At 37.2% G+C, this 72,089-nt stretch overlaps 1 protein-coding gene across 8 annotated transcripts; it reads left to right on the forward strand.

The window, feature by feature from the left end:
- Positions 1-8,700: 8,700 nt before the first annotated feature.
- LOC128869873 (neurofibromin) lies at positions 8,701-56,536 on the forward strand. 8 transcript variants are annotated; one of them, XM_054112509.1, is made up of 28 exons: positions 8,701-8,784; positions 12,625-12,768; positions 12,825-13,209; positions 13,273-13,432; positions 13,500-13,605; positions 13,666-14,168; positions 14,234-14,555; positions 14,630-15,182; positions 15,238-15,288; positions 15,358-15,451; positions 15,528-16,037; positions 16,111-16,659; positions 16,857-16,991; positions 17,051-17,719; positions 17,791-18,017; positions 18,085-18,499; positions 18,565-18,756; positions 19,398-19,659; positions 19,718-20,944; positions 21,008-21,604; positions 21,687-21,953; positions 22,012-22,266; positions 22,337-22,435; positions 26,713-26,802; positions 33,282-33,484; positions 33,560-33,746; positions 33,829-33,994; positions 38,400-39,269. In XM_054112509.1, the coding sequence occupies exons 2-28, from the start codon at positions 12,745-12,747 to the stop codon at positions 38,516-38,518; spliced, it is 8,367 nt and encodes a 2,788-aa protein (XP_053968484.1). In that variant the 5' UTR covers positions 8,701-8,784; positions 12,625-12,744; the 3' UTR covers positions 38,519-39,269. The 8 variants fall into 8 exon arrangements, with proteins under 8 accessions (XP_053968484.1, XP_053968480.1, XP_053968451.1 ...); XM_054112505.1 differs by lacking the exons at positions 8,701-8,784; positions 38,400-39,269 and adding exons at positions 9,692-9,842; positions 55,704-56,536; XM_054112476.1 differs by lacking the exon at positions 8,701-8,784 and adding an exon at positions 9,692-9,842.
- The last annotated feature ends 15,553 nt before the right edge of the window (positions 56,537-72,089 follow it).

Consider the following 72,089-nt stretch of genomic DNA (forward strand, 5'->3'; position numbering starts at 1 on the left):
TATATGTAGCTGAAAATCCAGTTTCAGAATGCAAACGCTGGTGTCGTAAGCAAAAAAAGTACATAAATATAGCTAGACCTGCTATTGTTGGCTGTTATAACAAGCATATGGGAGGCGTAGACCTAGCTGATATGTTGCTAGAGTTGTATAAAATCAACCACCGTTGAAAGAAGTGGTATATGCGTATAGTGTACTGGTGTCTTAGCACAGCAGTAGTCAATAGCTGGTTGATGTATAGAAGGGACCTAAAAAATCAAGCTGGGAAAACGAAACATATGTCATTGTTAAATTTTCAACTGATGATATCAAACGAGCTTTTACACGCGTCTGATATGGAGCCAGTAAACCAACGCAAAAGAGGTCGCCCATTGGCAGATCTTTCAAGCATAGTCTCAGATTCATCATTACCGTTGTCTCCAGCACCATCAAATATTTCAAACGTTTCATCACAAGGTTCATCGCAATCTACAAAACGATCATATATATCTAAACCTCCAAAATCCATGCGCCTCGATCAAGTCGGTCATTGGGTTGAATGGGGAGCAAAGGGAAGGTGTAGGTTATGCCATAACGGGATTCCAAAATCCAAATGCTCAAAATGTAAGGTACATTTATGTTGTAACCCCCAAAAAAAACTGTTTTGTTTCATACCATACATAAAAAGTTAATAAAAGTAATAAAAAAATAAATAAATATCAATATTCCTTTGTGTTTTGAAATATACCAGTATGGCTAAATGTTGCTTATAGGCAACTTCTCATAACTGTAAAACCAGAAGTCCTAGAGCCTTGAAATTGATATCAGTTCATATTTAGGACTCTAACATCAACCTAACGTAGTAAAAATATTTTTAACCGCGCCCACTTTAATTCTGACATTAAAGGGTTAAATTAACTATTCCTTCTCCTTGTCTTTTATTCACATCGTTAATAATAAAATAAACCAAAAACTCCAAAATATTCCACCGAAGCCATTTGTATGAAGAAAACCCTTTCAAAACAGTATTGACAACTGATTGTCAATTTTGCAGTTAATCTGACGTGAATGGGTAGATTAATTTCGTGGATTCATCGCTAATTACTGCATATGTGAACGTACTTTTAGTAACTGTTAATTGTTGCAAACTTAAGTTGTAATCCTTTTGCTTTCAACAAACATTTGTTTTGTTAGTGTAAATTATACTCGAGACTTCTGATCGAGATTCAATTAAAGCGGCGTTAAAGTGCATCAATTCATAAATTTTTTATTTTAATAGGACTATGAATAAGTTCGTTACGGTTTTACAACAGATGGCGTAACTTGATTATTATTCCATCGATCCACATTTCCAAACATTCATTGGAGAGCTACTGTCGTAAGGCACAAACGTCAGTATAAGTTTTTTATTTGAAGCGTAAACAACAATATTTTTACCACACTTGAAAATGTCGAATTTCGTGCCAAATAATGTGTTTTTGCGGGGAATTCTTCTTCATTATTTTAATATGAAGAAAAAAGCAGCCGAAAGTCATCGTATCTTGGTGGAAGTTTATGGTGAGCATGCTCTATCTGAGCGAACGTGCCAGAAGTGGTTTGCACGCTTTAAAAGTGGTGATTTTGGCTTGGAAGACGAAGAACGCGAGGGTGCGCCGCCAAAGTTCATGGATACCGAATTGGAGGAATTGCTCGATCAAGATCCGGCTCAAACGCAAGAAGAGGTTGCAAAAACTTTGGGAGTTGATCAATCAACCATTTCCAAACGTTTAAAAGCCATGGGAATGATCCGAAAGGTAGGCCATTGGGTGCCGTATGAATTGAAGCCAAGAGACGTTGAACGCCGTTTTATGGCATGCGAACAACTGCTTCAACGGCACAAAAGAAAGGGTTTTTTGCATCGAATTGTGACTGGCGATGAAAAGTGGGTCCATTACGACAATCCAAAACGTCGGGCAACGTATGGATACCCTGGCCATGCTTCAACATCGACGTCGGCGCAGAATATTTATGGCCTGAAGGTTATGCTGTGTATCTGGTGGGACCAGCTGGGTGTTGTGTATTATGAGCTACTGAAACCGAATGAAACGATTACGGGGGATGTCTACCGACGACAATTGATGCGTTTGAGCCGAGCACTGCGAGAAAAACGGCCGCAATACGCCGATAGACACGACAAAGTTATTTTGCAACATGACAATGCTCGGCCACATGTTGCACAAGTGGTCAAAACATACTTAGAAACGCTCAAATGGGATGTCCTACCCCACCCGCCGTATAGTCCAGACCTTGCGCCATCCGATTACTATCTCTTCCGATCGATGCAACATGGCCTGGCTGACCAGCACTTCCGTAATTACGATGAAGTCAAAAAATGGATCGATTCGTGGATTGCGGCAAAACCGACCGAATTTTTCACAAAGGGAATCCGTGAAATGCCAGAAAGATGGGAAAAAGTAGTAGTAAGCGATGGACAATATTTTGAATATTAAATTTGTAACCATTTTACGCCAATAAAGTTTCAAATTTCGAAAAAAAACCGCATGAACTTATTCATAGTCCTATTATAATATACTAGCATCACCCAGTGGGCTTCGCACCACCATACATAAAATGTTTTTTTTATACCGCAAGAAATTTTTCATATTAAGTTTTCTTTATAGAACTCGTAAAATGTTTAAACAGTTGAATTAGTTGATTTTTTTCATTCAACATACTTTCTAAAGATGTCACAATAGCCTTTTCTGTACTTTTTTAAAATTTGATTGTGGTGGTCACCTATATGCAGGTAAGGTGAAAGAGCCGATAAAAACTTGTAATTAAACTTTGATTCTTTAATTTCCATTTCAATTTTTTACGCTAAATAAATTATGCTAAAATAAATAAAGTTAAAAATGTTTTTCCAGTTCCTTGAATGCTCCAGTTTTTATTATATTTTCGCCCAAAATTAATATTAACATAATACACTTACAACCACAACAGCACAACAGAAACGCTCATAAGCGGCTGTGTATTTGTTATTGTTTTCCCCATACAGGCATTTCGTATGAGAGGAAACCATTACTCACATAAAATATCATAACTCAGGAACGGCTGCACCGATTTCAATCAAACTTCACACAAACCTCCTCCTTAAAGATAGAAAAGAACTCTAAAATTTTACCAAGGAAATGTAATATATAACGACAACTTGAAATAACCCAGGATCAGCAGTGTGGTTAGGAATTTAAGCTGATATAAGGCTACCGATTTGATCCGGAGTTATTTTATGTACCAGCCAAATTAGTATATGTGCGTGCGGCAATCCCCTTTTCTGCCATTCGATGGAGGACATATGGCAACGCACCTCCCCAAATACATATAATTTCATAATTAAATCCATAATTCCTTTACATTTTTGCCGAAATGGATACTCATGTGGTTCAAACACATCCTAGGGTTATCCAGGTCCACGTTTTGGTCTATATTTCGAGACCCTAGTTACGGAGGGGCATTAAAAATACTCTACACTATAGAATCATCAGCAGCTTCCATTTGCTACCCATATTGTACAAACACATCCTAGGGTTACCCGGGTCCACGTTTTGGATTATATCTCGAGACCCTAGTCACGGAACGGTATGAAAAATACTCTATACTATAGAAATCATCAACAGCTTCCAATTGCTACCCATATTGTACGAACACATCCTTAAGTTATCGGGGTCCACATTTTGGGCGATATTTCGAGACCCTAGTTACGGAGGGACATTAAAAATACTCTATACTATAGAATCATCAGCAGCTTCCATTTGCTACCCATATTGTACAAACACATCCTAGGGTTACCCGGGTCCACGTTTTGGATTATATCTCGAGACCCTAGTCACGGAACGGTATGAAAAATACTCTATACTATAGAAATCATCAACAGCTCCCATTTGCTACCCATATTGTACGAACACATCCTTAAGTTATCGGGGTCCACATTTTGGGCGATATCTCGAGACCCTAGTCACGGAGCGGCATCAAAAATACTCTATACTATAGAATCATCAGCAGCTTCCATTTGCTACCCATATTGCACAAACACATCCTAGGGTTACCCGGGTCCACGTTTTGGATTATATCTCGAGACCCTAGTCACGGAACGGTATGAAAAATACTCTATACTGTAGAAATCATCAACAGCTCCCATTTGCTACCCATATTGTACAAACACATCCTAGGGTTACCCGGGCTCACGTTTTGGCCTATTTCTCGAGACCCTGGTATCCGATTCTTAAAATTTTAAAACACAAACCATCTACTGAATAGTCCAAACAAAGCCTAAAAATTTGGTTTGGATAGGTGAGCCCGTTCTTGAGTTATAAGATTACCAAGGAAATGTAACTTCTTTTTATATATATAGATTATTCTACATGTTACCCTTTCTTCGACTAAGGAGGTTTTGAAAAATTTACTGGACCGTCATTTCGGAAATGCAAGGCAACTTTTTACTTATTTACTAAAATCTGCTACGAATCTGAATCCGAATTCTTCGCACATAATAATTGTACATTTAATTATTTTATTTAATAATTAAGAATTATTTAGTATACAGAAATAATAGGCAAGTAATTTAATAAATTTCCTCAGCCAGATTTTAATATTTTAGTTCGGTTTAGTTTAGTTTTGGATATAAAAAAACATTACTTACTCCCTTTAAGCTCTTTTTGGATATAAAGAAAATTACTTCCTTCTTTTTCGTTTCTGATTTCAAAAGAAGCTCAAAAGAATACTCGCGCTAGGAGCTCAATAGGAGTGCTCGCCAATGATAAAAAGAAGTATAAAATGCATGAGATCAGAGATTTATGCGGTAAACCATGTGTGAAAGTGATATCCAAGCGAGTTAGATTGCAGCTTTATTTATAATAGCTGGAGTTTAAAACTACCGTTCGTAAGAACGGGAGCAATGCACCCCTGCCTTACTACTGTGGTGGATGTAGTGATCGAACTGACACAGCTGCGCACTGATATTTGTTCCTACAATAAAACTATCACCGTCAATGGAGAGTTTTCTTATTATGTTCCAAGTGGAAATAAAGGGTTCTCCAATAAGAGGTGTTATTTTGAGATTCAAAGAAAAATGCTATTTTTAATATAATATATGTAAATGATCGGATGTATATTTCATTATAAGGAGGAAGGTATGCCATTAATAGTGGAAAATAACATTAGACAAATGACCACCACGATCACGCTTACAGGACAATGTCCTTTTCATGAAATTTTCCATAACCTAATTGCAAAGTGGCTGCGCGATGTCCTCGATAGCCTCACGAATTCCATCTTTGAGGTCTTGAATCAACTCTGGGCTGTTGGTGTAGACCTTCTCTTTCACGAGGCTCTAAAGAAAAAAGTCGCAAGGTGTTAAATCACAAGATCTCGGTGGCCAATTGTGATCACCTCTTCGAGAGATAACACGGTCCGGAAACTTTCCTCGCAAAAGATCAATGGTTTCGTTGCTTGGGTGGCACGAAGCGCCGTCTTGTTGAAAATAAACGTTGTCCAGATAAATACCATCCAATTCCGGCCATAAAAAATCGTTAATCATCTCTCCTGTTATCATCATAACACCTGTTATTGGAAACCCCTTATATGCCATTTGTTTATGTGCAGATATAAACCTGAATAGAATTTTCTGCAATAAGCGGATATACATTTTAAATTGCTTTCAAAGCCGTATCATCCTTTGATGTTAAATCCTAACTAGTATTGGAGTGTGTTAACTATTAGCCGCGTGTGATTGCATTAAACATATGCATATGGGACGCGGAGCTCAAGGGAATACCCGCAAACGTGCTAGCTGATGCATTGGCTGGAGTGTTTGCTACTTCAAAACCAATAGCCATCAAGAAGCTCAGAGGTGAAAAGCTAAGGTTAGCATCAAACTCAAGATGGCACCAAACTGTGTGCTACGCCAAGGAAAGACCTTACTGAGAGGGTATAATCAGAAGATATTTAAATATCTCATAAACCTCCTCAAGAACAAATTAGGAATACTCACATGTTGTCGACTCTGCAATCTGGCCTTAGAATCACACAAATTACACTTGCGTCCCAAATGCGATGCTATGAAAAGAAGTAACAATCGGTAATATGTCGAAGTACTATAAGTAAGGAGAAGAGGCGCATGCACTAGGGCTGGGTGAGATATTGTGAAAAGTAGGGAGTGGGAAAGTATGATATCTATCTAACGAATTAAGAATGCCATTTAATGCAATATAAAAACGCGAGAGGGCTGACTTGGACAAAGAATCAAAACTTGTCCATTGTGAAATCAATAAGAAAAAGAACCAAACAGGTAGAAAAAGAAAAATGGGGCATTCGATTAGACGATGACGACAAACAGTGGCTAATTACGTTTGTATTAACCACTTCAAGCTGCTGACGAAACTCATCAGGTGTGTGATATTTAAGCTCGCAATATCCGCAGGAGTAGCAAAAAAGTGAGATTCCAGATGTCAAAATCTTTGCCCGACGGAAGCAGGGCATTAGATAAGAAGGTGCTGACATGATTATACCTCATTCTCTTGACAGCTTCTGCAGAAATTACTTGAACCAGTCCCAAATCTCACCTAGGAGGTGATAGACAATTTCTAGTTCTTCAACGTGAAAACTGCATAACTTGCTGGGGATCAAATGCGGCCGAGTTCTGAGGTATGTCTGCTTATCTTGGGTAGAGATTGGCAACAAACCATTACACGTTCATTTGACCTGAGCAAACCCAAAGCAGGCCAGCATTTCTATACCAGTTTCCGTTTAAAAAATTCTTCAATTTCAAGCCACATTGAACAGGTAATAGCAGTAAACTGGGCAATTTAGTTTGCTTTCTAAATAGAAAAAATCGAATCAGTTGCTCTTCTAAAACTACCTAACCAATATGCTTCGTTCGATTTGTAATATTTATGATTGCATTCGAAAAAGCAGTATAATTTTAGTGGTCAGATTAGGTGACGAAAAGGGGATTTACAATAGAGTATAGTCTGATTGGTATGTGCTTAGGTGTAAGGTGAATGGTTCACCAAATTCTTTCCAGTACTTCGTGAGACACGAAATCGTTTATGTGAATAATTAAAAACGTTTGTGAAGAACCTTTGAAGATGCCAGATAGTTAATTTCCAATATTGCTATTTTTAACTTTATTTAATTTTCTTCAGAATTCAGCGACCTTATGTTTCTTCTAAGTTGGATTAGAGTTATTTACATTGTAATTTTTATGTTGCATTTTTGTTTGTGGTTTTCCTTTAATTCAATACAGTGGCTCAATAAAGAACTTGGACATACTTGGCATGCAGCTTCAAATTCAAAATTTTTGTAATAAATGCAAATTAAATATTTTTACCCACGCCCCCGACAAAGCTAAATTAAAGCCACAAATTTAATTATTAGTCATCAAGAAAACGGTAAAACCGTTCGGGAAATCGCATAAATAGTGGATAGACCCCGAATGACTGTATACTACATGTTAAGATGTTTCAAAGAAACAAAATTCGTGGAAAATAAGAAGAAATCGGGACGACCAAAACTGTTTTCGGACGAAGAAGAACGAGGATAGTGCAAAAAATTAAGAATAATCCAAATATGAGCGCTCCTAAGCTCGCAACAGAAGTCGCCCAACACCTTAATATTACGTGAACCCCCGAAAGTATAGGTATAGTTTGCGAAAGAATAATTATATTACCAGAACCTCCGTTGCTAATAACTTTGTTCAGAAATATTGAGAATGTCAGTCGGAAGAGCCGTGCGAAATACTATATTATATAAAAAAACATTTCTGTAATCAGTTATTGTACATATGTATTTTCAATTCATACTTATTAATTAAACAATACATAACTGCATAACATAATATTAGTTTGGGGAATAAGAAATCCATTATTTTCTCGGTAGATGGGTGTAGTGATCGATATCTCGTAAAGTTTCCATCAAAAAATTTAAAGTTCCTGCTTCTTGTCAAGGTGAAAATTCACACTAAACAAATTCTTTTGCTGTTTTTGGTTTGATCCATTCAGCTGTGAGTTACAGGGTGTTAACAATGGAAGTCAACAAAGAGAAAATTAGGTACATTTTACCGTTTTTCTTTGATAAAGGCGAAAATGCAAGCCAGGCCGCTGAAATTGTGAATGGTATTTATAGTGCCGATACTGTAAGAGCTAATTGCGTGCAATTTTGGTTTCATCGATTCCGTTCCGGCATATTTGATGTTTAAAAAAATGTCGATAATGTCGAAATTTACTGCTATGCTAGTAGCCGCAGCATCGCCCCGGAGCTAAAAATTGACTATAAACAATTTTAAACCATTTGCGGAACATTTTTACGCAAAAATAATGGATTTAATTTTCCCCCAACCTAATAATTTCTAATCCGCAGTGAGCCATAGGAAAGCAGTAACCCCCTCTGACTTGAACAAATAGCCAAAAAGTAGAATACAACACTCTTTGCTAGCTTTTGATATAAAATATGTATTCACAAATGTAACAAACGAAAGGTGTGCCGTCATCCCACATCTCCACCTCCTATAGATTATGTTAAAATACCCCTGTTAAATCAGAAATATCAGGTGTAGACAGCGAATTTCACTGTTAGAACATATCTGTCTTACCGAATTTCTTGCCATCACTGCCTCAGCATCAGCTGTCATTTGGTTTGGCATTTCAATTTTCATTTTGCCGCGCCATTTGCATGCGCAAATACAGCGAAATGATTTGCTTCAAGCAATTTTAAAAATGGAATGTTAAGACAGCGAGTAAAATTAATGAATCGTTATATTTCTTTTGTTTTTTCGTGGTAAGTTTGATAGCCCTGACAATTCAGATATAAATTTTGTGTGGAATATAGTTTTTTACAGAATATTTTAATGCTACGCTATTAGACATTATTTATTACGGCAATTTGTTAACATTTGAACTGAATGCCATTGGAAAAACTACAATATGCCGATTTTCAATTGCTATATCATTCTCATGAAAATGTGCATTATTTACAGTTGCATCATCTTTTATTATTCAGTGTGTTCCTTCGATTTTCCGGTCACTTCGATCATTTCCTACTGGAACAATCCGCATGTGTGTTGTCAGCTCTAGAATACAACTTCTGGTTTAGTAGCACGCGGAAGAAAAAATATAAACTATTTGTTATATTCTTCCATGAGAATTATTGTCGGAAATGCATCAGTTTTAATAATCAAATCGCGAAGCAACGGTCGAGTAAGGCGTACACCCCGATACGCTGTTTTTAATATACATGAGTAGAAGAAGCTGGGGAATACGTTGGAATTTTGTGGGTTTTTATCCCGCCATTTAAATAATGGTGCAAAAAATACTTTATTTCAAGAAAATACAGACTTGGTCATAATCGGTAACAATTATATGTGGATTCATACTTTTAATGGCGAGCTGATTGGTTGGTCTCCGTATAAAAACAGTATATACAAGATGTGACTCAGTAAATTATGTAAAGAGATGTTTGAAGGTGTACAGATCAGAGAATTTAGAGGTATTAGGCGTTACAAAACCTAAAAATTATTGAAAGCTCTCATAAGTATTTTCCATTGGTTTGGAACTATAGCAGCCCTCATTTAAATAATTTAAGTCACGTTGCCCTGTTAAATCCTCATTTGACAATTGTTCACTGGTTGCCAAAGTGAATTTTCCTCCTCTAAGCGCAGCCAACTTCACAAAGTAAAAATCTGTGTAGTATAAAGTTGTGTGAAAATTATAAAGCTCTCTGAATTGGATTAAAAAATGCAGTAAAAAGTTGAAATTAATAGTGGAAATTATATACAAATGGCGATCCAAAAGCCCGGCGAGTGGGCGAACTCGCTTTTGGCCCGTTTTGAAGACCAGGTGAGCGGAAAACATGAATTTTCATTTGGTTTCGCCCAAGGGTTGTTGCAGCGCAACGCAAAAATGCTGTCAGAAAATTTCCCTATCGATTAAAAAATGTCCCATTGTGCGAACGCGATGACAATAGTGTGCAAGTGTGATGGCTGATGTTTGTTATTGTTTTGGGAAATTCATTTGTTTACGTTTTGCTTACACCGGGTGGCGCAATGGCTCCGTGTGATTATGAATGAAATTGGATCATACGAATGAATTTATGAATGGATCGCGACTGCGGTTGCGGCTGCGAATGAAAAGCGAAAGTAGGGAAATTTTATTGTAAAACCACAAGTTCTAGGGCGTATGAATAATGAAGAGTATTGGTTCTGCTATTGTCGTATTGCAGAATGCCTATGTATTTTGGGAATTTTTTCAAGTGCATTCAAATAATTATTTTTTTGTTTTGTTTCTGAGCTTTGTTTTGTTTCGTTTTTAATAAATTTTGCTTGCAGAGAAAGATATGAAGTCGGAAAAGTTTGTTGGTTATGAGTGAAATCAACTCGGCGGGTGCGAAGCAGATAATAATTAAAAGTTATTTCCATTTTATATATGTTTTATAATTTTTATATACATTTTAAAATAGTATTTGAGTAGTAAATTTTTTTATTTAATTTTTTTTAAATATGAATACACTTCTGGAAATCTAGAAACAAATGCATACCTTAAATTGAGGTGAAAAAATATAATGTACCTACACACATACATATGTAGATATATATAAACGTACGTTGAAACATAAGTTTTTAAATTATTATATTATATTATATATATTATATTTTATGTGCTGGTGAAAAATGGCCGACACCACCGAGTTCATAAGGAAAATGCAAGTTTCTTAAATAATAACGGAAATAGATTCTGTTAAAAAATATCGGGAGTTGTTCATTTAAAAAACGCGGGTTACACATCCAACATTTTTTTTATTCCATAGACTAATATAACAAAAATAAATAATAACTCAAGGATATTTTAAAACGCATATTATTGGCAATTGAAACTAAAAGAAAATATTCATGTCGTCATTAAAACAGGTATGAAATAGAATTATTATTAATTCGATAAAGTAATAACTTAAGGATTTTATTAAAAATGCTGTTTGAATTATCGAAGTTTAATCAATAACGATTGTGTCCACCGTTTATAATCGTACAACTAATTTCTGTGAAAGTGGAATACCATAGTTCTTTGATTTTTAAATCCATATTTTGGAATATATCCTTCCCGATTCGCTTCTTTAAATCTGCCCAAAGTTTTTCATTGGGGTTAAGGTTGGGAGACTGGCTTGAAAATCCATAACTTGGACATTATTTCGTAAAAACCATACATGTACTAACATTGAAAAGTGTTCTGGGTCATTGTTTTGCTTAAAAAGCCAGCGAAGTGGCATATTCTCCTCAGCAAATGGTAGCATAACTTCTTGAAGTGAGCCTTTGTAAATAAATATGTCCATTTTATAGGTTATGAGGTCCATACCAAGAGAAGCATCCCCAAATCATTATGTTGCCGCCACCGTGCCTCACTGTTGTTTTCTTTTTTTGTGACCCGCGGTGAGAATTCTTGTCCTTTAGAGGGCCTAACATTTCGCCCAGTATCATTTCCCAATAAATTTATTTTTGTTTCATAGTTGCAAAGTATGTAGGTTACGCCATTTTTTCATACCATCTGTTTCAAACCATGACTTGTGTTCTGGAGCAAAACTTTTTCAATTCCTTAAATTCGCTTGTTTCAACAGAGGAACTTTGCGAGCTATTCTGCTTGGTTGGTTAATGTTGTGCAATCGACACCACAGTTCTCGCTGATACTACGTTGTTGATGTACGCTGCCATGGTCTTTGAAGACTTAAAAGCAGGCCTCTTGTCAAGAGTCACAATTAAATTATCAGTAGTGCAAGTCGTTTTCTTTTTGGCACCACGTCGTTGTGTGGATTTTTTGTGCTTAAGAACATTTACAACAAATTTTTTGGACCATTCAAGTGGCAGAGATAAATTTGTACGATTGTTTTTTGCCTTCGAAGATTGAAAACGGACCTCTGCTCCTCAGCTGTGTAATGCTGCGCATGACCCACATTTGAAAGAAAGAAAGAAAAATCACCGAATCTGTGCAACTAATAACGAAACTTACAATAATATAACGGTTATTTTAATCTGACAAAGAAGCAGCGATGCAGCGAAATTTCAATAAAAGCTATACATTTTTCCGAGCGGCACAAAGAAATCGATAAATAAAGACAGCGTACCTATTTTAATGACCGTATGTGTATACTCGTGCAAGGACTGTCGCATCGGCAGCATTTCCCAAAATTGTATGGGAAATATTTTATGCATCAACAGCATTGTTTTACACAGTATTCAAATGGTTGGTGTTGTTGTTGTTATATCAGCATAAACATTCTCCATACATATATGTATAGGGAATGCTGGTGAAGTGACAGTCCTTGGCCGGATATAAATCCGGGTCGTCCGGTAACGTAGAACCGACTGTCTTGGGAACGTCAACCATTTTTCAAATGATTCATGTTTTGTATTGCCTTATGCTCTTACAACGTTTTTTTTTAACTTGAGATACATGAGTCAGAGATATGAAGAATTGATAACAATAACTTGAAAGAAAGTCGACTCATATTTCATATTTCTTGTTATTATTTTTACTTTAAATATTTTGATTATTTAAGTAATCACTCTTTCCCACCTCTTTATACATAATAATAAAATGAACTTAAACATATTATCCTTTGCATCCCTTTCAGCTCCTTAATAAAATTGGGCCACATAGCACACAAGCGCGCATCAGCCAAGATCAGTTGAGCGCTTGTCTCATACATATTTCTCGTTATCGCTTCTCACTGGTTATATCCGGGCTCACGAAAATGTTGCAACGTGTTAACGAAACGGTAATTTATATTTTTCCTTTGCAAATTAATTCAATAAATTGTATTCCTATCTGCAGTCCTTCCAAAATCGTCACGACTCCGAACGTTGTTATGTCGAATCGCTTGTTATCATACTTACCACCCTCGAGCGCTGCTTAGCCAATCAGACCAAAGATACTGCACGCTTTGAGGAGGCAATGAATGTAAAATTATTGCTACGCGAAATTTCACAATTTATCGATGTGCAGAGTGACAACAATCCGAATGCAGCACAACTGAAAGCCATCGCCTCGAAGGTGCTTTTCGCACTCTCACAAAATCATTTCTCGGCAGTATTCAATCGTATTTCGGCGCGCATACAAGAGTTGACCACATGTTCGGACGAGAATCCCGACTATTGTGACATTGAATTGATACAACACATCGATATGGACATAAATAAATTGACGAAACTTCTGCAAGGTAATAACTGAATAATTGCAAATTGTATGCAACAACGAGAAATCTACAAATTTTGATATATAGAATTTCTTTTCCACGAAACAGTGTCCAAGTCAAGGTCGAAGAAAGCACCACCACTCATATTGCTGCACTCATTGGAGAAGGCCATTTGGAATTGGATCGAATATCATCCACATGAGTTTCAAGATTTGCAACGTGGCATCACGACCAAGGAAATATCTGGGTTAGTGCGCAGTTAATTTACATTTAAATATTCGAAAAAAAAAACCGCAAACTCTTTTCATTGTTAGTTGTTGGGAAGCTTTGTTGGAATTCGTGGAGGCGTACAAATTAGAGAATAAGAAGAATAAAACCACTGTATGGCCACTGCAAATGCTGTTGCTCATATTAAATCCTGTAAGTGAATATATTTTGTCGGTATGTGTCTTTCTCTGATTCTCCGATTTGTATATACAGAGCTGTTTAGAAGCCACCGTCAATGAATTACAACAATCCGAAAAGGAGAAGGACAAAGAAAAATACAAAGATAAAGATAAATCATCATCTACGCAACCATCAGCCCAAGCGACACGTGATAAAGAGCAATCAGCCAAGCAGTTCATTGAAGGTGTTAAGCGCGGCTTGGGCCCACATTCGCCCTCCAAACAAGTAACTGAATATGCCGCCATTGCTTGCGTGAAGCTGTGCAAAGCTTCAACCTATGTGAATATCAACGATTCGAATAATGTGATCTTTAAGCTTGTGCAGTATGTTATTAATGATTTAAAAGCATTACTCTTCAATCCGGTAAAACCGTTTTCGCGCGGACAAGCATACAATTATGCCGATATCGAGTTGATGATCGATTGCTGGGTTTCCTTGTTTCGCATTAACCCACATAATATTGACACACTGAAAGTGTGCCTGAATCTTTCGTCACCGCAAGCATATCACTTTGTCATCGTGTGCTCTTTGTTACGGTAAAATGTTACAACAAACCTCATGTTTAGTAGCAGCTACTACAAATAATCATTTACATTTGCAGATTGACGCACATCCATGTGGATTTTCGGCTGCAGAACAAAAATCCTTTTCGTACTATTAATCAACCTTTGCTCCCCTGGTGGCCTGAAACGAATGTGGTGCATTATCGGTCCGCAGAGTTGCGTGCACTCTTCACCGACACACTGAATAAGGCCACACAGGGTTACATCGCCCACACGCCCTTGCGTATGATTACTTCGTTAACGCTGAAATCAAAAGATACACAAAAAGGCTTAGCACGCTCTGAAGAGGGACCTGCACACAAAATGCTACTGCTGCTCATGGTTCGACTCATACATGCCGATCCGACGCTGCTATTGAATGTAAGTGCGACAGATATATTTTATTTGTAATTAGTTACGTTTTAATTTCATCATTTTCTTCTACCACTATGCAGACCCAAGGCAAAGTGGCACATGAAATGCAAAGCTCCTCGCTCGAACTCATCAATGGTCTTGTGAGTCTCGTACACCAACCCACCATGCCCGATGTAGCTCAGGAAGCTATGGAGGCGCTCCTCGCTTTGCACTCTTTCGACAAAATCGAACTGTGGAATCCGCAAGCGCCAATGAATTGCTTTTGGGATGTTAGCTCGCAAGTGCTTTTCTCCATTTCGCAAAAGCTTATTCAGCACCAGATCGCCAACTACACGGACGTGCTGAAATGGATGCGTGAGATATTAATTTGTCGCAATTCCTATCTGCAGCGACACAAAAAGTATGCGCTGGTCGGTCATGAGTTGCAGATTTGTCGGCAGGCGCGCATCAAATTGGAAGTGGTGTTTTTTATGTACCTGTGGTCGGTGGACTTGGATGCTGTTCTGACGTCACTTTCCTGCTTTGGCTTGCTGTGCCAGGAGTCGGATATTCTGCTGACGGCAGATGATGCGGCGACTGTTTTGCCCGTCGCCAATTATCAAATTTATCAGGATTTGACGCAGCTGGCAAACTGTGAGTGTTGCTTAATAAGTAGAAATATTAAAAAAAAATTTGTTTTTCTCTCTAGCGGCAGCTGATACACGTATCTGCTTCTACGAAACTAATGGAAATGCATTTAGTGAGTACAATAATAATAATTTTCGTATACGTTTTTCGATTATACTTGGTGTTTTCCTTTTTATTACAGGCCGCCTTACTCTACAACGACGCATGATGAATTTGCTGCGGAAAATCGAGCACTGTGTGGATGGAGTGCAAACTGCGTGGGAGGAGACCTTCAGGTAAGCGCTACTTTTTTATTTCAATTAATTTGTTTTTTTCCTAATTGTGGTCATTTTTTCATCCTTTTTTCTCCAGAAACTGGGAAATCACCAGCAAAGTGCTGCAAACGTATCCCAAATGTAAAACAGACGATACTCAAGCTGAGCTCTTCCATCGCGGTGTGGGCAAACGTCGCGCAAGCCATCAAAGCTCGGAGCATGATTTGGAGGAGCACATCACCGAATGGGCTAACATGACTTGGTTCCTACTAACGCTTGGTGGTGTTTGTCTGCAGAAGCGTTTGGCAGCGCGTTGGAAGCAAATGCAACAGCAAAATAATGCCGCAACTGCTGGCTCAAGTAGCGGCTTACCTGGTGGTCCGGGCAATCTCCTACAAGCGCACAACAACTTGGCACAGTCACAGAGCACTTTAGCGGCATCGGGTAGCATGAGTTCTATCTCCTCGATACCAGCTGTCTCGCTCTACTCGCTCTACTCATGCTCCACCAGTTCCGGGCGTGGCTCACTACTGCATCCAAGTACTATTTCATTGTCTACAATAGTGCCTGCGCCTCAACAAGATTTGCAATACTGCCCGGTGACACAGTAAGCTAACAATTTTGGAAAACAATGAGGTCGTAAACACGCTTATCAATTTCTTGTTATTTTCTCTTCACAGATTCATTGGTCAACTGTTACGTTTGTTAGTGTGTAACAATGAGAAAATCGGATTGAATATACAGAAAAATGTGAAAGAGTTGATTGGTGAGGAAATGACCCCACAACTTTATCCAATACTCTTCGATCAGATACGTTCAATCGTCGAGAAGTTTTTCGATCAACAGGGACAGGTGAACGTCACCGAAATCAATACTTTATTCATCGAAAATGTTATTTATATCATGAAATCCATATTGGATCCCAAATCTGCCAAAGATCCGAACAACGAACAAGCAGCAACTTCAGAGTACCTGAGCGTGACGAGCATCGAAGGCATGATGCTGGGCATTGTGCGCTATGTGCGTCATCTGGATATGACCGTTTTCGCGATACGTACCAAGACGAAACTGTGCACATTGGTAGAGGTAATGATGAAACGGCGTGACGATTTGGCATTCCGGCAGGAAATGAAATTTCGCAATAAATTGGTGGAGTACTTGACAGATTGGGTTATGGGCACCACACATCAGATAGCACCCTCGACCTCAGCCGATCCGGCGTCCACAAAGTAAGTAGAGCCCACAAAACTCTGTTGATTGGTATTAAATGGGTGATTAGTGTAGCGAGTAAAATTTGTATACAACAAAAAAAAAAAAAATAATAATTTCGTGTAAAGATTTATTTGCCAATTTAATTCAATTAAATTTATTATTAATATTCCTATGTGCATGAAATTATTATTTTTTCTAAAAATTGCCATTTCAGCACCTCTACAATATTCCGTGACCTAGATCAAGCCTGTATGGAAGCTGTAGCGGCTTTGCTACGCGGTCTGCCACTGCAACCAGAAGAGTCTGATCGCGGTGATTTGATGGATGCCAAGAGCGCGCTATTTCTCAAGTATACCTCTCAATTTGGCGCACAACTCACCTATGATTTCAATTTTTATTCATTTACAGATATTTTACACTTTTCATGAACCTCCTAAACGACTGCATTGATAGCTCCGAGGCCGAGAAGGAGCTGAACAATCCACCACTACTCCCACCGCGTCCACCCGTAGCCGGTGGCAAGCTTACTGCTTTGCGCAATTCTACCATACAAGCCATGTCCAATCTGCTGGGTGCCAATATAGACTCGGGTCTTATGCATTCCATTGATTTGGGCTACAATCCTGATTTACAAACGCGTGCCGCATTCATGGAGGTGCTCACACAGATCTTGCAACAGGGCACTGAGTTTGATACGCTCGCCGAAACGGTATTAGCTGATCGTTTTGAGCAGCTAGTGCAGTTGGTTACAATGATAAGCGATAAGGGTGAGCTGCCTATTGCTATGGCGCTGGCTAATGTGGTAACCACTTCGCAAATGGATGAGTTAGCACGTGTGCTGGTCACACTGTTCGATGCCAAGCATTTGCTGTCACCTCTACTGTGGAACATGTTCTATCGCGAAGTGGAGATATCCGAATGCATGTCGACCCTGTTTCGTGGCAATTCGCTTGGCAGTAAAATAATGGCATTCTGCTTTAAAATTTACGGTGCGAGTTACTTACAAAATTTGTTGGAGCCGTTAATACGGCCATTGCTCGATGACCCGAATACCAGCTATGAGGTGGATCCGGCGCGGTGAGTTATAAGAGACTGTTAAATGCAAATAAAATGGTATTTTTATAATTTACTTTTTTTTTTCTATGCAGACTTGAGCCCGGCGAAGATTTGGAGCGCAATAAAGAGAATCTAATGGCATTAACCAAACGCTTCTTTGAAGCAATACTCAATTCAGTTGATCGATTTCCCTCACAGTTGCGTTCTATGTGCCACTGCCTCTATCAGGTATTAAGCAAACGTTTTCCTACTGTGCTGCAAACCAATATCGGCGCGGTGGGCACTGTTATCTTTCTGCGTTTCATTAATCCAGCAATTGGTGTGTATTTTTCGCTTAATAAATTCTCTAAAATAATTACATGGTACATAATCTTCATCCCCTTTAGTTTCACCACAAGAACTCGGCATTGTTGGACGCCAAGTGCCGGCTTCGGTAAAGCGCGGTCTTATGTTGATGTCGAAAATATTGCAAAATATTGCTAATCATGTGGAATTCTCTAAAGAACAACACATGGTGTCGTTCAACGATTTTCTACGCACACGCTTTGAACAGGGACGCCACTTTTTCGTGCAAATCGCTTCAGATTGCGAGACGGTGGATCAGACCTCTCACAGCATGAGTTTTATCTCAGATGCCAATGTGTTGGCGCTACATCGTCTGCTATGGACGCATCAGGAGCGCATTGGTGACTATTTATCAAGTAGTCGTGATCACAAGGCGGTAGGCAGACGCCCGTTCGATAAGATGGCTACATTGCTTGCTTATCTGGGGCCGCCAGAGCATAAGCCCGTGGATTCGCAGTAATTCCAAATAAATGATTGTTTAAATGTCTTTTTAGTAGCAAACAAATTTCTATACATTGCAGCATGATGTTCTCATCATATGCACGCTGGAGCTCCATTGACATGTCCTCTACGAACTTCGAAGAAATCATGGTGAAGCATCAAATGCACGAAAAGGAAGAATTCAAAACTTTGAAATCGATGAATATCTTCTATCAAGCGGGCACAAGCAAATCTGGATATCCAGTATTTTACTACATTGCAAGGCGTTACAAGTGAGTGACGGCCGATTGTCAATTGTTTATAATGAAGTGTTAACCCAAAACATTTGAACTATCCACGTATTGTATGGGAAAGAAAAATCCATTATTTTTGCGTAAAATTTTTGCGCAAATTGTTTACAACTTCTTTATGGTCGATCTTTAGCTCCGGGGCGTTGCTACGATTACCAATATGCAGGCCAATTTCGATTATTTCGGTTATTTTATCGACATTATCGACATTCAACAATAAGAAGGCCTGAACGGAATCGACGAAACCAAAATTGCACGCAATCAGCTCTAACAGTATCGGCCCTCATAAACACAATTCACAATTTCAGCGGCCTGGCTGCATTTTCGCCTTTATCAAAGAAAAACGATAAAAAGTACCGAATTTTCTCTTTGTTGACTTCCATCGTTAACTCCCTGTAACTCACAACTGAATGGAGCAAGCAGAAGAATTTGTTTAGTGTGACAACGAGCATAAACTTTAAATTGTTTGATCGATACTTTACGAGATATCGATCACTACAGCCATCTACCGAGAAAATAATGGATTTATTTTTTCCCCAAACTATGATTTCAATCAATTAAAAGCTCCCCATAATATCTCTTTTATTTTCATTCTTCATTTGGCCCCTCTCACTCTCTTCCAGAATTGGCGAAACCAATGGTGATCTGCTCATCTATCATGTCATTCTTACGCTCAAACCATTTTGCCACTCGCCATTTGAAGTGGTCATCGATTTCACCCACACCTGTTCGGATAATCGCTTTCGTACAGAGTTTCTGCAGAAATGGTTTTATGTGCTGCCAGCAGTTGCTTACGAAAACGTTTTTGCTGTTTATATTTACAATTGCAATTCGTGGGTGCGCGAATATACCAAATTTCACGATCGCATACTAGCGCCATTAAAGGTATTTGCTGTTTTGGTGCGTTAGCGCGTTTTCTTGATAATTCTTTCTTTCTCTGCAGGGCAACCGGAAACTATTGTTCCTAGACTCACCGAACAAACTGAATGAATTCATCGATACCGAACAACAGAAACTGCCAGGTGCCACACTGTCACTGGATGAAGACTTAAAGGTCTTCAGTAATGCACTCAAATTGAGTCACAAGGATACGAAAGTCGCCATAAAAGTCGGTCCAACTGCTTTGCAAATTACTTCAGCTGAGAAAACCAAAGTATTGGCGCATTCAGTGCTACTCAACGATGTCTATTATGCATCGGAAATTGAGGAAGTTTGTTTGGTGGACGATAATCAATTTACGCTGTCCATTACCAACGAAAGCGGCCAGCTAAGTTTCATACACAACGATTGTGACAACATTGTACAGGCCATAATACATATACGAAATCGCTGGGAGTTAAGTCAACCCGACTCAGTGACGGTGCATCAGAAAATACGCCCCAAGGATGTGCCAGGCACACTCCTCAATATGGCATTACTTAATCTTGGTTCCTCTGATCCGAATTTGCGTACAGCTGCTTACAATTTACTATGTGCGCTTACCGCTTCCTTCGATCTGAAAATCGAAGGGCAGCTGCTGGAAACGCAAGGTCTATGCATACCCTCAAATAATACTATTTTCATCAAGTCTGTCAGTGAGAAATTGGCCACCAATGAGCCACATTTGACACTCGAGTTTCTGGAGGAGTGTATACAAGGTTTTCAGCGTAGCACAATTGAGTTGAAGCATTTATGCTTGGAATATATGACGCCATGGTTGAAGAATCTAGTGAAATTCTGTAAATCCAACGATGACGCCAAGAAACTAAAAGTGTCGCAGATTTTAGATAAACTGATTTGTGTCACCATTGAACAGAAGGAAATGTATCCTTCGGTGCAGGCAAAGATTTGGGGTTCCATTGGGCAAATACCCGAGCTCATCGATATGGTGCTCGATAACTTCCTCCACAAATCCATCACTTATGGCTTGGGTTCGCCCCAAGTGGAAATTATGGCTGACACAGCGGTGGCGCTGGCTTCGGCCAATGTGCTGTTGGTCTCGAAGAAGATAATAACGCGCATGTGCCGCGTCATGGATAAGACTTGTACGAATCCAACACAGTACCTGGAACAGCACATGATGTGGGATGATATCGCCATACTCGCGCGCTACTTGCTCATGTTGTCGTTCAACAATTGTCTCGACGTCGCCACACATCTGCCATATCTATTTCATATTATCACCTTTTTGGTTAGTTGCCATCAGTTGTATAATTAAAAATTAAAATTACATTTCCTCTCATCCGTCACTTAGGTGTGCTCCGGTTCGGTGTCAATGCGCGCCTCCACCCACGGTCTCGTTATCAACATCATTCATTCACTGTGTACCTGCACTAAACCGTCTTTCTCTGAGGAAGCTCAACGTGTGCTTCGGCTCTCGCTTGATGAATTCTCTCTATCCAAATTCTATTTACTCTTCGGTATAAGCAAAGTAAAGTCGGCCGCTGTGACTGCCTTCCGTTCCAGTTGCCGCCACCCATCCGACAAATGGTTGGGCAATGAGCGTGTATCTCAACCGTTACCAGCTGATCGTGAGCGTCTATCTCTGCCTTCACTCGAAGTGATCGCCGATGCGTTGCTGGAAATAATGGAGGCCTGCATGCGCGATGTGCCAGACAGCCAATGGCTGCAGACGTGGACATCGTTGTCGCGCAGTTTTGCTTTCTGCTACAATCCAGCACTGCAGCCGCGCGCGCTCATAGTTTACGGTTGTATTAGCAAGAGTGTTACCGATCAGGAAGTGAAGCAATTGTTGCGCATACTAGTAAAGGCGTTGGAGTCATTCAGCGACATTATACTTATTGAGGCATTGGTGATGTGCTTGACACGCATACAACCGCTACTGAGACCTGTTAGTTGTACCATAATTTAAGTGAAATTATATACTCAGTTTTTTAATATTGTTTTTTTTTCTTCTGTTGCTTTTCCTTTAGGAATCGCCCATACATCGCGCCTTGTTCTGGGTCGCAATATCCGTATTGCAGCTGGACGAAGTGGCATTGTATGGCGCCGGTCTTGCGTTGCTCGAACAAAATCTGCATACACTTAAGTCGCAGGGTTGCTTCGAGCACGATGGCATTGCCGATGTTATGATGAACACACGCGAGAAATTGGAATGGCATTTTAAACAATTAGATCATGCGGTTGGCCTGTCGTTTCGCAGCAACTTTCATTTTGCGCTAGTCGGTCATTTACTCAAAGTATTATCAATTCGTTGATTTGTTTCCATTTATTCTTAACTATGCTTTCGTGTTCTAGGGGTTCCGTCATCCCACGCCAACAACCGTGTCACGCACCTCGCGCGTGCTCACCATGCTGTTGGGCATTGTCGCCAAACCTTTGCGTCGTGATAAATTTGAAGTGACACCGGATAGCGTTGCCTATTTGACGGCGTTGGTGGCTGTTTCGGAGGAGGTGCGCTCACGCTGCCACGTCAAGCACGCCATACCACGCTGGCCCGCCGACCTGAGCATTATGGAAAATGGCGAAACGGCCTTAAATGGCAATCAGAATGTAAACTGCGAGCACTAATTATTTTTCTAAATATTTTTATTTGACAATTCTCTATATATTTTTTATACAGACACTTGGCATGCCGCTATCACGACGTCAGAAGTCATGGGACATTCTTGATCAGTCTGCTTTGCAATTCGCTCGCCATCATAAAGGACCAACACATCAGGTGAGTTTCTTTTACGAATGCGCATATTTCATGAAAATCAGCTGTTGATGCAATATTGGTTTATTATATAAAAGTACTATTGTTTTTAACGTGCTAATTTATAATTGAACGTTCTTTGAATATTTAACTCGCATAAATCTTGAATTTAACATTTTTTTAATGTAGGATGAACGCAATTATTTCGAATAATTTGTCTCTTTTAAGTAATCACTTTTTAAGTTGAAGTTGAAGTTTAAATAAGTTTTAACGAGTTAGAAATGAAGACACAATTTTTTCAAAAAAATATTTTATTTATCAAAAGATACACTTATTTTTAGAAAGATACACTTCTCCCAACGCTCCAGCCATTTTTTTAACCCCTCCAAAAAATATGATCCTAAATACGCCTCTGTCTCAGCGATGACTTCCTCGTTTGAACTAAATTTTTTCCCCGTAAGCCATTTTTTCCTGTTAGGGAACAAGAAAAAGTCGTAGGGAGCCGTGGGGTTCATAACCCAATTTATGCAGTTTAGCGGCGAAAATCCCGGATGAATGTGCTGGTGCGTTATCGGGGAAACAGCACCTCCTTTTTCGCTAAATGCGGCCGTGTTTCCTTAAATTTTTTGTGAAAGCGGTTCAGTAACTCACTGCAGTATTGTCCAGTGATCGTTCTTCCTTTTTCTAAAAAATCCCATTCCCAAAATCGTCGACTTTACCTTTCCGGCCGATGGGACTGTGCTCGCCTTTTTTGGAGCAGATTCATCGGCGTAAATCCATTGTTTTGATTGTTGCCTAGTTTCTGGTGTGTAATGATGAATCCAGGTTTCATCAACGGTGACAACTTGACACAAAAATTCCTTCGGATCTCGCTTAAATTGCTCCAAACACTCATTCGAAGTTAACAACCGCATCCGCTTGTGGCTGCTTGTGAGCAATCGCGGCACCCATCGGACCGACAATTTTTTTATCGCCAACTTATCATGTAAAATATAATTGCCGTTCCGGTCGACACATGTATGGCCTCTGTTACTTCATGCACCTTCGTTCGTCGATCAGCGGGAATCATTTCGTAAAGTTTTTGAATGATTTCCTTTGTAACCACGTCTGCCAGGCGTCATGGTCGCTGCTCATCAAAAACAGATGTTCGCTCACGTTTAAATTGTTGAAACAATATCTAACTCTGGTCATAGATGGCGAAGTGTCCCCAGAAATAGTATACAACTTTGCTTTTATAATATCTCCTCGCATTTTTCCCCATCCACAAACAAAAAGCGAATTACCGAACGACACTGCTCTTTTTACATCTTTGCGAAAATCACGAAACTCGTCTTAGTCAAATAGGTGCTCAATCCAAACTTACCTATCAATCAATCCGAAATTTGTTTTGCCGTCATTTGATAGATGGCAGCACACGGTGCCATCCAACTTCCCTCTGGAACGCTCTCTGTCATCAAACACGGGTACTTAATTAACCTCCGCCGTACACTCGGAGGTTAGCCATTGCCACTGACTAATTAATATACTATATGTGTATTCCGAATATTTACTAAATCGCATCATAAATGGGGGTTTTGAAATACGAGGTGTGGTTATTATAAAACGAAACTGACATTTGCTGTGGAAGAAGTTTATATGGCGACACACGTCAGCTATGACCGATTGTTTGTTGCTGCTCATTCTGCATTGTCTGTCAAGAGGTCTCTATACCACTGCTGGACCATTCATCTTATTCGCCTTACCCTATATCCCGTGACTCTTATCTCTTTTCTATGGTGAATGTAAATATTGCAGCTGTGAAAGAAAAACTAACACGATCCCGGAGGAGCTGACTGAAGCTTGCATGGAGTGGGTTAGGAATGGAGAACTCATAATACACGGATGGTCCTCCAATCTTACCCCTATGTACTGTGGTACCCTCAAATGTAAAATCTATGGAATAAACTCAGCGATCATCTTAGCGCTAAAAGAAAATATCGTTTATGAGGTTAGTGGCGTCCCGACATCACTTCTCCAGCGAGTGGCACGGAATACGCTGGCCAGATTTCAAGAATGTATCCGACGCAACGGTCAACAATTAGAAAAAATAATAAATCTGAATTTTTCTTTTTTTAATAGTTATTGAAATAAATTTGTCACATTAGTAGTTGTTTAAATTTAGTTTGAATTCCTAGTTCGGCCACCGGACACCCTGTATACAATAATTTTTACTACTGAGCGGCTTTAGCAGAATTTCCACTTGGTAAACACTGCAGTCGTCAGGGCATCAAAGCGGTTCACCTGGTAAAAGCTTTTGTTTTTAATAGCGTCTGCCCCCCCCCCCCCCCCCCCCCCCCCCCCCCTACATTTTTTAATGCCAGAAATGCACTATGACTTTCGCTAACACCTTTAATAGGTGCGAAGCTATTATTAGTAAATACGCCTTCTATCATTTGAGTGTTCACGCTCGGGACCGAATAGCAGTCACGCGCAAATGCAAACGGATATGGTGACCACCAAGGTAGATGACCTGGTGAATGACTGGGGATTGAACAAGGTGTGAAAATAATAATAGAGCTATAGAGCTACCGGATTTAATCATTATATCTTATAAAATAGAGTCTCAAAATATGTATGTGCGTCAAACTCTATACACAGATGGCTACGATTTGCACAGGGTTTTTTTTATTATTTTCATGCTAAATTCCCTTGGGGGATTTTTTCGATATATTTTCCATAAGTCTACAAAAGGGGCGTGTCTATGAGCCGAAATGTGTTAAAAAATCAAAAGCTGCAAAATACAATAGAAAAGCTTCTTATTGATTACACTAAATTAAAGGAAGGAAAAAAGCGTTTGGTCATGCCAGTCTATTATTGCGACAAATTCAGTACATCTCGGGGAGGACTGATTACATAGAATTTCTCTTTCCATCTGCGCGATGTCGCCAATCTGCTCCCTCAGAGCACCTCTTTGCACGAGTCATCTGTCGCAACTAAGGAAAGAGCGTCCGGCGTCATAGCTCGGTGCTTCGCAGTATATGCACCTGGGGTCGCCTACCTTACCCAAGCGGTAGAGGTATTTTTCCTTCCTCGAGGTTTCTTTTAACGCATTTGCCTATTGCAGGAATCAACTTTGCCGTCCATCTGCCACTCGATTCACTGTCCCATCGGCTTTGCCAGCGCGCTTCAAGGGATTAGTGGTGGCGTTTTTTTTTTCTTGTCCCACGCATCCACTCGTTCCCGGTATCCATAGGTGTCTCCCCGCTGATCACAAAAACTGTTGCGCCTGAGACAGTGCACTAGGCTGAAGCAACTCTAAGTGCCGCTGGCTTTGCGCTTGGTTTAGTAGTTTAGCGCATCTTCCCCATCTCCAGTCTATGTCACTTAAATTAATTTCCGGCCATTATTAAGTACTACGGTGAATCACATTTCCTATATAAATATTTAATTCGCATATTATACAACTTATTTTAATGTTATTCTGTTTTCATACATTTTAAATTAAATTTGAATAAAAATTCTTGAGCGTTCATCCTGCAACCATTCAGTTTCTCATGCGTAGCGTTATTGTAATCTGAATTTGAAATAGCCAAGCGTAAATCACATAAAGTAATTGATTTAAATCTCTATTTTCTCTATTTTTTATGTTCAATATTTGAAATAACAATTTTTGAAATACAAAATTACTGTACTCGTATTACCAACATTTGCCTGCTGATTGATTGGTGCTTGCATTTCATAATCGTAATACTTGTGTACTGAATACAACAACTGATATATTGTATATGTTCAACGTGCTACTACATATCATTTATATTTTAATTTTACGACAAAAAAAAAAAAAAAATCAACACCTACAAACCCTAAATCCCTCCCAAAAACAAACGAAAATACTAAATATTTATGCATTTTGTTCTTATTTTCGTTAACTTTGAATGTGGCTGTTCTTGTACTGGCACGACCATCACCAACAACAAAAACAACCAAAACGGCCACAATCCAATTTGTACCACCCACCGTTCAACCAACAAACGATTTCTTCTAACAACTGCATACATATACATACATACATATATCTGCATGCGTCTTACACATTTACTCAACCCCTGACTGTTCTGCTCGCGTATCTCTCATCTGCTCATAAAACGACGCCATTGGAATTTGTTTTTATGATTTGATCGTTTATGGTTTTTACTTTAATGGCTGCCTGAATTTGGGTTTGTTTGCTTTTGCTTTGGAAATCTGTCATACGTATGGAATACTACATTGAAATTGAATCGTAAAAACAACAAAAACAAAAAAAAAACGTATTCCTAATGCAGAATGCCAAGGTTTTGTTTAAGACACAACGCTCGTTTTCGGTGCCGACCACAAAAGAACCGAATAACTCGAGCGCTATCGAAGAACGTCAGGTATTCCCTATTGACTTTTCTTCTAACTACTATTTACTACTAGATCTACTACTTTTTTTGGAGATTTGCTCTTCTAGCTGTTATCAGTTATTTAGTTTTCATTCACTTTCTCTGTACTATTATAATTATTGGCGTATGTTTCTTCACAATGCACTTGTTTTTGTACAGCACTTTAATTTTTCTTTCTTGGTGTAATACATTTGAGATACTGAAATACTGTCACAGAAATAGGAACACTGCGATGCAAAGATAATTGTTTCTGTATTATTTCGCATAAACTACATGAATTTACCAGCACTCTTAGACTTATTCTTGGCACTTAATTACACTTAAGTAAATTTATTTTCACCTTAATTTATAATATTGCATATATGCACATAAAATTATAAATCAATAATTCTATAAAATTTTCCTTTCAGCCAATTAGACAAATTTTTATTTTAGTTAGACTAATATTTAACTGATTCAGTGGAGTTTTATAAAGAATAATTAAAAATGATTTGAAACCAATTCTCTATATCTGTCTTTATTCTTTCCTATCTCTTTCTCTGATACTTTTCTCCTTCCTTCCTTGACTATCTACCCGCTTTCCAGATTTAAATACAATGGCTCGACCTTTTCAAATTTCAAAATTTCAATTGAAGATCATTTTTAATTTACTAAAGATAATTTAATTAATTGTTAAGATAATTAATTAACCTGAATTAATTTACTCAAATATTTATTTAAATAAAATCTTAATTTAATTAATTCAATATAAAGGGTCTTTCAAAAGTGCCGCCTACATGTCAGTAGTGAATAATTCCTAGACGGTACCTTTTTTATGTAATTTTTGATATTTGTCAAGTAGACAGGTGTACAATTTTACCCGATAGAACAACGCGTTAAAGTTATTGAAACTTATTATGAAAATGGTCGATCTTTAAGCACAACATATCGCAAAATTCGTGATTTTTTTGGTGGAAATAATCGTCCAAATGAGTCGACAATTCAAAGGTTGGTGAATAAATTCAAAAATCTGCCTCATGTCGAGAATTTTTCTATTCTATGGACTGGCAGACAAAAATCTGACGTTCTGTTGAAAGTATTGCTGCTGCAGCGCAAAGTCTTGCTGAACTACCTTCAATATCGATATCTCGATTCCTTGAATCGGCTGTTTGGCGTTTTTTATCCGCAGACGTGCTCATGGTGAACATTTAAATTATGTAATTTTTCACATATAATCGTGAAGAGCCGTATTTTGAATAAAAATAGTGAAATCTAAATTTTTGCATGCTTTATTTAAAGAACATCTAGGCACGTCTTTTGAAAGGCCCTTTATTACATATTAATTAATTAAAAATAATTCTGTTTATTCTAAATACAACATGATTTCACTCAATTTCTTTTAAATTAATGTAATGCGGTTTAATTAAATTTGGCGGCCGCTGTAGCCGAATGGGTTGGTGCGTGTCTACCTTTCGGAGAACGCAGGTTCAAATATCAGTGAGAAACCAAAATGAAGAAAACGTTTTTTCTAATAGCGGTCGCTCCTTGGCGAACCTCCGAGTGTATTTCTGTCATGAAAAGGCTTCTCATAAAAAGTATCTGCTGTTCGGTGTCGGCTTAAAACTGTAGGTCCTTCCATTTATGGAACAACATCAAGACGCACACCACAAATAAGAGGAGGAGCTCGACCAAACACCCAAAAAGGGTGTAAGCGCCAATTATATATGTATATATGTAAAGGGTGGTTAAGTTTCAGGGGCCGGTGTTGATTTTGAATAAAATACAATTTTTTTAGGAAATTATTGTCATTTCTCTTTATTATGATAATATTAGTATGGCTCAATTACGTATGGAACAAAATATCGCCCAAATGACCGCCGCGGCCTCGGCGGCACACCTCCATCCGATGGTCCAAATTTTCGATGACGCTGAGGCATAATTGAGGTTCTATGCTGTTAATGTGCCGAATTATCTCATCCTTTAGCTTTTGAATTGTTGCTGGCTTTCGACGTACACCTTTTCTTTCAAATAACCCCAAAGAAAGAAGTCCAACGGTGTCAAATCACATGATTTTGGCGGCCAATTGACATCGCCGCGACGTGAGATTATTCGGCCATCAAATTTTTCGCGCAAAAAAGCCATTGCTTCGTTAGCTGTGTGACAAGTGGCACCGTCCTGTTGAAACCACATATCGTCCACATCCATATCTTCCAATTCGGGCCAAAAAAAGTTCGTTATTATCTCACGATAGCGAACACTATTCACAGTAACTGCCTGACCGGCCTCATTTTGGAAAAAATACAGCCCAATGATGCCGCCGGCCCATAAACCGCACCAAACGGTCACTCTTTGTGGGTGCATTGGTTTTTCGGCAATCACTCTTGGATTATCGTTCGCCCAAATGCGGCAATTCTGCTTATTGACGAATCCACTGAGGTGAAAATGTCATCTCATCACTGAAGATGATTTTCTTCGATATGCATTTTGATTTGAACGCCCGTTTTCATAATAAGCCTGAATAACTTTAACGCGTTGCTCGATTGTGTATCTTTCCATGGTTCAAATTGAGTTAGTCTGAAATTGAAAAATGTCAAATGAAATGCAGAAAAAAACTTGACGTTTAGGTGTGGTTCACATTCAACATCGGCCCATGAAATTTAACCACCCTTTATTTAATTAAATGTGTAACAAGGTAGCGGGATTAAGTTACATTTGTATAAAACATTCCATATTTGTAATTAATGTTTTCTAAACTAAGTATCTGTGGTACTTTATGATACTTTCTAAACCTTCAAAACTAAAAACTAAAATAAATAAAACACGGAAAGCAGCTCTACGCAAAAATACTGTGGATAGCGTAGCCAGAACTGGACTAATGAGCGTTATTTTTTTGAGGCGCGGCCAACTACTGAAACAAGATAAAGTGATATAAAATCAAATAACGCTATTTATTTGATTAAAAAAATTATCTAATTTAATTTTATTCAGTTTGAAATTTTTTAATACCTTTTTAACGCATACATAATTCAAGGTCAGTTAAAAAAATAATATACTTGAATTAGTAATTTAATTTTTCAAATATCTACTTTATACCCTATGATCAGAAAGTACCGGGAATGTTTAAATAAAACAAAACAGCGTTAAATTTCGGGCAAATTTATTTTATCTCCTTCAAAATATGACCCGTCTGAAGCAACACACAATGTGCCAACGTTTAACCCATTCCTCCATGCACCCCTGGCAGGCCGACGAAGGGATGGCCTTCACCTCCTTCGTCGCATTCTCTTTGATCTCCTCTATCGACTAAAATCTCCTTCCACGAAGTGGTAACTTCAACTTGGGAAACAAAAAGAAGTCGCACGATGGTATTTACTTGGTGTTTGCACAAATAACTCAGCACAATTTGGGCTCGGAGCGATGGCGCGTTATGATCACGCAAAATCCAAGAATTGTTTGCCCACATTTCCGGCCGTTTGCGACGTAAAGCAACTCTGAAATGCTTCAAAACGGATAAATAATATTCTTTATTGACTGTCTGGCCCGATACAAGGTACTCATGGTGCACTACGCCTTGGCAATCGAAGAAACCAGTCAACATCACCTTCCTGGTAGTTTTCGATCATAGGGTAGACACTGTTGAGAGAAATCCATCAACATGACGCGAAATAAAAAATAAATAAATATATAAAAAAAACATTACCTATTTAGAAAAAAATGTTTTTTTTTTGTTTATATTGTTTTTCTGTAAAAAAAAAGATTATGTTATTTAAAAAAATATATTATTTTGTTTTGCTTTATTTTATCTTCAATTGTTCTCCTGATATTTGGAGCTGGGATGATTCCAACATAGGACGAACAATTGGCGTAATAACTGTCGCAAAGTAAAGACAGAGAGAGAGAGAGAGAGAACAAGTTTATGTCCTCTTTTTGTTGCTCAAGGCGCACACTAAATAAATAAATAAAATAAATTCGAGGAATAGGAGCTCGCCCAAACATTGATTAAAGGGTGTAAGCGCCAATTATATGTACATACAGGGACTCACAGCTTATTTGATGCAGCCAAAAAAAAACATTAACATATCAAATATATTTTATGGTATTTCCATTACAGAAAAAAATCGTATATTTTTTTATTGTTAAATAACATGTTTTATTTAATAACAAAAAAATAACAACAAATGTTTCTTCATAAGAAAGATATGGCAAATTAAAATAATGCATCTACAGTTTTGAGGTCACAGCTTAAATGATGCACTAAATTAAAAGTATTCAAAAAACATAAACACATTCATATTTCGATATCATGAATACGGCTAATACTCCTTTTTGATGCAGAACAGCTTCTAATCGGGAATTCATAGGTTCCTACAAGTATAATCGGAACTAATTTTATCCCATTCCTCCTGTAGTGCCCGTTTCAGATCTTATTATATTTTCCAGCACTGGCCACAAATTCTCAAAACGTTGAGGCGGATGTACTACATTTGGGCAGTTCCAGATAAGCCAAGTTTTTACAATACCAGACGTATGCTTGGGATCGTTGTCTTGGTAGAACCTAAACGAATCCCTAATACCCATTTTATCCGCACTTTGTACTAAATTATCTCTTAGCACATCCAAATACATCCCTTCTTTATTCATGTTTCCTTCGATAAATTTTAAAGTTCTGACGCCTGAATACGAGTAGGACCTGCAACCCCATACCATCACACTGCCCCTGTGGTGTTTAATTGTAGAGCGCAAATTACATTGTTGAAGCGCGGTGTTTGGTTTTCTCCAAACGCAGAACTTCGCATCAGACCTGAAAAGGTTAAATTTTGTTTCATTCGCAAAAACAACGGACTTCCAGAACGAAATGCATGTCTGTTCAAATGTTGTCTGCAAAACTCTATTCTTTGTTTTCTAATACGAGCATTAATCAATGAATTATTTCGGGCAGTCCTTCCGTGAAAATTTTCCTCGCGCAGATCTCTACGAACAGTTTCAGGGTTACAGATATTGCCTAAGTATTTTTCGACTTCGTTCGTTAATTTTGGAACGCTTAAATCGGGGGTTTTCTTTAACTTTGCGAACAATCCACCTCTTATCTGCATCCTTAAATATTTTATTTGGCGCAGATCTGCCCTTATCTTCTATCCTGTTTTCGTGGCAAAACGTTTCTATAATGTGCTGAACAGTTGAGCAACTAATAGCAACAATTTCTGCAATTTTTCGTTGGCTTTTGCCCTCTTTATAATGACGAATAACGTCTTCTCTTTTTTAAAGTGAGATCCCTTTTTCCATTTAAAAAAATTTTAATTTTTTGAACTTTTCTTTACAAAAATTTTTTGTTAATGACTTAAGACGCTTAGCTAAACAGAAAAAAATACATTTCACCGTTATTGCATTCTCAGAGCAAATATAAAATTCGCTGCATCAAATAAGCTGTGAGTTACTGTATATATGTATTATATGTATTTGCTTTTTATATTCTGTGGACTTTTACGTTCTCAGATTCTTTCTGAAAATATCCCTGGAGAAATATTCAGCTGAATAATATTCTAGAACATATAACCCTCTAGCGACCAAATGCAGTTCGATTTGAACTTTACACAAAAGAGAGGGGGTAAATAGTTAAAGGATTCTACAAAATTATTCCTAGTGAAATTTTATTATATGCACCCAAACTACATATTTCGCTCCGATACGAATTTATTCTCTTTTTTTTCACTTACTCTAAAAGCGCTCAAGCAAAAAATTGCAAAATTAATACGGCAAAAAATTTATCTGAAAATGGAATAGTTTTGGATGTTTTACTATATGGGTCTATGATAGATCACCAGGTCTGGCTTTCAGTTGTGGTGAAAAACGAAATGGAGCGAGTAGTTTCGGTTACCACGTCTCCGTGACTGTTGCTTTTTTTCGTATATCACCAACACAAATCTCAGTTTTTTTTTGTTAACAAATCCTAGTCAAGAGCCCTCTGGTTACGTCAGCCCATCAGCCGATTCTTTCAAATTAGCTGAGACCCGGTTAACGGTCTGATCTTGGCCAGACCGCTGAAAACTTTTCACCAAGGGTCTAAGTATTTCATCCCGAGTTGCAATCATTTCGCCCTCAGGCAATGACAAATTTACTGCACTGTGTTCTTGGTTTCATATTTAACTGGATGTTTAAATTTTTTTTTTTTAGTTAAGTTAATTTTTATAAAGTAAAACCATTTCTTATATTTGACTTCACCTTAATTTTTTATTTAAGAAAGCTAATGTAAATAAGTGGTAACATTTGAATAAATAATAATTAAGCTTCATAAAATTAATTATTATTTTTTATAATTAATATATTTTTATTGCTGATTTTCTTTTATATTTTACTCTTTTATTTGCCCTGCACGCTTGCACTGCTACTTCCTTAAACGCTTATTTTTCCTTAACCTTAAAACTGATTCAAATAATTTTAGTTTCCATTCTTTGTAAATGATTTCAATACACGAAACTTTTTCTTCTCCACAGGAACGTGGTTCACGTTCATCCGTCTCCAATGAGTCGAATGTGCTACTGGACCCTGAAGTACTCTCCGATTTGTCCACACAAGCATTGGTGCTGACTGTTTTGGCCACATTGGTGAAATATTCGACGGATGAGAATGAGACGCGCGTGCTCTATCAGTACCTGGCCGAAGGTTCGGTGGTGTTCCCAAAGGTCTTTCCAGTTATGTAAGTTTACCCACATTCATACATATTGGGACTTCCACTAATAATTGTTTTTGTTTATTTTCTTTACTTGAATAGCCATTCCTTGCTGGATCAGAAGATCAACAATATTCTCTCGGTCTCACACGATCAAGTCGTTTTGAATTCAGTACAAAGCATCATACAAAATATGCTTGCTAGCGAGGATCCTTCACAGCAGCAGCTGCATTTCTTGCAAAGCTGCGGATTTGGTGGACTCTGGCGTTTTGCAGGACCCTTTACGAAGGTGAGTGGGCATATTCATATTATTAATAGCAAATAATCATTTTTTTAATATGCATATATACACTTTTTTAACCGCCGTCCAGTACATTATGATGGGTGAATCATCTGAACTATTCGTCAACTGCTTGGAGGCTATGGTTGAGACATGTTTACCGGGTGACGAGACAGTGCCCGTGCCACCATCACCGCGTCCATACAATTTGAGTTCGAGCCTGAGCAGCCTGACTTTGGGGTCACCAACAGATAAAGGTAAATCGCCTCAGATATTTCTTTTTTTTTTTAGTTTTTTGCGTATTGACGATAAATGAATTGAATTAGTCAGTTACATTACACGTATATTGGTATTATCATTTGCTTTTTAATTCGTTGTATTTCTTAGTTGAGTTCGGTTGGAAATTAACGCCGTAGATATTTCGTACCCAGTTTGCGCGTGCACAAACATATTTAAGGCTTTTCTAGCTCAATTTAAATTTTTCCTATTCACCCCGTATTGAGTGGCAAATGACTAGTTGAGATATGTGAAACTTTTGAAATGCTAAAATGGAAGCAACATTTTATACCACTACAACACTCATACCAACAAAACAAAATGCTTTGAGGCGGCTATAGCACACAACATAAAGCTAATTATAAGCGAATATAAAACAAAATGCAAGTGGGAAATCGACCAAAAGTAATTGAAACACAATCAACCACACTTCAAGCAACACCTTCACATAATTCACCATCTTCAGCTACAAATATACCACAACATTACAATGCTGATTTTCGCTCGCTTAGTTATGTACATTTTACTTATTTGTATCCGTATTCGTATACATATATTCTTAAGCTTAATTACAACACACGCACCTCTCGCAAAATTAACGTAAAACACACGCCTCATTATTCACCTCTCCATAAAATGTATAATATTATCATATATGGTTTTCTAAATTCATTGTTTTTTAAATCCACCATTTTTACTACACCTTATGAGTGTTCCAATTAGGCGCAAGTAAAAATATACTCAGTTTTTTTCACTATTTTCACAATTTTTTTTTGTACTTTTGAAGTGCTAGTTCGACTTTAAATTTTTGTCGGGAAACTGTATCCGTTAGTCACCTGCAATGTTACTTTTATTTTTGCTCATTACGATCTCCTATCGGTCAATTGGCACCAAATTGACTGATGAGTACACAGACAATGACATAGGCATACCCTTACAAACATGTAAGCTAAATCGTAAGTGCGTAATGAAACAACCTGCAGAATAGCCCGACAATTGTGGCCGACTCTCAATGCTAAACGCACAGAATCTCTGCTAGGTCAAAATAAGCACAGTCTTAGCATACTGATTTCAGTTATAACGGCGCACTGCCTAATAGGTAGGCACGTCCAGAGGTTGGGTGTGCAAACACATGACTTCTGTAGACGCTATCTGGATGAGGAAAAGACGATTTCGCACCTTCAGGTTCTATCGCGTCGTAGGTTTACTATTTTAGGTAGACAATTTTTAATGAATTCGAAGATCTCAGTTCTGTGGAAATCAGGGATTTTCTAAAATTTTTGAAAAGTATACACTGGTTTTAGGAGAGATTAAGACAAGTTCCCCACGCGGCATCACAATGGGCTACGACCCTGTGAGTGTACCACGGGACAAGCGCTTCAACCTAACCTAATCTACGATCTCCTCATACCCTTGCTGATCTGTGAGCTAAATCTAATAGAAGTGTCTGTCTAATAGAAGCGTAACCGAATGAGTTGTTGCGTGACTACCATTCGGAAGTGCGTAGGTTCAAAATTTCGGGCACGAAACACTAATTGATGGACAACGTAGACAACATAGATACTCCGAGTCTATTTTTGCCATGAAAAAGCTTCTCATAAAACTTATCTGCCGTTCAGAGACGGTATAAAACTGTAGGTATTTTCATTTGGGGCAAATATCAAGACGCACACCCCAAATAGGAGTAGGAGCCCGGCCTACCAAACAAAAAAGGGTGCATGCGTCAATTATATATATAGGGTTTTTCAGTAAGAGCGCTTCAACTTTTGAACTTTTTTGAATAAAACACAAATGGTTTGACTCTTTTAACTAATTTTTTTTTATTATCGAGTTTGAACATATACATTTAAGGCCGGCGGGCCAATTAGATGTCCTAAATTCAGTAGTTTTCGCGAAGCGTTGTAGGATGAGAAAAAAAAACAATTAGCCAAATGAAGTTTTGGGGATAGTTTAATATATATTTGAACTAAACAAAAAAAAATGTGTACAATCTCCAACAATATATTGTAAGCCGAGTTATCAATAGATTCCCAGAGCGCCTGTATCCAACTTCTGTACAAGATACAACTTGCAATTTTCATCTGAAAACAAAAAAAAAAAGATTATTAATTTTGATGTAATTATCTTCTATGTGAACTAAAAAACATCCAAAAACTTTTTTAAGCGACTTTTTTAACCAGTTGAAGAGTTTTTTTTTTCCTTGAAAAACCACTTTTTTTTTCTACCTTCCCCAAAAATTCGAATTTTACGTGTTTCTAGACCAATGTAGACCAGTGACTTCACATAACCCCAAAAGGGGACGGCTTGTTAAATGGACCGTAAAATGGCCGTAATGCTCTTAAAGTAGCAGCAACAGAACGATTATTTTCATAAAAAATTTGCACGATTTGCAATCGTTGCTCAAGTGTGTAGCGTTCCATGATGAAATGTATACTAATGAAGTTTACAAATGACAAGCGAAAAATAAAAAATATTGCGTCGTTCGCCCTCCCTATCGGAAAAAAGTTGAAGCGCACCTATTAAAAAACCCTATATAATATATACTTAGTCCTGCCGTAAGTTCTGTTACAAGTTAAGTCGGTTTTAAATATGAAAAAAAATTTTAATATTCATTCGAAATGGTCACCATTTGGTTTTACATAAGCCTTCAAACGATTCGGCCATGCAGCTATTGCAGTATGATATCCATGGATATTGCCATCGCTTCTCAAAAATTGTTTGAGACTCTCCAAATTTCGACAGGTCATGCTCTCCAATTCTGTCTACAAACTGTAGTCCAATGGATTCAGATCTGTACTTTCAGACGGCCAATCTTCTGCGGCTATGAACGCAGGAATATTGATTTTTAACCACTGCTGGGTGGTTTTTGCCGTATGGGTTGGAGCGGAGTCATCAAAATCCTCCAGAATCCATTGTTGTTTTTTTGGCTCTCTTCCACAATCCTTTGATTTCTTTTTTGTTCCCTTTACCAGAATCCATTGTTTGTGTTTTTTTTGTTGTCCTCTCAACCAAAATCCATTGTTTTTTCGTTTTTTTTTATCCTGTCTACCAGAATCCGTTGTCCGATCACGTAGTTTCCTATGCTGAATTACCATAAAAATATGTAAAAGAGTGAAAACTTTGATTTCCTCTTAAAAAAAGAAATTGGACTTAAGCTTTAAAACCGCCGATACACTTAAATATTTTTTGTTGTCCTATCCACCAGAATCCGTTTTATGTTTTGTTTTTGGCTGCACTCTCTTCCAGAATCCTTTGTTTGTTTTTGTTGTCCTCCCTACCAGAAACCAGGGTTTGTGTCTTTTATTTTGTTGACCTCTACCAGAATCCATTGTTTTTGTTATCCTATCTACCAGAATCCGTTGTCCGATCACGTAGTTTCCTATGCTGAATTACCATAAAAATATGTAAAAGAGTGAAAACTTTGATTTCCTCTTAAAAAAAGAAATTGGACTTAAGCTTTAAAACCGCCGATACACTTAAATATTTTTTGTTGTCCTATCCACCAGAATCCGTTTTATGTTTTGTTTTTGGCTGCACTCTCTTCCAGAATCCTTTGTTTGTTTTTGTTGTCCTCCCTACCAGAAACCAGGGTTTGTGTCTTTTATTTTGTTGACCTCTACCAGAATCCATTGTTTTTGTTATCCTATCTACCAGAATCCTTTGTCCGATCACGTGGTTTCCTATGCCGAGTTACCATAAAAATATGTAGAAGAGTGAAAACTTTGGTCTCCACTAAAAAAAAAAAATTGGACTTAAGCTTTCAAATCGCCGATACACGTAAATATTTTTTGTTGTCCTATCCACACCAGAATCCGTTTTATGTTTTGTTTTTGGTTGCCCTCTCTCCCAGAATCATTTGTTTGTTTTTGTTGCCCTCTACCAGAAACCAAGGTTCTTTTATTTTGTTGTCCTCTACCAGAATCCATGATTTGTTTTTTTTTGTTGTCCTATCCACCAGAATCCGTTTTTTTTTGTTGCCCAGAATCCTTTGCTTTTGTTGTCCTCTACCAGAATCCATTGTTTTTGTTTTTTTTTGTTGCCTCCACCAGAATCCATTGTTTTTGTGTTTTTGTTGTTCTACAGTGTACTTTTATTCACAAAGTCCTCAAAAAGTTAGAACAATAATCTGTTAAAAATTTTTCAACACACATTCATCATTTTATTTTGCTTAGTTTGCACATTTTAGTTTCACACCAATTTAAATACATAATTAGCAATGCATACAGGCACGAAAACCGCACATTGAAGCCATACACACCTACCTTTACAACCTATTCGTAAATTTAATAGAAAATAATATAAAAATGAAAATGAAAACATTTGGTTGCAATTGCTTATGAACATTTTTTCCCTTCCTATTTGTATATTTTCTTCCAATAACCGTAGCTTTCTCATCGGAATCATTAGATCATGATAATTTCGGCGGCAGTGTTAGTTCTTTGCGCCGCGCCTCATGCAGCAAAGCACGCGCCAAACATCGAATTACCGATAGCCCATCACATTAGTTATTGTTATTGTAGCAGCACCACTTGACAAAACAAAAAACAAAAAAAGGAGTAAAATAAACAAACAAAACTTTATTAAATATAACCAAAAACTAAAAACTGCATAAATTCATATACTAGAATTTCCACTTAAACGCCACGCACTTAAAAAGTATTGAAAAATTAAATTATAGCTACATAAATTACAAACAAAAGAAAATTCCATAAGAAATGTTGCCAATGCATTTAAACGTAATTAATATAGAAATTTTGCCAAGCTTATTTTTTAATTTTGGATACATATTGTACATGTGTAGAATGGAGTTTTATCAGTTGCATAGCTACTAATGAACACAAGAATCAAAAAGGCCACATCACACATATACATATACACACACACACACACCACATAATCACGCCTTGCATTCATTTTGAAATTGAAATGTTCAAATTTGTACTTAATTGTTGTAAATTTAAATACACATACATGCATACATATGTATATTTGTATGTAAGAAGTTAATATTAAGTAAACCTACATACACACACCACTCGCATACAGATAAATGTTGTATGTTATTTGATAATACGAAGAAATATAAACTTTCTAAATGACAGCAGAGAATAAAAATTTGGCAAAAAGCAGAGGAAAGTTTGCATATTTCGAAAAATGTCTGCAACATCGAAAAAAGGCACACATACAGGGTGGTCCAAATAAAAGTATTTTCATGAAAATTAAATAAAATGCTTAAATTTCACTTGATTTTGGTAAGAACGAAAAGTCTTCCAAGTATTTCTGTGACCACAAACAAGAATAGCCTAAACCGACTTAACACGTTGGCTGCCAATGTATCACTGGTGATCATTTCAAAAACCTACCCCCAGGTGCCAATGTATCACCGGTGATCATTTCAAAAAACTACCCCCAGGTGCCAATGTATCACCAGTGATACACGCCTAGGCCCCTAGATTTTAGGGGCTGGGACCCTAATGGAAGGAGTTTTGAGAAAAATGAAAGTTTATTTTAAAAGAAAAAATATTTTATTTCATAGTAAAATACAAAGTTTTGAAATAATACGAAATTAAAAATGAGAAAATTCAATTCAATTCTGGAAACAGAAAAAACTATATTTTTTATTTTTAATTTTAATGTAGTTGTTGAAAATGTTTAAGACATAGGTATGGTGACCCTCGACATTGGGTGCAGTATGTTGCCACTAGTTTGGCCTTCTTCCTGGCGACTGACGACGAGTTTGTCGTCTTTAATTCTGAATAGCACATGCCGCAACGATGTCTCTTGCGCCTACCATCCTTTGTTGCTTCTGTCGACGTTATTAAAAAGTGTTTTCCCTGCGGAGGTGAGCGCGCTATTGAAGCGCTATCTTTTCCACTCATGAAAAGGATAATGCTTTGACGAAAATCAGGATATTTGCATTTTATAAGTTTTTGACACTGTTTCAGAGGACTGGGCATTATCTGCGAAGTGAATGAATTTGAGCAAGATCTGGAACCGGTTACGAGCCATAACTTGTGGGACGAATGCGTTTGTGAACAATGTGCTTTCAATAGTCGGTTATTGCAGGGTATTTTACCATTCCCATATACATGACTATGGCCAGAAACTCCATGATCTCCTGGCGATCAGTATCTTTCCACATATTCATCCTACTGCTGCTGCGAGTACCGATGCCAGTTACTTGAGAGTTTGCATTCCTATTTGTCTCTTCAACAATAATATCCAATATCTCATCGGTCAAAAACTTTCGTTAATATTGAAATGGCGTACCGGCATCATATTGCAAAACCTGGGGTGGATTGGTAAATTCTTCGAAATTTTTCAAAGTCTCTCCGGTAGCAGTCGAGGTCCATGCTGTCGTAGTTTCCGTCTGTTCTTCATCTGCAGTATTATTAACATTTGTAGCACTAACATCGAGGTCTTCATCAATACTGTCATCACTCCTTGTATCACTGCCTGAATCTGGGATGTCCTCATCTTCATCTGGACTAAGATCCTCACCACTAACACTGGAATTTTCCATTGAATTCAACGCATCACGTATTTCCTCGGAATTCATAACTTCACAACTTCACTTCACTATTTTTCACTGTAATTTGCAACCAACTGCTCGCTATGAACTCAAGTTTAATACTGATTTATTTTGATTTACTTGTTCGAAATGTGATCACCGGTGATCACATTTCAAAAAAAAATAAGAATCGTTTTAAAAAACGGCAAGTGGTCACCAGTGAACACAGCACAAAAACATGCTCATACGCGTCAGGAGCGTGACTTTTATTCCTGGTAAAAATATCTCGTTAAAATTCAAACGGGAACATGACTTTTTTTGCTTGGCACCTGGGGGTAGATTTTTTTTGTGATCACCGGTGATACTTGGCACCTGGGGGAGGTTTTTTTTTGTGATCACCGGTGATACGTGGCAGCCAACGTGTTAAGAGGGCAGTCGATTAACGGAGAACGACCTGGTTTTATATTTAGGCAATGACTGTCATTTCGGCAGCATTCCCTAAAGATTTATCGGGAATGTTTTATGTTGTTAAGACAACATCAACAACAGCAACTTATTATTATTATTAGAAGGCCATTACGCACTGCGACCAGAGTTGATCTATTGTGAAAGGCCTATTTTGTAACCCTAGAGTTTTAGGCTTTTTAGAAATTTTAGCACAGTTTTGGGTTTGTTGTTCCAAAGATTGCATGGAGATACTACGATACCACCAAGGTGGTGAAGTCTTTGTCTGCCCAACGCAGGACATTCACAAAGCACCTGTTCTGAGCTTTCTATGTCCATTTCGCAAAAGCGGCAGACATTGGTCTCGGATAGACCAATGTTATTTAGATGGTACCTCAGGCTGCAGTGACCTGTAAGGTATCCAGTTAAAAGACGCAGATCTACTCTGTTTAGTGAGAGAAGTTTGTCAGATATTCCTTTGTTGGGACTTAGGAATAGTTTAGCTTGACGCTGACCGGCACAGTTGAGCCAGTGTGCGGCAAGTTTTCTTTCTTCCCATTTCCTAAGGAATTCATTTATGTGGCCTTTTGTTAGTCCACAGAAAGGCTCAGGACCAGTAAGTTGCATATTTGCTCCTTGTTTTGCAAGGTCATCAGCCATTTCATTTCCCACATGTCCTTCATGTCCCGGAATCCAACATAGTGTTACTGTGTTGAGGTTTCCTAACGTATTTAGAAGGTTTAGGCAATCATTTACCAATTTAGAGGTGATAGTTGTTGATAGAAGGGCTTTTAGAGCCGCTTGGCTATCTGAAAGTATGTAGATGTGAGTACCTCTCATTTTCCTCCTAAGGCATTCTCTCACACATATTTCGATGGCATGTATTTCTGCCTGGAATATAGTTGGGTAGGATCCCATCGGAATCGATTTTTTGAATTTGGGCCCATTGATTCCTGCCCCTGTTCTATCATTTTCCAATTTGGACCCATCAGTAAACCATAGCTGGGAGCCAGGTTTGAAAGTGATAGAGTTAGTTCTCCAGTCTGTTCGTTCATTGATTATAACTTGGAAGTTCCTGAAGAGTATTGGTTTGGGTGATAGTATATCATCCCTATGAAGAATGGGACTGTGTAGGAAGTCTTCTAAGATCTTTAAATGTCCTTTCATATTCCCACTTTTAAGTTCAGATATACATTTTAGTCTTAAGGCACTCGAGCGAGCTTCCCTTTCAATTAGAATTGGAAGCGGTGGTATGTTCAGGAGCACACCCAATGCATCCGTGGGACACGTTTTCATAGCCCCTGTAATGCCAACAGCAACTTAAGAGGACGGACAGCACGTTCCAGCAGTACTCTCCGTACATGCGTGGGGAATGCTTATGCTGTTACAACTGCAACCGTTTCCATGACAGTCGGTTCTGCCTTATTGGAACGAGTCGCCAATGACTGTCACACCAGCAGCATTCCCCGTGCATATATGGAGAATGTTTATGCTGCTACAACAACAAAAACGACAGCAAGTTACCCGATCGACCTGCATTTATATGAGGGCACGAACTCGTGCTTCAGCAGTATTCCAGAAGGTGTAGGCGGAATCTTCTATGCTTACTACTTATGCTGTGGCACCACAACTTAGGAGGAATCCTGCTTTAAGGGGTTATACGCAGTTATGAAGCAAGTAAAAGACGGGTTGTCAAGGATTTATCCTGAAGAAACTTCAGAATATTTTAATTTGAAAATTTTTGGCGGTTATAAAAGCATCCTTCAAGAACGTAACAAAATTTTTTATTTATGAAAATGTTGATTATAGAGCGCGCTGCAAGCGATTTCTGGAACCTCCTTTAAAAAAAGACGATTTACGGTGTACATCGTAACTCAGGATTGGATTATCTGAAATCAAAAAACCAAACAAATTTTGTTAATATATTAGATTATCTAGTAATTATTCGTTCGGCTAATCAAAATAGTGAATTTTCACAAAATGGCAGCTTTTAAAAGAAATGATTTCGATTTTTACGTTAAAATTTGGCCGTAAATTGATTATAGAATGGAAAATAAGTATCAGATTTACAAAAGGAACGATTAATTACTAGAAAATGTATCTTTAAAGATTGAGTTAAAACGGTTGACCGATCAAACAAGCCGTTTTCGAGATATCGTGTATACCGACTTGAAAAATGGCGTTTTGAAAAAAACACGTTTAAAGTTTCAATACCGGTTGAACGTGCCTTAAAACGTGCCGAGGCATCTCTACATATTTAGGTATAACTCCGAAAGTATTGCTTAGATCTACTTCAAATTTCGTGCGTATACTTTTGAATATATGTACATTACAAAAATGCAATAAAAAAATCGATTTTTTTGAAAGTCATAACTGAGTATAACCCCTTAAGAGACCCAAAATAGCTTTTTTAGAATTTGTTTAAGAATAAGAAAATATTCAAGCTCAGCTGGCTTTTGTTTTGGATATTGCTATATAAATATATACCTATATAAGTTCCTACGGCAACAAGCTTTCTCCATTCGCTTCTAGAGGACGTCAGCCACTTCAATTCGTGCCAACTTTTGCTTGTCCTTGCTACCTCCTAGTGATGGTCTGCCTCTGCGTCGTCTTCCTTGCGGATTCCAATCGCTTGAATTACGGATGATGTCGTTCTGCCCTTTTCTTAAAATGCGACCACGCCCATTCTTTTTTTTAAGATGTGGAGGCAACGCTTAACAAAAACTGAAATCGCTGCAAGTCTGTGGCTGCAAGATTATGAGTTGGCAGCCATAAAGTAGGTTGAACTTGACATTCGAGTTGAAGATGTTAATTTTGGTGTTATCAGTGATCATCTGTGATGAATTCCAGACAGCTTGAAGAGAGCCAAAAGCCTATTTTGATTTTTTATGCGGCTTCTTATATCTTTTCTGGAGCCTCCGCTTGAAGATATAATGCAAGTAGCAAAAGTAGCTGACTTCTTCAAGCTCAGTACCGTCAATTTAAAATTTTTGTGTACAGGTCGAGTTTAAACGGATTGCCTTGGTTTTGCCGAAATTTATTTCGAGTCATACTTTCGTTGCTCTTTCTTTTACTAGCGTTAGTTAGACAAAACAGAGAAGGTGTGTACCATTATGCATTTATCGTCGGGATAGTCGAGATTTTCGACACGACTGCTTTGATTATAACACAGTCTAGCACGGTGCTAAAAAGGAGTGGTGGCAGCACACACAGCCTCGTCGAAGGCCTTTCGCGATGTTTATGGGATCACTCAACTTTTGTTTATGCTTTACACGGAAACTTACGTTTTTGTATAGCGTTCTTCTGAACTCGATAAGGGTAGCCGGAACTCCTTTATACGCCAATGCGCTCTAAAATGCGACGTGTTGGATCGTATCGAATGCTTTTTGAATGTCGACGCAAGTTAATTAGAGAGGGGTTCGTGACTTTACAGATTGCTTCACTATAACACAATTACTGTTAACGTAGTCGATGCAAGTTCGGCCCGGTCAGAAACCCGTCTGCTCCGGACTGAGTTTTGGTTGAAGGGCAAATAAAATACATATAAAACAATTAATATACTAGTGTACGCACTTGTAATCACTCAATACCGTGGGAACCAGAAACACCATCTTGCTGGGCTGTATATCAGGACAAGGAGTTCATGACCGTAATGAACAGTCGGACATCCCAGCAAAATTAGGTAGATGGTACATCGAAATTCCATGGATTAGAGAAGTCCATATAAAGCAAGTTATGAAAGAGTGGGTAAGCAGGGAATTCATGCCACACTGGATTGAGAGTCCAGGACAGGGGCAAGTTCTACAGTTCATCCTTCCCTCCACAATTTAGCATCGAATAGGCTTCTAAAAATGTATAGAGAGGGCTTAAGAACTCTTACTGGTTACTATATGGGACATTATAGTCTTCGTTTTCATTTTAGGAAATCACAATTAGTAGAAACAAACGTTTGCCCTTTTTGCGAACTGGATGAGGAAACCCCAGACCACATCATCTGCGAATGCGTAGCTCTCGCTAATGAAAATTTGTACACCCAGGTGATGTGACTCTAAATCCATTAGTGATATGGCACAAAAGGTCTGAGTCTAGGCTTGCAATCAAGCATATTAGAGTTCTCAGAGCTTTTTGGCACAATATTAACAGAAATTATAAACTTGCGCAGAAAAAGTAATCGTGAGAGGTTTGGAACAAAAAAAAATTAGGTTTACAAAAAAAATATTTTAACTATCTATAGAAGTTTCTCGAATTTTTTTCCCAAATGCATTTACTTCAAATAGAAGCCATTCAAAATAGTCTTCTAGTTCTAGTACGGCGACCGCTATAGCCGAATGTATTGGTGCGTGACTAACATTCGGAATCCGGAGTACGTACGTTCGACTCTCCGTAAAACACTAAAATGAAGAAACAGTTTTTTTTCTAATAGCGGCCGCCCTTCAGCAAACAATGGCAAATTTTCGAGTGTATTTCTGCCATGAAAAAGCTCCTCACTAAAAAAATATCTCCCTTTCGGAACCGGCTTAAATCTGTAGGACCCTCCATTTGTGGAACAACAACCAGACGCACGGCACAAATAGGAGGAGGAGCTCGACCAAACACCCAAAAAGGGTGTAAGGGCCAATTATATATCTATATATCGAAATCCAGCCACGCACTGAAACACATTTTTGACGTCATGCTGCGTTCAGGGTTGCATCTTCAGAAATATTTCTAATTAATAGCTATAACTTTGGGTATATATTTCCCGATACATAAAGCGCATAGTTCCAAGCGAAAAGATAAAAACAATCGATTTCACACTCTGCGAATGCATTGGATTCTCGGCAATAACTTGGAAGTTGTCTCATGCTCCACACAATATTTTTTTTAATTGTTTTGAAATCAGCCCTCAGATGAAATTGCTTCTTTTACAAAACTTTTTTGGGAATGAGTTTGGAATATTACCCAATGATACTCATTTCTCATTGTCTAAATAATATGATAATGATTCTAAAGGACTCCTTTATTTGGACTACCCTGTTCGTAAATAGAATTAAAGATTTAACGATGAAACTTACTAATTTGAAATAAAGGTTAAAATACAATAACGAATGACATTTTATTAATAATTCCCACGAAAGCTTTATGGATCGGCAAGTACAAGGGTAAAACAATGAGTTCGTGAACTAAAGGTTAATCAAGCGAGCATACCTAATTTTTAATTTATAATATTATTGGCTTGGGGAACTTGGGAAAAGTGAAACCAAAATATTTGCGTCTTTCTTCATTTGTAAAGTTTGTTTTTAGTATTAAGTGCATGATTCAGGCGTTAGACTGGATCTGTTAGAGAGTGACGATCCCACCAGTGCAAATTTCTTAACCTGTACGAAAGCTGTTGTCCCATCTTCTTCGACTATTCGAGTAACACTATACGACACCATTTTTGGGGGGTTCCTTTGTATGTGAGTATATCAAAACGCCCAAAAGGATTTGCGACCTTGCGACCCATTGGGATCATTTGCGAACAAAGTTTGAAAAATTAAAAATAACGTTTAAAGTATCAATCTGAGTTTAAATAATGTTCAGGCACATGAAATAAAGTTGCAGCAGTAATTTTTTCGCAAAACATTTTAACCAATTATTACATCTCATTGTAGATCTTGTTGACGTTTTTTTTTTTGGGAAGTACCTAAAACGCCATTTAAAAAGAAGTTCTAAAAATGCAAAAAGAGGTTGTATAAATATATCCCTTGGGACATTTTACTTTGGGTCTTCTCTCACTAAAATTTCGTGCTATTAATAAAAATTCTGTAAAAAAAAAAATCTGACAAAATTGCATTCAAGTTTTATTTTTCCGAACAGATTCTCATTTTTCGATACAAATATAAAAATTTAATTTGACTAACTGACAAACTTTTGACTTCCATTGATATGCTTCCGAACCCTTTGATATGCTCACCCGGCTCCACAAAACTAATTTTCCACATTCCACAACTTGATCTTTAATTTGTGGTATAGCATTATCCGTAAAAAGACTCTACTAGATGTACTTATATATTACCTTGTCTGAAAATATGCTCAGAAAATTAAAAAAAAAAAATTTCTTCCTCAAAAGTGATGTTATCGCCATCAAAGTACTCCTCATAAACTGCATCGAACTTCTGCTAGCGTTTGATCCAGCACTCGGAACATTTGTGGAGATCTATTTTCGTTATAGCCTTCAGACCCGTTTGCGATTATTTCATTAATTCCTTTCGGCTGTTAAATCGCTTCCTTATAGTGGTTTTTAATACGATTAAACAGAAAAAATGGCAGGTAGGCATATCAGGTGAATTCGATGGCTGTTGAATGGTATTCGTTTCGCTCCTAGTCAAAAATTCACGGATAATGAGTGACGGTGCACAAATCCGTTCTTTTTTGGCGAATTGCCTCTCATAAAAGTCTCATAACAACCAAATAATAGTCCTTATTAACTGTCTGACCTTCAGGGAAAAATTCGTGATGTGCAATACCATTGTAATCCATAAAAACCGTGAGCATCACTTTCTTTTTTGACTACAAACGACGTGGTTTGTTTTTGTCTTGGTTCATTCCACTCACTCGCTTGATATCTGGATTGTGTGTCGAATGTTGGATCTGATTCAGCGTTGGAAATCATGTCTTTGGCGATATCAAAGAGGCTCTTTTTTTGCATGAACTTCAGTTCCTTTGTGACCAACATTGCAGCAACACGGCGGAAACCCAAATCATTAACTACAATGTCCTGCACAGATCCATAAGCAATGTTCAAGTGCTCTGCTTAATTTGCGGTTATTGATCAACTTTTCTTTCCACTGCCACTACGCTAGCTATCCTCAGTGGACTTATGATTTCTTCTGAAGCATACATGCGATTTGTAAACGGCTATTTTGTTTCCAACATATCTTAAGTTTTTTGCACTAATGCGAAAATGGAATGGAACTCTGTGAAAATTCGGTCATAATTAGTCCACGCTTGGTAATTTTTCAGAGGGAATTGAACTAAATTTTCGGAAACATGCCACTAGGACTTGCTAGTTGAAGATCAAGCTCCACAGATATCTCTATCCCTAGCAAAGGTTTAACTATTTCTGTACAAAAATACACCCTTTTCGAAGATGCATCTGCTATTCTCTTTATAAGCCGGTGTCGTTCTTTTTTCAATGATTTCGGTGCCCACCGATATGGGTTGAATCGAAGGAATCAAGGGAACATCATTGTCCATGATACTTTGATACGGTCAAGCTTATGCAGTCGTAGTTCCTTTTATATATTTTTTATAATGTCCCATGGCATTATAAAGCTTGTACAGTTCATCAATTTCGTAGGCTTTCGAATTCATCGCCAATGCGTCGAGGACTATTGAAACTTGCGCGGAACAGTTCCCTCGAATACTTCATTTAAGTTCCTCTATGCCTAAAAGCATCCGTTGCTCAGTAGCAGATGTCATCATCATTCCTTCCTAGGTAGAAGAGAAGTTGTGAATAGGTGTCGAGCATTTTCTTGTACCATGAGTGGTACTTGCAAAGTTGAAGACTTAAATTAAAAATTATGTTTCTTTCGAGCCGCACTCGAATTCGATCTGTCAATTTAAGCAGCATCGAGTACAGGTATCCCTCGTATAACGCGATAGTTACGTTCCAGAAGAATTGCGCGTTATGTAATTCCGCGTTATCTAAAACATAGTTTTCATACAAATTTGGGGGTTATGTTCCAATAGGTTTTTTTTAAATAAAATACATTCAAAATAACAGATGCACATATATTTCAACTCAATACTAAAGTTCAGACTTTCTTATACAATTAAAAACACAAGATATGAATAATAATACATATGTACATACATATTTCAAAATTCAAAAAACAAAATTTAAATAATTATGTGCACATTAAAAAATTTAAAAACAAACTAAAACAAATTAAAGGTTTATTACAAACTTTATTGTTATTCTTCAAACTTCATATGGTAATTAATCTGTTTCACTGTCTTCAAAGATCTTTGCACGTGGGCGTTTTGGGGGAGCAATAGCTTCATCAGAAGATATTTCTTCAACATGGTTTTCGCTATTGGATAAGAAACTAGTTGTGGGACCTTGTGGTTCTTCTACTGGTTTTATAATTGCAAAACCTGTTTTTGGTGGGTGGTTTTTTAAGCTCCTATTCAATTTCGTAATAAGGTGCTAGATTAATATCTATTTCCCTTATTATTTTGCTGGATCTCTCCAGCGAAGGATCATTAGTTGTAAAGAAAGATTTCATTTTCTCAACCAAACTTAAACCCTCTCGTATGCGCTTCAGAGTGAAACTGGGAATTGATTCACAGATATCTTCTACCGAAGTGACGTCATCTTGTGCGAGATTTGAGACGGATGGAGATTCAGTTGTTAATTGAATTTTCCTAATCGCGTTATATCGAAACCGCGTTGTATAAGACCGCGTTATACAAGGGATACCTGTACTCTACTCGGTACCAGTACTCGTTAAAAGTATCGGAGAGAAGTACTCGCTACTTATTGGTATCAGAATGGTTCTAAAATTTACACAGAGAAACTTTTTTCCTATCTTATGAAGAGCTGAAATGTGCCTTTGTGATAGTTTCCCTTAGCTTCAGCGGATTACCGAAAGACTGAAATATGTATAGGTATCTCGAGAATTCGCCAAGATCCTTATTTGTTCAAGCACGAGACCTCAATGATGTAACAAACTTTCTAATATTTTGGGGTGCTTATGAATAAACAACGGGGTCTCCAATGTGAATACTGTTGAATCTAGGGCCCGAAATTCTAGCTGTAGCAATTATCCTTGGAGTTCTACCTGTCTGATTCGTTTTACAAGCTCCGATGTACAAGTATTGCCATGTAAGTTCTTGATTCATGTAAGTTCAAAACAAAAATTATTGTAGGAAAAGCAAGTAATTCTTTAACCGCGTTTTCGATACCCCACTGAGTACTTGCAAGAAAAGCTCGGGTACAAAAAATACTGAGTACTTTAACAAAGTATCGAGTATTTCCTCGTATTGGAACAACACTAGCAGTATCTCGATAACTATCCAAATCTGATAGTCAAAATCTCGCTGCGTAGCAAAATCACTCCGGAATTTAGTTATACAGAGCGCATTTTCAAACAGGCAAAAAAAAAATAACTACGATTTGAAAGAACAAAACTAAGACTTTCGTGTATTTTAAGTTATTAGTCTCATGGATTGATTATGACCTTTTAGAGAGAAGAATTAAGAGAAAACGCAAAAAATTATAAAAAAACAGAAATACCTACTTTAACGAACTTGTCTCTCTTCGTACTAGGGGTATGCAAATTTTTGGAATGTTTTAGGTAAATAAAGCTTAAAAAGTATGAATTTTATGGCCGAAGAACAAAAAATGTAAACTACCTCACCATAAATGCGAGTGTTGCTGCATATATTCGAATATATGAAAAAGTTTTGCCAAATGAAAAAGAAAAAACAATGTACAAGTAAAGTAAAATAATAATATTGATGCCCGCTTTTACCAATCAATTCAAAAATTTATCAGACAATTAGAATTTAAAGTTGCTCCATGTCAATACCAAACTTTGCGATTTAAAATTTTAACAGTCTGCTAAATTTAAAATGGATTACTGAAAACGAGCTTGACACATTCACACGTACTTATGTATTTAAATATTCAATTGCTTACGCGCTGAATTGTTCCTTATTTAATTAAAAGTACCTAACTATTCACAACAAATACAACAAAACAAAAATAAAACAAAACTTTAAAAGCACTGAACACTACGCAATAGCTTTGTTTGTTTGGTGGAAAAAAAGAAGTGAGATTTTCCGTTGAGTCTCTCACATGCACACGCACGTGCCGCATACACATCCATCCATCTGATGAGTGAGCAACACACTGTAGCGCAGGAGCGCTTTAAACGCTTAAAACGCTAGTGAGTTTGGTAAGCGGCAGCAAAAACAAAAACATAATCGGATATTTATAAATTACCTGTATATATGCGTGTATGTACTATACTCGTGCAAATCGTGTTTTTGTATTACTCCTGAATATATGCCTCTTTTGCCATGCTCCTCCACTACCTACTTATACTTACATATACATTTGCATAGATAAAGATAAAAACAAAATTATAAAAGCGCCACATATTGACAAGTTTTGATTTTTGATTTATTTATTTTTAAATTTCATTTTTTTATGAAGGTCAAATTAATCCAAGTTCAAACTTTGCCCAAGATTTATAAAAATTTGCCAAATTTCATTAAATTTTCAAACTTTTTAATCAGTTTCACAGTTTCACAGTCCATTAAACTTTAGTAAAATACGAGGGCTGCTTTTTATATTTTGCACCCAATAATGAAAACACCTTAAAATAATAATGAAAATGGTTGTATTGTTTTAAAAAATATTATCGAAGTCGATACACTTCTGCATTCCCAATTCTCAAGTACTTTTGCCACTTAGAAGTTGATACCTCCAAAACCAAATATTTAAAGGTTTCAACAGCAGCTTCTTCAGGCGTTGAGAAACCTTGATCTCGCATTTTATTTTTGATGTTTGGGACAAAAAAAAAAGTCATTAGTTGCCAAATCATGTCTGTAGGGCGCATGACCCAATAATTCGATCTTTTGAGCGCTCAAAAACTCTCTTGGGTGAGCTAATATGTGAGAGTTCAAATTGGCTTGGTGAAGGAGTATTTGTCTTCGGCGGTTCGTTTTCCTTAATTCTCCGAAAACTTCTGGCAAATAACTGGTTTTGTACCATTCAGAATTGACTGTTTGAAGTTTCTCTAGCGGTACTGTTGCGAAGTGCGCTGATTTTCCGAAAAAAAGGTGCCAACTTGCTTTGAGTTGCTTCTTCCGCAAACCACTTTTGTTGGATAAGCGCGTCTTGAAACACCCATACTGTTATGTCATATGCATAGATCCAATATTCATCACCTAGTGCGATGTCATAGACGTGTTTAAAATCATCGGGGCAAAATTGTTTCAAAATTTCTTTACACCAAGCGACACGAGCCCTTTTTTGGGCAATTATCAAATTATGGGCTAACCAACGAGAAAAAATTTTCTTGATCACCAAATGTTCATGTAATATTGAATGTATACTAGTCCCACTAATGCCCAAGGATGCCTTTATCTCGCGATATGTCACAGGACGGTCTTGCAATATTAATTGACGCAGGTCATCGATTGCTTCTGGCACAAGAACCGTTTTTGGACGGCCTTCACGAAATTCATCTTTCGAGGATCGACGGGGAGATGGTCACATTGGAACTTGTTGTACCAGCGCTTCACAGTGGCTAAGAGTGGTGCGTCACCGCCAAAAGTTGCAGTTGATCAGGGCACTCCTGTCTCGATAATCCACGTCGAAAATCAAATAAGTCATCGCACGAAAATATTCATTCCATATTTTTGACGAGATACATTTTTTCAACCCCCTGAAATAATAACAAATAAAGCTCGTTAGTGAAACGTTGCTAAAAATACCAAACTATTCAATAAAAATGCCGAATTACATGTATTCCTACGTAGTGTTGAAAAGGTGCAAATTGTAATAGACAACCCTCGTAAAGTGCAAGTTTGAAGTAACTGAAAACTCGAGTAGATTTTTATGATTATTTTTCCTGAGGGAAAATGCGCAGCGCCATCAAAAAAACAAAATTTATCAAAAATACGAGAATTTTTACTTCCTTCAAATTTGCTCTTTATTATATTGAAATTAAATAGGCTGTAAAACTGCATTCCCAAAAATGTTCTAAAAATTATGAATGAAAAGTATGGAATTTTAATTGAAACTTGGACTTGTTTGGTTTTTGTTATAGAATGAAATATATTTTTATAAAATAATTGATTGCATTTAGTTTCGAAAAATATAGTCAAAACTTATTATGCCATTCATGAAAATGCATACAAACTTACTACACACCTTCATGCTCTGCCTTTTCTCTCGTTGGAATACTTTAATTTTCAAAATTATTTTAGTTTTAAGAGTTCCCTCCCTTTGCACGTAGTGTTGCATGGTATGTGTTTTTCCTAATAGGAGTAGTTCTTTCAAATAAGTAAAAGTGTATTTTTGCAATTTTTTTTAACTGCATATTTTAATATTATGTATTCATTTGTGCATGCGTTTTCAATCTTTTCGGTATCTGGTGTCTTGAGATCTTTGACTGAGGTTTATGAAAATATGATGGTGTTCAAACTTTTCATATTTATTTAGTTCAGTTTTTTTCAGGGAAGCTTGAATGGAAATCAAACACAGAAAAATGTTTCTAATATCTATGAATTTTTTTTGACAAATATTTTATGTCATTGATATTGGAATATGACCGAAATCGCTTAAGCGGTTATCGTGTCAGTCAAGAAGAAGGGGAATTGGAATATAATTTTGGGCATGTGAAAGGGCGGCCTCCGTAGCTGAATGGGTTGGTGCGTGACTACCAATCAAATCTCCGTGAATTGAACACCAAATGATAATAGCGGTCACCCCTCGGCAGACGATGGCAAGCCTCCGAGTATATTTCTGCCATGAAAAAGCTCGTCACAAAAACTATTTGCCGTTTGAAGTCGGCTTAAAACTGTAGGTCCCACCATTTGTATAAAAACATCAGGACGCGCACCACAAATAGGAAGAAGACCTCGGCCAAACACACAACAAATGGTGTAAGCGCAAATTATATTATATATATATACATATAAAGGGTGATTTTTTATGAGCTATAGGAAAGTTTTTCAAAGAACACACGTAAAATTCAGAAAAAAGCATTATTTAGATCTATAGTACAGTCCATATAATTTAATGTTTGAAGAATATTTCATGCAAATGTTGACCGCGACTGCACTTCAAATGGTCCATCCGCTTAGTCCAATTTTGGCATACTCTTTCCAATGTTTCGGCCGGTATCTCACATATAAATGCTTTAATGTTGTCTTCCAATGCGTTAATTGAAGCAGGCTTGTCTGAATAGACATGAGCTTTAACAAAGCCCGACAAAAAATAATCTAAAGGCGTTATATCGCACGATCTGGGTGGACAATTGACAGGTCCCGAACGTGAAACAAAATGTTCACCGAACTCGCCTCTCAACAAGTCCATTGTTACACGTGATGTGTCGCATGTGGCACCGTCTTGCTGAAACCACATGTCATGCAGGTCAAGCTCTTGCATTTTGGGCAAAAAAAAGTTGGATATCATTTCACGGTAGAGCTCACCATTCACAGTTACGTTACGATTCGCAGCATCTTTGAAGAAATACCGTCCAACGATACCTCCAGCCCATAAGCCGCACCAAACCGTGACCTTTTCTGGATATTTTTGGTAGCTCTTGCAATTCTTCTGGCTGATCTTCACTCCAAAATCGACAATTCTGCTTATTTACGTACCCATTGATCCAAAAATGAGCTTCGTCGCTGAACACAATTTTTCGATAAAAAGTGGATTGGGGCCAACTTTCCAAGAGCCCATTCACCAAAAATTCTGCGTTGCGGTAGTTCGTTCGGCTTCAATTCTTGCACCAGCTGTATATTGAAAGGCTTCACACCCAAATCCTTTCGCAAAATTTTCCACGTTGTTGAGTAACAGAGGCCCAAATGCTGCGAACGGCGACGAAGCGATAATTGATGGTCATCATTAACACTGACCGATACAGCTGCGATATTTTCTTCAGTTCGCACTCTACGTAAGCGTGTTGGTGGTTTGATGTCCAATAATGTAAATTTGGTTCTAAATTTAGTCACAATAGCTCGAATAGCCGTTTCAGTGGGTCGATTAAACTGACCATTAAATGGAAGAAGCGCGCGATAAACTTTCTTAACAGAACACGCATTTTTATAGTAAAATTCAATTCAATTATTTGCAAGCGTTGTTCGTTTGTAAGACGATTCATGGTTAAATTATAGACCAAACTGAAGATGTTTGACAGTGAAACAAAACATGAAACGTGCGTCAGCTGTTTAAACCAACTGTTTAAAAAGATAATAGCTAAAAAATCACCCGTTATATACGAGGGCCATTTGAAAAGTACGTGCAAAAATAAAAACTACTTAATTTTCGGCATAGTCTCCTTTGGCCAACAGTGTTCTAGTTGGTTGATCCCTTCCGAATAATGGGATTTGTCCAAGCCTGAAAAATAGTCATTCGTTTCTGCAATCACCTTCTCGTTTGAATAAAATTTCTCTCGCCAGCTATTTCTTCAAATGGGGGAACAAATTGTAGTCCGAAGGTTTCGTGTCAAGTCTAGAGAATAGGGTGGATGTGAAACGAGTTGGAACCGTATTTTCATTAATTTTGCGACTACAACTGCTGAGGCGTGAGCTGGTGTGTTGCTGTGGTGGAAAAGGAAAATTACTCGACTTCCTCGATTCAAGCGAATGCCAAACGCAAAGAAATATACCGACCTGGCTCAACCTTAGCCTGCGTTCTGCCAAGAGATGCTACTAACTAAACATAACTTCCAAACGGGCGAGTAGTGACATTTCTCTGACTTTGCACGGACGTTTCGAACGACCCTCATGCCTTCATACTTGCGCACGCACAAGTTTCAGTTTCTAATTTATTTCATGCTCTATTAAAAATACTAAGATCCGAGGTACTATGTGTCTTTATTTTTATGCATGTATGTATGTATGTAGGTGTATTTAAAATTACTTCCAATTACAAATGTGGCAAACATTTTATCAACTATCCTCTTAAAAATTACATTTTCAACTGCCAATTTTATATTAAAGTTCAACTATTTTCCACTTTCTTGCAGCGGCATGAATAACAACCAGCCAACGTCAACGGGGCAGACGTACCACACTATTTGAACGTGTATTTCGTTTTCTAAATTTTTTCAAAAAATGTTTTTAAAACATGAAGAATTGTGAGAAGAATTATGACAAGAAAATGGGAGGACCAGCGAAATTTTCTAAGCAAGCAGATTTGAAAAAAAGCTCACTAAGCGGATGGAGAAACGGTAAGAGTTAAGTGACATTAAGTATAACTTCTGAACGAAGAATGTGCCAAGAAATCGAAATACATGCAAGAACATTCACACAAACATACCATATATGGAATTGTGTGTGTGTGTGACTGATTACTAGTTTAAATACATACATATGTATTAGTTACAAGGATATGCATGTAAATGGAAGGATATAAAACACCAGCAAACAAAGAAACTAAACAACCAGCCACCAGCATCGAATTTAGCTGTAATATCACAACAAAAGTAAAAGTAAAACAAAAGCAAAGGAACACTAAAATATAAGAAAAAAAGTATATGTAAAAAATATAAAAACTAAGTATCAAGTATTACATTTACTTGCATCTGTGTGTAACAAAAAAAAAAAACAAAAAAAAAACACATGCAAAAAACTACAAAATAATGTATGTATGTGTGTAATAAGTGCGCTTGTACATAGCCTGTGCGTGTATGCTTGTAAAAAAGAGATGTGTGTCATGTGCTTTGTACGCTTTTTATTGTTTAGTTATTTTTTTTTTTTACTTTTAAGACCTGCAAAAGTTACTAATGCCAATTAAAAACATTATATATGTGTGTATGTGGTGCTACTAACATACACACTAACAATTTCGTAAACACCATATTTTACAAATTATTTAATCACACATATTTCCCCATCTGGAAGTGTTCTTCGTAAAGTATGTATGTACATTGGGGTGGCCCAAAAAATCATTTTTTTTTATGTTACCTTCTAAATTTGCGCCAGGGCCAAAAAATTAGGTACCTATTTATTTATTATTTTACTTAACATTTGCCGTGCGGCCAAGGCTTTGAAAATTACCCCTAAACTCCCATACGAAAAATGAACTTTTCCGTGAATTTGGTATAAACTATTTACTGATCGATTTTATTTAACCTGCTATTTTAATTTACGTTCACATGTGTCTAAAAAATGATACTCTATGCTTTATTTAAAAAAGAAAAAAATTAGACTTTTTATAGAGGCCCTGAAAAGCACCCAAAATTTCCGTCTTACACTCTGAAATTAGTGGGGTAGACAAAAAGTTAAATCAAATATTAAATAACTTTTTATTTTTATATATTCTCTTTATATATTTTAGTCTGTGGCAGTTCTTAAATCGTGCATAATGCTTCTTTATACCATCAAATAAGAAACAAAATATTTTTTCGGTAGACCTTGAAAGTATTCCGAAATTGAACACGTCATTTAATCATCAGCTGTACAAATTTTTCGAATCTTCTTTTCCTTTGTGCAAATAAATAATCTGAATAATCTGAAAGCGTTAACTCGGTACTATGGGTAGGTTAATTAAGTATGTCAAAGCCGCACTAGTATTGGACCGGCATAGATACATACATGCCTTTTATGAACGAGCGCAAAAAAAAACATGATTCGCGTAGAATTGCCCCTTATTGGTTTCTTAATGACATCTTTTAACTTTAGATATTATTCCCCGGCAATATTAATACCTTTTTACTTTAGAAGCGATCGTCGTCGAGATGCGTTCTATACTCCAAATCAGAGATGTAAAATTATGATTAGATAATGCTATTGATTAGCAAAAAAAATTGGTTTACCTTTACAATTAGAAATTTAATTGACTTCTGCTAATGCAATTAGATATTCCATTCGCTCGAATTAGAATCAATTATTTTGATATTTTGAGAAGCAAAACAAAAAAACTGAAATATTCATAATATGAATTTCACACATATATGTATATACCTATTACTTATGTACATAATATGTATGTACTACGTATATTACATACATGAACATATATTTAACGTATGTACTAACTGTTTATTAACTAGAATGACCGGGTATATTCGCTTTCAGCAATACGAGCTTTTCAAAAGAAAAGTCAGGCAAGCGACTCCGCCTTGGACTATTAATAATGCCCGCAAAGGAAAATAGTCGCTCCACAGGGCCTGAAGACGTAAGCGGCGTGTTGCAAAACAGTGCTATGTCCTTTAATGTGGGATATTTGGACCATATATTGGAAGTTTTATCATCATCATTCAAATATTGATGCATCATATTCGAAATAAAATGCATGCTTTCACCCTCCTCTGTCAATTTTGACAATGAAGCAGTACTTCCTTCTGCAAAAATGTAATCAGATTTACTAAAAATACCATATATGTACACTACCGGTCAAAAGTTTGGGTTCACTTGAAAAATTGTAAACAATTTTTAAATAATCATGATTTTCTTCGTCAAATATTTTTTAATATTGTTATTTTACAGAAAGTAATTTTGTTTAATACAAAATATGTTAACTTTTAAAGAAACCCGCAAGTATTTGTTCATATTTTCGATTCCTCGAAATATCCGCCTTTTGCTCGTATTACAGCATCGCATATTCTGGGCATCCTATCAATTAATTTACGCAAAGATTCTGCTGTTATTTGATTCCAGCAATTTTGCAGAAATTTCCAAAGTTGTTTTGTATTAGTAGGTTGCAATTTTCGTTTTTTAGCCCTATTAAGTCTCTTTACTTTATTTTGCTTTCGAAGTAAAAGTTTTTTGGCGACGACGCACCCTTTTAGGCCGTAGTTTCTTAGTCGTCGCTATACCGTCGAAACAGATACTGGAGCCTCGCGCGAGGAATTGAGTTGTTCGCGAATTTCAGGGGCTGTTAGAAAGCGATTTTTTTTTGCTTACAACACATATGAACTTATCCTCTCCTTTTGACGTAGTTTTAGGCCTCCCAGAACGATGACGACTCTGATTGCACCCAGAATCGCTCTTTCTTTGTAACGTTCTCATGACAGCAGTTTGAGAGACATTACATTTCGAAGCAAATTTTCGCGCTGAATAGCCTTCTCCACGTAGTGCTACAACGACTGCTCGTGTTTCTACACTAAACTCTGCTTTCCGACCCATTTTAAATAATAAAACAGGAAATATGTAGTTTTATTTAAAATTTAATAATTAGAAGATAATTTTTGTATAACGTCGACTTGTATGTAAGTTTTTGTAAAACAATTATTTTTTGGAATACAAAAAATTGTTTTACTTACCTGTTTGATAACAAAGATTACACCAACAATTAGAAATATAACTCTTGAAGCGAGTTTTGCAGCAATAAGATGTTACGCGTAATAGGCACTAGACGCACTGACAGAATGCAGCAAGTCATAACACGTTTATGCTTGATCTACGCGTCTCCCACAGTCACTTTGTAAACAATAACAATCTCCTAAGCTCAAACTAGTAGCAGAACGCACGTTTAAAAAACAAAACCACTAATAAGCCGACTTGATTGTGTAAAATTCCAAAATAATGTATATTAAGTGAACCCAAACTTTTGACCGGTAGTGTATATGTGTTACTTATGCAGAACTTACCACCATCACTGAAATCATAAAAGGTCGATTCAGTATACGAACCCTCACATTTATGATTTTCGTTTGCTGTAGGAAGGTTCAGCTTGATTGCATAATCAGTGATGATACGAATAACCCTTTCCGTTATTCGCGTATATGTAAATTGCGGTGATGTTTTTTGTAAGATTTTCAGCCAGCTCAACTTTACGTTAGGAATCAGTGCAGCTGCAGCTAGCGGCAAATCTGCCTCCTCATTTAATTCAAAGAACGCTCGGAATCGTTTTCTTAATTGCTTTTCCAGCTCTAATGCAATTGTAGAGAATGGATGCTCGATTTTCTGGTGGATTTTTATCAATTTATTGTTCAGAGTGATAATTGTAGGCAAAAGGCAACCATATCCAACACTCTGTTCGCCTTGCATAAAGTCCAGACTCTGAGCAATAGGCGCCACAATCAGCTTGTATGTATCCAAATATGATAGTTCACAGGATGTATAACGCGGCAGGCTCAACTTATCGCACAACTCATCCAGTTTTGGCTTGTGCTGGAGAAGTCGAACAACGGCGTTGTATAGCGAGTTCAACCTCGTCACAACCGGCATAACGAGACATCCACCTAAAGTTTCCTGTATCACTTCCGAACTTTTTGGCCATTTACATTTTTTCCACAAATTATCGCATTTTTTGAACACCTAAATAAATTATATTCTAGTATAAAATATATTAACTAAAATATTTTTTACCATAGGGATTCATCGGCTTTCAAAATTTTTATTAAATCAGACGTAGCCAGAAGACTTAATGTGTGAGCACTAGAGCACCTGTGGTGTTTAGGGAGGCAAATCTTGTTTTGAAATTCTGATATATCAAGGCCGCCGTCGTCTTCCATCTCAGAGGCATTATCAACTCCATATTCCCTAAAAGATTTGACAAAGTTTGACCCGTTGTCAGTTACGGATAGAACAATGTTTTTTCTATTTAAACCATAGTAAGTATTTATGTCGGGCATGATATGCCCAATTGCTTCCGCAGAGTGAACTCCAAAAATCCTTTTTCACACCAAAGCAGCTGATTTCCTCTTAAAATCTTTATCAAGCCAATGACAGGTGTATCCGAAAAAGCTTCTGTGATATCCTGACCAAATATCCACCGTTGTGCAGACATGTTTCGCTGTGGCTAGTTCGGCTTTCACACTTTCTTCCATGCGTTTGTGAAGCTCTTCTAATTTTTTCATTGCCGTCTGTTTACTCATTAACTTAAGGCCGATACCCTCAATTAAGTTGATAAATGACTGCCTTTCAACCAGGGAAAGCGGCAAGCCTGAATCCACTAGAAATTCAATAAGTTTCTTATCGAAATTTGATTGAATACTCAAGTTTTCATTTTTAGATTTCTTCGTAAGATATTCCTTATGAATTTTAGGATGCCGCACTCTGAGATGGCTGATAAAATTTGAAGAGACTCCCGTAAAACCGCGAATCACCTTATTGCAAGCAACGCACTTTCCGAGTATTTTATCTTTTTTATTTTCTGAAATCTGATACAAGGTTTTTATATAAAATTGATTGATACTTTACTTCGTCCAAAAATTCATGTTAACCTACACCCATAAGTGAACTTACTACGGCACACTACACAAGTACTTTAACAACACAACAAGGACTTTCGATGTATAGTTTTGTAATGAAATTTTCATACCTTCTTAACTTCAATATAAAAATTCGAGGTGAAAATTGTATTGCCAAAAGTGCTTTCCTTACGTCTCGTCACAAATTGTTCACCATCTCCATTGAACACCTTCCTTTTCTTTGATTCTTTCGAAGGCGTGTATGTAACATCAAAATCCTCATCATCACCAGAAAATTCAATTGCAAATGATATTTCTTCCGACATTGCGACAAATAAATATGTTTTTAAGTTAACAGAAATAAAACTTTCATTTAGAATATTAAACAATGCGAACACTTCAAAGTTTGAAGTTGAAACAAATTGCGAAGCACGTTTATTTATTTACATTTCAAACAATTACCGGCTGATAATAATTACGGTACTTGAATAACCACATCTTTCCACATTCAGTGACTTACATGATGTAAGTTACATCATTATTCGTTCACTTTAATAATTCTTTGCAAAAAATTTATTTTTATCAAAATAATTAATTCTAATTCGAGCTAATTAACACATCGGTCAATAAGTCCCCGGTCTAACAAAGAAAACACAAGAGTTACATCAAAATTCGAGTTTATTCATCAATATAGTTTCCTTCTAAGGCTATACAGTCAGTCCAACGCCTTTCCAAACGTTCGATGCCAGTTTTGTAGAACGATTTTGGCTGACCCTCAAAATACGCATTAGTTTCGGCGATGACCTCCTCATCCGATCGAAATTTCTTGCCTGCGAGCATTTTTTTGAGCTCAGCGAATAAGAAATAGTCGCTGGGGGCCAAATCTGGCGAATACGGTGGGTGGGGGAGCAGCTCGAAGCCCAACTCGTTCAATTTAACCATCGTTGCCATCGACTTGTGACACGGTGCATTATCCTGGTGAAAAATGATTTTTTTCTTCGCCATATGCGGTCGTTTTGCGACGATTTCGGCCTTCAAACGCGTCAGTAGTGCCATGTAATATTCGCTATTGATGCGACCACCCTTTTGAAGGTAGTCAACGAAAAGAATACCATGGGCATCCCAAAAGACCGACGCCATAACCTTGCCGGCCGACGTTTGCCTCATTTGGGCGACCAGAGCGGTGTGCATCGTTGGTGTCCGTACGACCGCGTTTAAAATCAGCATACCAGTCGATCACTGTTGATTTGCCTGGTGCAGAGGTACCATAATGATCGTCCAACCACTGTTTTGCTTCGACGGTATTTTTTCCCATCAAAAAGCAGTGTTTAATGAGCACACGAAATTCTTTTTTTTCCATTGTTCTGAAAATAACAAAAGTAGCGTCACTAAAGCTTCAATAACTCACACAATAATGATCCGAATGACATACAAATTTGACAGTATACCTAAAAGGGTATGTTCTTTCGAACCATAAAGCTAATTTTATGTTAGTGGCGCCCTCTATATGTCAGACCGGGGACTTATTGACCGATGTGTTAACTATCTAATTGCATTAGCAGAAGTCAATTAGATTTCTAGTTGTAAAGGTACACCAATTTTTTTTGCTAATGGCAACTAATTGCAATTAGTTTTACCATTGGAAAAAAAATTTCAGTTATCTAATGGGAATTAGTTGAACTCATTCTAATTGTTTAATGAATTAGAGAATATAAACCAATTGCATCAATTGCTAATTCTAATTGGAATTTAACATGTTTGCTCCAAATAACAGTAGCCATCAACTCTCTAGCCGATTATGGACTTTGACCTTCCTAGCGTGTGCTGTATGTACTCCTGCTTTGACTCAGTTTTATAGTGATAAGTCCATACTTCGTCTTCACCAACTACATGGTTCATAAGTTCAATTCTGCTCTCGGTACCCAAACGTGCCTTTTAAGAAAAGTGTTTCGACCTCTTCAACCGCTCCTGCGGATGTCACTTAAAGCGACCGGTCTATACGATGCTCGTATTCAACTGCCTCCTTACCTTGCTCACTTAAAAACCATTATTTCTCCGGCGAAAGAAGCACCGTAAATAGATGACATCTATTCCATAATGGAATGGAACAAAATTCTTTTGGAGCTTGCCTCATATCAGCGTTATTGGATTGACAGAATGGAAATAACAAATACGGTCAAAACTATGGATGGCTGACAGGACCTCGGTGTCAGTGATAAATCCTTAATGTATTTCTGCCATAAAAAAAGCCTTCCATAGGAATCATCTGTTGTTCACAAGCGATATAGAACTCTCAAGTTGTAAGGCAACACCCAAGGCGCACACCAGCACCACAGCAAAGAAGCTGGGGCTGCGTTCGCTTAGGTTGCGCTGGGCGAAAGTTTATAAGAAAATCGATACTATCACTTGCAAATAGTGTAAGTATCCATTGTGAATATCTACTGTGAGTGTAAAGAAGAGGTATATCTTTCTAACCTTCTCCTGCCTACTCTTTTCATTCTTAAGAGTACACAAACTTTCATTTGTCCAAGCTTTTACTATAGTCGTATTCGTCGACTTTCCTCAGGAGATCACAAAAACATATCTGGCTATCTAATACGTTACTAAAATTATTTCAATACGAGAATTGCTGTGTGTAAATTTTTAATTTAAATACTTTGGATCCCATATATTTATATATAATTGGTACGCACACCCTTTTTGGGAGTTTGGTCGAACTCCTCCTCCTATTTGTGGCGTGCATCTTGACGTTGTTCCACAAATGAAGGAACTTGCAGTTTCAAGCAGACTCCGAACGGCAGGTATTTTTTATGAGGAGCTTATGGCAGAAATACACTCGGAGGTGTGCCATTGCCTGCCGAGTGGCGACCATTATTAGAAAAAAATGTTGTCTTAATTTTGGTGTTTTACGGAGATTCGAACCTACGTTTCCTGCCCTGAACTCCGAATGTTAGTCACGCACCAACCCATAGGACGACGGTGGCGGATCCTATTGCCTTGAAGGAATTCTGACTGTCAACAATCAGAGTGAAGTCGGCAGGTCCTACATTGTATACGGCCGGCTATCATTTCGAAAGTAAAGATTTACGCGTGGAAGGCGCTGCAGTTACCTGATAGAAGGTATAATTAACTGATCTGTAGGTATCCCAAGTAGAGAACGGCTCCGGTTTCGCCCGCCACTTAGATCCTACGTTTTTCTTTGATAAGCTCGCTATCATATTACCTAACTTAGTATGAGAGCTCCAGATCGATGCAGCATAATCCATGTCACCCAGTCCTTTTTCTTTCACTCAACATCGTTATAAGTTGATACATATAGGGGTGGCATGTGACTCCTTTAGCAGGCTCATATTCAACTCTTCCTGACGCGTCCGCCTTCAAGCACCTAATGTACCAAGTCTTTTGCATTATACTGGATTTTATCTACTACAAGCTCCTATGAACAGGCCTCTTGGAGAATATATGTGCGCCCCATATAATATTTCTTTAACACCATGACCAGAGTCGAAATCCTTCGTATACGGTAAGCGATTGATCCGTTGAAACTCAACAAACATATCATTTAAATGTTTCATTTCAATTTATTCACGAATCGACTTTCAAAATAATCGGTTCTAAAACTTTCGATTAGTCGATGCCAAAATGGTATCTTCAGCACTCGTGGATCCAGTGATTTCCACGGTGTCTTATCAGTTATTTGCAGTTACGCACAAACAGCTAATAATGATGTCATCTGTGGTTGGGGCTCTGAGAAAAATCGAACTTTGTATGAAAATGCAAATGTGTCAATCACTTCCAGCTGGGAATTTATATTTGATAAATTTCATACACACACACACACACAAACAACCTTGTCTATATATGTCACAAATATTAAAAAGAAATCTCAAAACTTAGCACAATTTTGCATGGAAAATTTTAACTCGCACAACCAATTCTAATAAATCTTAAGTTCCTGCAGCGTATCTGTATACTCTTATTAGCTACATATCTACAAACTTACAAATGAGCGATTCTTTGTCATGCGATCCAAGTATCATGGAGATGGTCTTCCATTTTTCTGTAAATTGGCCTGCAAGGCTTGAATATAAAATATGTAAACTGAACATTTTTTTAAATTTAATAATTTTAGGATTTATTCAATGCTGGTAATTCGGGTATGGAGTTTTTTAAAGTTAAATACCTTGGGTTATTTTAACATTTTCACAATTTTTCACAATAAAATATACTTTCTAAAAAATTTCGTTTACAAAAAAAATTATTTTTTGTTCAAAACAATTTTTTTTTCACAAATAGCAAAAAAAATTCTCAAAGAAACTAAAACAAAATTCCCCAAAAGTTAAAAAAAAAAATTGTATTGTATTTATATTTTATCCTAAAAATTATGTTTTTTTTTTTGTTTTGAAAATTTGTGGGGATATTATTTTTTAACTTTTTTGTTATTTTGTCAAAGCGAAAGAAAATATTTTATTCTATGCATAAATTTTCAACATGAAATCTCAATTTAGGTTACTTCTTCAGCCTACTAATAAACTTATTTTCAGAACATGATTCAATTATAGAAGGTTAGATAAGTAATGACAAGAGCGCTTTGACACTCCCTTATTTTAGGGCTGCATTTACGAAGGATGGAAAAGAGGAAACATGTTTTCCCCTTCTTGCCTAAAAGTAGTAAAAAAGTACGTAAAGTAGAATTAGTCCTGTAATAAGAGAAAAATTAAGTATATTAGTTATTTAATCTACATTAAAACAAAACAACAGAAAAAAGATTCTTTTCTTTTAAAGCAAATATAATATTTATTTAGAATTTTTTCGACCTATATCTAACAACACAAGAGTACGCAGAACTATGTGATATTACTTATGTATGTGTTTTAACACGTTCGCGGACGTGAATGCTATAGCATTCATTTTTATAGTTAGGTTAGTTAATATTGGGTTGGGGAAAAAGAAATGTCGTATTTGTGATCGAAATTTGACGCTTTATTTAACGTACTTAGAATTATCCGATTCAAGTCAAATATGCCCCGTTTTGTTCGCAAACTTGTTGCCATTTAGAAGACAACTTCATTATCCTTTATCATTTATAATTATATATAGACGGAGAGCTGGCGGCCGCGGAGGTACTACGATAACACCTCCGGCTAGAATTTTGAGAAGTGGTTGGGAGAACCATGAAACAGTGCCATTTGCAAGGATTTTGCTCAAAACACCTGCAAAAAAGACGTCAGACGACTTAAAGTTGCAAAAAAAAGTTGCTAAAAAAATTTTCGTACCTCCGGCTGAAAATTTGTAGACTTACTGTTTGAAGGTCACAAATGCTGTATATAAATCGTCAGACGTCCAGATCGCTGCAAAAGTAGTGTCAGACGACCCCAAATTTGTAAATTTTTTTCGAAATTTTTTTTTTTTACCTCCGTCTGACGTTCTCACATATTATAGTAGGCACTATTTTAAGTGTATATTTAAATCGTCAGACGGAAATACCGCTGCTAAGTCATCCTACAATATCCGTGAATTTATTTTTGTTACCTCCGTCTGACATTTTTACATACTATTGCAAAAAGCATTTCAAGTACACATTTAAATTGTCAGACGAAAATACCGTTGCAAAATACTTATCTCAAGCTACAATCGAGAAGGAATTTTGAATGTACAGCTGAACAATTTCAGCGCGTTCTATTGGGGTGTACTGTTTCATGGTATAAATCTCCTTCGACTGACGCTTCCAACGCGGTATGTCATTAGCTGATCTGAAATTACAGTAAAAAGTTATAGGGTTACTCAATGGGTCAGTTTAATATGGCCAACCCTGTACTTGATATAGAATGCGGGGAAAAAACAGGCGAAAATCGCATTTGAAATTACGATGAAATCGTAAGCCTACAAATTTTCAGCAGGATGTACGAAAATTTTTTTAGCAACTTTTTTTTGCAACTTTAAGTCGTCTGACGTCTTTTTTGCAGGTGTTTTGAGCAAAATCCTTGCAAATGGCACTGTTTCATTGTTCTCCCAACCACTTCTCAAAATTCTAGCCGGAGGTGTTATCGTAGTACCTCCGCGGCCGCCAGTTCTTAGTCTAATATTATTTGAAATGAGTCAAAGGTAAAAAATGGAGTCCCTAAGTATTTTCATAACATTAAAAAGGAAATGCTGTTAGTAAACAAAATAAGCTTTTATGTAGATTTGCGAGCATATTTTTTACGCCTTCTCCCAAATGTATAACAAACTTCGTTGGTTGCGAATTATTATAAGGAAAACGACGCACAGAAATCATCTATAAAAATCATAATATCGAAAAAATAAAGGATATTGAATAAACTATTTTATAAAACTTACTTGTACGATGTAAATCAAGGAATAACTTGCAAACTGTTCATTGATTGAGTCTCCCAAACTTTTATTCCTGAAATAAATACTGACTTTTAGCATCCTTTATATGTTATTGGGTAGTCGAAAAAGTCTTTTCGTATTTTTTATATTTATAATGAACTTTATTAAACCAAATATGTACCATTTTGGTCGACCACCTTTTGCCATTTTTCTTCTAGAGACATTATTCCATCAGTGTAAAACTTTTGTGGTTTCTCGGCGAAAAACTGCGACAAGTAATTTTCACAGGCTTCTCTTGAAGTAAACTTTGCTCCATTAAGGGAGTTCTGCATTGACCGAAACAAATGGTAGACCGATGCACATTGGTCCGGCGGCCGGACAAAATTCAATTTTCAACATTTTTGAAATAAAAATTTGCTAATGCAGATGTTTTCTTAAATATTCAAGGCAGATTTCCTGAAAATATTACTTAATTTACAAAATTTTTCATTGTAGTTTTTTGACTTTAAACATGAAATTGTATGCAAATCGTACTTCATACAAGAGTTTCATTTTCATGTCTACAAATAAATATTACCCTTCGATTGTTAACCAAATATTGAAAAACAAAAAGATAATTGAATATATTAACGGAAACAGTAATAATTATCTTAAGTTGTGGTATAAAATCCAATTTTTTTTTTGAAATTTCAAAATTTTTCGAACATTTTTTTTTTTAAAGATCATTTTTTCGAGTGGTCCACACCGGTCCACTTGAAATCAACTTGAGTGATGTAGCCACATATTTCAGCTATGATCTCAAACTGAAATCTGTTGCGCAAAGTTGCGCAAATTAAAAATAATGTAGCTTTTGTGCATTTACCCACAGGCAAAACGTTACATATGGCTTATGCAATTTTGTGTATAAGACAGAAAAAGACATCATAGACCCCATCAGCATTAAGAGGCAACTAACAACTAAACAAGCCAAAACCTTTTCCAAAAAAGGTTCTTGCGCTTTTAAATTTGAAAAATGATCCAGCCTCAGAAAAAATCTCATCAGAAACCGAGGATTTTGAATCATAAAAAAATATTAAAAATGAAAAACAAAAAAAACAACTAAATATCCAAAAAAAATTTAAAAACTAAAACAAAACAAAAATTTAAAAATTAAAAATAAAAAAAAAATTAAAAATTAAAAATTAAAAATAAAAAAAAATTTAAAAATTAAAAAAAAAAAATTAAAATTAAAAATAAAAAAAATCTAAAAACAAAAAAAAAAAAATGAGGAGAGAATAACCTTACTGTAAACCTCCTCGTGGTACTCTCTGGGGTCGTGAAAAATGTAAAAATGAACTCACCAGCTAATTATGGAAGTAAAAATGTATTAATGGTATTCAATGAATTTAAAATTTGCTAAAACTAAGGTCAGATTCGTCATCACTGATCCTTAAAACCCCTAAATATATATTTTCAGCTTAATTAAATGAGTTTTTGAATTTTGTCCGCCAACGCCTTCTGGTCGGACCACTGTGCGATGGTGCAAGGTCAGGGCTATATGGTGGATGCATCAAAACTTCCCAGCCAAGCTCTCCCAGTTTTTGCCGAGTCATCAAAGATGTGTGTGGCCTAGCGTTGTCCTGATGGAAGACGACGCCCTTTCTGCTGATCAGTTCTGGCCGTTTTTTTCGATTGCTTGCTTCAATTTCATCAGTTGTTGACAGTAAAGTGTAGAATCAATTGTTCCAGCAGGCTAGAGCAGCTCATAGTGGATGATTCCTTTCCAATCCCACCAAACACACAGGATAACCTTTTGAGGCGTCAATTCTGGTTTTGCGACCATTTGTTGAGCTTCACCACCCTTGCACCATGATCTTTTTCGCACATTATTGTCGTATTTGATCCACTTCTCGTCTCCTGTTACCATTCGCTTCAGAAATGGTTCGATTTCACTTCGTTTCAGCCAAAACCGTTTGATGATGAATGTTTAGTGCCTTGGCGATGTCATGGCTGCTTATGTGACGGTCCTGGTCAATCTTTTCCATAATTTCATCGACTTTTTCAACGATAGGTCGACCGGAGCGAGGTGCATCTTTCACATCGAAATTTCCAAAATGGAAGCGAGCGAACCATTCTTATGCTACACGAACTGATACAGCATCGTCTCCGTAAACTTCACAAATTTCATTGGTGGCTTGCATGGCATTCTTCCCTTTTTTATACAAAAATTTCAAAATATAGCGAATTTCTGCATTATTTTCACTCATTTTTGAACAGCTATAACTTTTTTCAACTTCTCTGAATTATAATTTTTTATGGTTAAATGAAGCTTAAAATGTCACCTTTCTAATACCATATGATATGACACAATGTGATTGGTAGCACTGAAGATAGATGACTCCAACGACATCTATTGACAAAATAGGATGACTTTTTCGACTACCCAATATATTCTGCACTACTATTCACCTGGGATCCTATTTTCTTAATGATTTGTTAAGTTTTTTTATTCTTTGATACATACGCATTTTGAAAAAAAGTTTTTTTTATATCCATGCTGGCACTTATGTGTGAGGACAGTTTTAAAAGTTTCTCCATTAAAATTAAAAAATACAGATTCCATCTGTTTTATCAAATTTAGGAAATGGGTTGTTGGCTTTGTTAAAGCACCCTTCGATAATTCGTCGATCCATGTAAACGTAAGCTCATTGGAAACATGTTCCGTTACCCTAGTTTACGTACGATAGAGCCTGCTATATATTCTAAGGCATCTTCGTGCAAGCCATTAAAATTTTCTTTTTGTCCTACTTCCTTAAGAAATGCCAGCTCAGTGGAAAACATAAATTCCTCAGAAACCACCTCATCATCACTAAGGAAAGTCTCTAAGCGTTCCTTTGAAACGTCATTGAGGCGAAGGTTTCATCCATCTCTACGTTTCCACGAGAAGCGAAGCTTTCCGTATTGCGGGCTATAATTAAATCATTTATGTCAAACATTTACTAGCAAATATTTATACATATTACCTAGCAAATATTTCCGCAATCTATATTTGAATTGAAGTGGACTTGGGTTGTCGAATATACCACCTTTCGCTCGCATCGCTCCAAAAAAGTGCTCAATTATATCTTGATTTAATCGGTATGTCAAGATGTCTTCCATGCCATACCTTTCCTGAACATAGCGATGTAAACCTTTGAGCGAATTATTGCTCATTAGGACTCCCTTTTGAAAGGGTAAAAGCGACTGGCGTCCAAAGGCCCTTGTATTTCTCATACATACGTCAACTTTGTTGATGAATCCTTTTGATTTAACAAATCCATGCCAAAAGGTTTTTTCGTTGGCACTAATTGGATTGTTGAAAATTTTGAATGAAAAATGTCGAACCAGTCGTTGACAATTTCCACAAACTCCGCTGTTTCTACAGCGTTATAAATTTCATGGCCTAGCGAATAAACCCGTCGTATTGCGCTTGAACTGCTGTGTGAGAACAATTCGGCAGCCAACTTCACCTTTTGACGCCCAGCATGATGAACTGTTCCTCACTAAGTTTGTGTGTTATGGAAGCGTCTGACACCGACGTTAAGGTGAGCAACCGAGCAATCGTTCTTGAAGTCAGCAGTTTGGCTTTATACATGTATCCAGTGTCGAGGAAGTGATTTCGAAGCAGTTTAAGTAAGTGCGGAACGTCCGCAAACACAAATATTTTCCCATCCACTGCTGGATTTGAAAACCACTTTTGCTCTAAGAAAAAATATATGGTTACAAAACGATATGGCAAATTCTCAAAACAAGTTCGCATACCACTCGACACTTTCAACTCCTTCCACAAGGACTGATTTCCTGCTTCCATATCTGACACAATACCGACCACTGTAAACCCGGACCCTTCAATTTTAATGATGAGGTTCTCCAAAATTGCCTTTGTCCTTTTGCAGTCGTACGCTCCGAAAACCGGCTGCTTCCATGAAGACTTAAGTCCACGTACAATGGCTAATTGCACGTAGTTGCACGGTTTGCGAATAGTGTCGCTTGACTGGACGTATTCATAAACGGATTGTGCTTTCATTTCGTCGAAGCACATTATGCAGAGTATCTGCGACGGGTATGCCACTCGCGGCTCGCATGACATTTAAGAAGAAATTCAGTACTCCATCATCAATCTTCATCTTTTGCTACCATTTTCGAATCGTGGATTCGCAAGGGTACGGAAAACCATTTTTACACAAATGGACATAGGTCCTTGGCCCAGCTGCGTGAAGAGCAATCGAGGGGAGGAAATGTCTTGCCATGACCAGTGGACGTTCTTTTGCGGATCTATAATTTTTCGGATTTGTACCTCCGTAAAAATTAATGATAAATTCGTTTTAAGTTTTTCGAACTCTTTAATTCGCGTTCGCAATTCTTCAATTTTGATTTGAAGATCTGCCACACGACAATCTTCATAAGATCTAAAGCAAAAGATTAGCTACAAGAGGTTTTTATTATATAATTAATATTTACTTGGCTTGGGTCGAGGCATCGACAATTTTGAAAGCAGTTACTTGAGTTTCATCCCATTCAGATAGGGTTTCCACTGCTATCGGTAACGCATCTCCTGATAACATGACTCTTTTTGCATCTGAACCACATATATAGTCCATAGGTGAAAAATGCAAAGAGCAAACTTTCGAAGATGGGTTTAAATCGACGCCCCACGATTTCGACCATATTTTTCTTTTCATTACTTTCGTTGGAACGTGGAACATCTTGATTGCTTCTTGAGTCCATGTTTTGTGACACAAGGCGCAACTTGCTTTTGGCATAACTTTTTTTAAGTATGTATTTCAACCAAAAGTTACAATTGTTGCACCTCATAATTTTAATTAAATGTGTTTTCGATCGAATTATTAAGAAAAAATACTTATAATGCGCATCGAGTTTTTTTATTTTACTTCATGTTTTATTAGTGTTTTTATACTGACT

This window comes from Anastrepha ludens, chromosome 2 (genome assembly GCF_028408465.1).
Source record: "Anastrepha ludens isolate Willacy chromosome 2, idAnaLude1.1, whole genome shotgun sequence".
Taxonomy (NCBI): domain Eukaryota; kingdom Metazoa; phylum Arthropoda; class Insecta; order Diptera; family Tephritidae; genus Anastrepha; species Anastrepha ludens.

Excerpts from the sequence above, each read along its gene's own strand:
- LOC128869873 (XM_054112476.1), top strand. The coding sequence starts at position 9,783 with ATGGCGATCCAAAAGCCCGGCGAGTGGGCGAACTCGCTTTTGGCCCGT. Across the intron at positions 14,169-14,233 it reads ATCGTGTGCTCTTTGTTACG|ATTGACGCACATCCATGTGG; the intron begins GTAAAATGTTAC and ends TTACATTTGCAG. Across the intron at positions 14,556-14,629 it reads ATCCGACGCTGCTATTGAAT|ACCCAAGGCAAAGTGGCACA; the intron begins GTAAGTGCGACA and ends ACCACTATGCAG.